Genomic DNA, 72,089 nt, shown 5'->3' with positions numbered 1-72,089 from the left:
TACTGACAACCATGATGAATATTCTCAACCGATTCCAATGTGGTTGAGATATATTGACGACATCATATTCATTTGGGAGGGCCCCAAAGCAAAACTTGATGAATTCCTGTCAATACTCAATAACAATGAATTAAATATAAAATTGACCTACCATACCAGCCAAAGAGAAGTTCCATTCCTTGATCTACTGATTTTTAAAAAAACCAAATGGACAAGTAGGAACTGATTTGTATAGAAAATCCACTGCAACAAATACGTTACTATACAGCACAAGTGCACATGCGCTAAAGCACTATCAAATCACTTCCCATTGGGGAATTCCTAAGAACAAAACAAAATTGTTCTGAAGATAATCTATTTAAGAATAGAGCCCAAGAATTGGAAACAAGATTGAAAAAACGAGGATACAGTACTACATCAATTAAACGAGCAAAGAAACGAGCATGGAAAACCACAAGAAAAGATCTCTTGAAACCTAAACATAAAAACTCTGATGGTAAAACAAGACTTATTCTGACTTATAAATCTAACAGTCACAAAGTAATCGATGTAATCAACAAACACTGGCAAATACTTCAATCTGATTCGACATTAAAACAACTACTGGGTGATAAAGTAGATGTATGCTACAGAAGGAGTAAAAATTTAAAAGATATGATAAGCCCTAGTCATTTCAATGACCAGCGAACAAAGAACAGAAAAAGAAGAATTCAGGACTCTTACCCTTGCGGCACTTGTTCAAGTTGTAAATATATACACAAAACTCAGAAAATACAAGACAGGTTCGGCAAAACACACAATATTAGAACATATATAAGCTGCAATTCAACAGGGGTGGTATATATGATCAAATGTGATTGCCCAAAAATTTACATTGGTATGACAAAACGAAGGTTGAATACACGCCTACAAGAACATATTCGAAATATTAAAAATGCCGCTAAAGATCTGCAAAACAAGAAAAGTATCACCTCTGTAGCATATCATTTTTTGAAAAAACATCAAAGCAATGTCAGTAAACTAACTTGTGCAGGAATTCAAAAGATCAGTCTTGGAATACGAGGTGGAGATTTAACGACTAGATTATTGGAACAAGAAAGTAGATGGATTTTTCTAATGAACTCAGTCCAACCTCAAGGTCTTAATGAACACAATAATTACTTTGTGTATCTGTAATATCACTACATAAGTATAAAAATGATTACCAAATGTCCACGTGAAAACTTAGTCTTAGTAATTCCTAATCTGTCGAGACTAAGATAAGGCCACATAGTGGCTATCCAAATTCATAGCCAAAAGGCAGCAGAATATTTATACGAACCAATTTTTTGTGACCAGTAGCGATGTTATTGATACTAACATAGAGTTATGAACCTTAGCACTCTTTGCACTTGTACTTTTTTTCTGTAGAATTTCACATCAACTCACACATCTTGGTAGCTTCTTTTATTAATTAATTTTTTAGTAATATTCTTTTTAAAAAATTTTTAGTAATATGTTTAATAAATTATTACATTATATTGCACAATTAATTTTTATCACTATCCAATTTTTTATGTTTCAATTAAATTGTATATTTACACATACAGACACCTTATATCATTAAGTACTTATCACAAATTAATTGAACACCACACATAGGATTCATGTATATATTAAATCCCTTATGATTGTAGCACAGAAATTATTCATAACAAAAAAAAATTTTTTTTCTTTTTTTTCATTTCACAAATAATCTATGTTATTAATGGTTAGTAGTTGAACTTTAACAAAATGGGGCATTCATCCTTATAAAGTATGCTCATAAGGTATAAATATATTGCCCAGATGTAATATTTAATATTTATTACATAAAGTAATTATCAGACATCATGAGGCTCTATTGTACTGCTCTCATCTATTACTTAGTTATAGCACCATCAATAAGATAATATGTATTATTTAATCTGTATTGGCCATTGGTAACATTGGTGTTATAACACCCTAGGGAGTTAAATTTATATGCTGTTATCTATTACATTTTAATCTCGCTATTATGAGATAACCTAGAACTAATTAAACAGCATATATTGAAAACCAATACATGAAATATTTTAGGATTACCTCCCCTTGGGGTATTATTTACACACAATAAATTTAAGGAATTAACTTGCGGCACAATATTACACTAAGACTCCTATAACACAATTATCTAGTGGACTATGGCAGAGCAAAAGTGTGTATTATAACATTAGGATATTCAATATTGAAGAGTACAAACGGCGATCGGCCATGACTTGCAAGTGTTAGCACAACATCATACTTGTTAGATTCTCAAAGTCAGCTGGAATGCTGCCAGCATAATATTCATACCTACCTGTTAGGATTGCAGGAGAACTCACTAAATAATGCAAAGTATATACGGCGATAGAGCATGACATGCCGTTGCCAGTAAAATACCACACTTGTCAGATTTATAAAGTCAGCCGGAATGTGATTAGCACATTATGCATACCCATTTGTTAAACTTGGAGGATAACTGATTTAATATCTTATAGTATACACGGCGATCTGGCTTGACAAGCCGTTGCTAAGTAAACATCACACTTGTCAGAGGCATAAAGTCAGCTGTAATGTTAGCAGCATAATATTTACACCCACCGATTAGGATTGGAGGAGACTTGCTGGTATGTCACCAGCAAAACATTCACACCCAGAACAGCCGATTGGTTAATCATCAGAATTAGGCGGAGTCACTGGGCACAAATACCCGCCAGACCGTAACCTCGGTAAACCCTTTGAGAAAGCCGAGTTTGTCGGCGAAACATGTCAGGGGAGGTTGGGAGTTGATGGGCTCCGTTTATATGTGGTTTTAATATAGCAGAAACTTAAATTCATAATTTGGATAACAGTGATTTAATTTGTCAAGCTGATTAACAGTTAATGTGGACATTTATAGCCACAGTTATTTTATAAGCTAAGATGAATTACTATACTTAATATATATAGGGACAGTGGAACAAAGTAATTTTTTGAACTGGAGAGAACTAAATAGACATCTAACTATTATCAAAGATATAGCTAAAAGATTATAGCAATATCAGTACCGTTTCAATTGAGTCTAACTATACACAGTGTTGCTATTTCGGTACATGGGTAATAAGATATACGGACCTTTATAACTTTACATAGTGGCAACCTTACTCATTATAATTGAGTCAATTTGGTTTAGAATTCCAAATTAGTGGTGATGAGACAAACTTTGTTGCTTTACTTAATCACCAAACTATTAGCAACTTGATATAGTATTCCAGTGCTTACAGCTTAAAGCACTGGTTTCAATATAACGCTTAAAGTGATTTATATATTAATAACAAACCCAAAGATTGGTTGATCAATATTAAAACCAGGAGCTTGGTTGATCAAACAACAGTGTCTTCAGAACTGGGTGTAATAACTACAGTAAAATATTTTGTAGAACTACTTTAATCTACCCTTGACAACCATTAGACTATACTCTAATAATGATATACCATCTTATAGGTTACAGTGAATATGACACACAGAGGTATACCCTAGTATTACAAGTGGTCGCATCAAAAATATTTTAATTATCGAGTGCAAATACACTTTACTCACTGTGGATATCATTTAACTAAACACCTAGTGGGTGCAGTTTTTTTGGGGTAACTCTAATCAGTATAAAGCTATTTACTTAGCGTAAATACCATCAGCAATATTTATAAGTTACACAACTAAAAGGGTAGCATCCTATATGTTTTATTTGATATAATACACAGAGGTATATACTAATATTAGAAGTGGTTGTATTATCAGCAAATTAAACATCTAGTCAAAATAAACTTTACTCACTGTAGATATCATTGTGACTAATATCTAGTGGCCATAGTTTTGGTGTAACTTCAATAAGTTAATCACTGAGTACAAATACCATCTGTTATATTTACAAGCTACAAAACAATAAGGGTAGCATATCGAGTTACGGAATTTTAATAAGTACATGGTATATCACAATATACCATAAGCACTCTCTAATAATGATATACCATCTTATAGGTTACAGTGAATATGACACACAGAGGTATACCCTAGTATTACAAGTGGTTGCATCAAAAATATTTTAATTATCGAGTGCAAATACACTTTACTCACTGTGGATATCATTTAACTAAATACTTACCTATAAAATAAACCCTAAGCTAGCTACATTATAACTAATAGTTACATTGCAGCTAGCTTAGGGTTTATTTTTATTTTACAGGCAAGTTTGTATTTATTTTAACTAGGTAGAATAGTTACTAAATAGTTATTAACTATTTAATAACTACCTAGCTAAAATAAAGACAAATTTACCTGTAAAATAAAACCTAACCTTAGTTACACTAACATCTAACCTTACAGTACAATTAAATAAATTACCTAAATAAATACAATTAGCAAAATTAAATACAAATACTTAAATTACAAAAACCCCCCACTAAATTACAAAAAATAAAAAAACTAATTACAAGATATTTAACAAATTACACCTAATCTAATAGCCCTATCAAAATAAAAAAGCCCCCCCAAAATAAAAAAATCCTAGCCTAAACTAAACTACCAATAGCCCTTAAAAGGGCATTTTACGAGGCATTGCCCCAAAGAAATCAGCTCTTTTACCTGTAAAAAAAAATACAAACCCCCCCAACAGTAAAACCCACCACCCACACAACCAACCCTCCAAATAAAACCCTAATCTAAAAAAACCTAAAAATAAAACCCACCCAATAAACCCTTAAAAAATTTTTACACTAACCCCTGAAGATCCACTTACAGTTTTGAAAAGCCGACTTCCATCCTCAACGAATCCGGGAGAAGTCCTCAATGAAGCAGCAAGAAGTCCTCAACGAAGCCGGGAGAAGTCTACATCAAAGCCGGGAGAAGTGGTCCTGCAGACGGGCAGAAGTCTTCATCCAGACGGCATCTTCTATCTTCATCCATCCGGAGTGGAGCGGGTCCATCTTCAAGACATCTGGCGCGGATCATCCTCTTCTGATGACGGATACCCGACGAATGAAAGTTCCATTAAGTGACGTCATCCAAGATGGCGTCCCTTAGATTCCGATTGGCTGATAGAATTCTATCAGCCAATCGGAATTAAGGTTAAAAAAATCCTATTGGCTGATGCAATCAGCCAATAGGATTGAACTTCAATCCTATTGGCTGATCCAATCAATCAATAGGATTGAGCTCGCATTCTATTGGCTGATTGGAAGAGCCAATAGAATGCCAGCTCAATCCAATTGTCTGATTGGATCAGCCAATAGGATTGAAGTTCAATCCTATTGGATGATTGCATCAGCCAATAGGATTCTTTTCAACCTTAATTCCGATTGGCTGATTCTTCTTCCGGATTCGTTGCCGTCTGGATGAAGACTTCTGTCCATCTGGAGGACCACTTCTCCCGGTTTGGATGAAGACTTCTCCCGGCTTCGTTGAGGACTTCTTGCCGCTTTGTTGAGGACTTCTTCCGGATTCGTTGAGGATGGATGTCGGCTCTTCAAAACTGTAAGTGGATCTTCAGGGGTTAGTGTTAGGTTTTTTTAAGGGTTTATTGGGTGGGTTTAATTCCGATTGGCTGATTCTTCTTCCGGATTCGTTGCCGTCTGGATGAAGACTTCTGTCCATCTGGAGGACAACTTCTCCCGGTTTGGATGAAGACTTCTCCCGGCTTCGTTGAGGACTTCTTGCCGCTTTGTTGAGGACTTCTTCCGGATTCGTTGAGGATGGATGTCGGCTCTTCAAAACTGTAAGTGGATCTTCAGGGGTTAGTGTTAGGTTTTTTTAAGGGTTTATTGGGTGGGTTTTATTTTTAGGTTTTTTTAGATTAGGGTTTTATTTGGGGGGCTGGTTGTGTGGGTGGTGGGTTTTACTGTTGGGGGGTTTGTATTTTTTTACAGGTAAAAGAGCTGATTTCTTTGGGGCAATGCCCCGTAAAAGGCCCTTTTAAGGGCTATTGGTAGTTTAGTTTAGGCTAGGGTTTTTTTATTTTAGGGGGGCTTTTTTTATTTTGATAGGGCTATTAGATTAGGTGTAATTAGTTTAAATATCTTGTAATTTGTTTTTTTATTTTTTGTAATTTAGTGTTTTTTTTTTTTTGTAATTTAAGTATTTGTATTTAATTTTGTTAATTGTATTTATTTAGGTAATTTATTTAATTGTACTGTAAGGTTAGGTGTTAGTGTAACTAAGGTTAGGTTTTATTTTACAGGTAAATTGGTCTTTATTTTAGCTAGGTAGTTATTAAATAGTTAATAACTATTTAGTAACTATTCTACCTAGTTAAAATAAATACAAACTTGCCTGTAAAATAAAAATAAACCCTAAGCTAGCTGCAATGTAACTATTAGTTATAGTGTAGCTAGCTTAGGGTTTATTTTATAGGTAAGTATTTAGTTTTAAATAGGAATTATTTAGTTAATGATAGGAATTTTTTGTTAGATTTATTTTAAATATATTTAAGTTAGAGGGTGTTAGGGTTAGGGTTAGACTTAGGTTTAGGGGTTAATACATTTAATATAGTGGCTGCAACGTTGGGGGCGGCAGATTTGGGGTTAATAAATGTAGGTAGGTGGCGGCGATGTTAGGGACGGAAGATTAGGGGTTAATAATATTTTAATAGTGTTTGGAATGCGGGAGTGCGGCGGTTTTGGGTTAATATGTTTATTATAGTGGCAGCGATGTCCGGAGCGGCAGATTAGGGTTTAATAAGTATAATGTAGGTGTCGGCGATGAAGAGCCGATTTCCATCCTCAATGAATCCGGAAGAAGTCCTCAACGAAGCAGCAAGAAGTCCTCAACAAAGCCGGGAGAAGTCTTCATCCAAACCGGGAGAAGTGGTCCTCCAGACGGGCAGAAGTCTTCATCCAGACGGCAACGAATCCGGAAGAAGAATCCGCCAATCGGAATTAAGGTTGAAAAAATCCTATTGGCTGATGCAATCATCCAATAGGATTGAACTTCAATCCTATTGGCTGATCCAATCAGACAATTGGATTGAGCTGGCATTCTATTGGCTTTTCCAATCAGCCAATAGAATGCGAGCTCAATCCTATTGGCTGATTGGATCAGCCAATAGGATTGAAGTTCAATCCTATTGGCTGATTGCATCAGCCAATAGGATTTTTTTAACCTTAATTCCGATTGGCTGATTTTCTATCAGCCAATCGGAATCTAAGGGACGCCATCTTGATTGACGTCACTTAAAGGAACTTTCATTCGTCGGGTAGTCGTCGTCAGAAGAGGATGCTCTGTGCCGGATGTCTTGAAAATGGACCCGCTCCACTCCGGATGGATGAAGATAGAAGATGCCGTCTGGATGAAGACTTCTGCCCGTCTGGAGGACCACTTCTCCCGGCTTTGATGAAGACTTCTCCCGGCTTCGTTGAGGACTTCTTGCTGCTTCGTTGAGGACTTCTCCCAGATTCGTTGAGGATGGAAGTCGGCTCTTCAAAACTGTAAGTGGATCTTCAGGGGTTAATTTTAGTTTTTTTTAAGGGTTTATTGGGTGGGTTTTATTTTTAGGTTAGGGCTTTGGGCTGCAATAGAGCTAAATGCCCTTCTAAGGGCAATGCCCATACAAATGCCCTTTTCAGGGCAATGGGGAGCTTAGGTTTTTTTAGATTAGGGTTTCATTTGGGGGGTTGGTTGTGTGGATGGTGGGTTTTATTGTTGGGGGGGTGTTTGCATTTTTTTTACAGGTAAAAGAGCTGATTTCTTTGGGGCAATGCCCTGCAAAAGGCCCTTTTAAGGGTTATTGGTAGTTTAGTTTAGGCTTTTTTATTTTGGGGGGGATTTTTTATTTTGATAGGGCTATTAGATTAGGTGTAATTAGTTTAAATATCTTGTAATTTGTTTTTTATTTTTGTAATTTAGTGTTTTTTTTGTAATTTAGATATTTGTATTTAATTTTGTTAATTGTATTTAATTTAGGTAATTTATTTAATTGTACTGTAAGGTTAGGTGTTAGTGTAACTAAGGTTAGGTTTTATTTTACAGGTAAATTTGTCTTTATTTTAGCTAGGTAGTTATTAAATAGTTAATAACTATTTAGTAACTATTCTACCTAGTTAAAATAAATATAAACTTGCCTGTAAAATAAAAATAAACCCTAAGCTAGCTACAATGTAACTTTTAGTTATATTGTAGCTAGCTTAGGGTTTATTTTATAGGTAAGTATTTAGTTTTAAATAGGAATTATTTAGATAATTTTTAGTTAGATTTATTTTAATTATATTTAAGTTAGGGGGTGTTAGGTTTAGGGTTAGACTTAGGTTTAGGGGTTAATAAATTTAATATATTGGCGGCGACATTGGGGCGGCAGATTAGGCGTTAATAAATGTAGGTAGGTGGCGGCGATGTTAGGGACGGCAGATTAGGGGTTAATAATATTTTAATAGTGTTTGCGATGCGGGAGTGCAACGGTTTAGGGGTTAATATGTTTATTATAGTGGCGGCGATGTCTGGAGTGGCAGATTAGGGGTTAATAATTTTATTTTAGTGTTTGCGATGCGGGAGGGCCTCGGTTTAGGGGTTAATAGGTAGTTTATGGGTGTTAGTGTACTTTTTAGCACTTTAGTTATGAGTTTTATGCTACAGCTTTGTAGTGTAAAACTCGTAACTTCTGACTTTAGAATGCGTTACGAATCTTGCGGGATAGGCTGTACCTAAAAAAAAAGCTTGTAATACCGGCACTATGGAAGTCCCATTGAAAAAAGACTTTCCGAAAATTGCGTAAGTTAATTTGCGGTACGGCCAAAAAAGTGTGCGGGACAGCTGTACCTACAAGACTCGTAATAACAGCGGTAGTGAAAAGCAGCATTATGAGCCTTAATGCTGCTTTTTTACTCATACCGCAAAACTCGTAATCTAGCCATTAGCTTTTTGAGTTAGTTGAGCCATATTATTTTTTCCAGTTCTATCTACCGCAGGAATTGGAGTTAGATTAAAATCACCTGAGAAAATTAAATTCTGGCCAATATATTTGGACAGAAGAATAGTAATTTTGTGCCAAAATTTTGGTTCTACTTTATTAGGTCCATATATGTTGCAAAAAAGAATTTTTTTACCCTGCATTTCTATTTCTAAGGTCAACCATATATCGTCCAGATCTAATTCAGTATTTATGACCTTATAAGTAAGATTTTTATTAAGCAAAATCACCTCTTTTCCTATGGGAACATGAGGAGGCGAATACCTCTCCAACCTATTTACTCTTTAATTTGATATATCCAGGTTATGTTTGCCCAACTGCTTTATTATCATCTTTCTTTTGATTGGCAATGTAATTCCCTCTACATTCCAAGAAAGATATTTAATAGAATTTTTCATTTAAAAATAATGTGTTTATAATTTCTATATCAATTCCCTGCCTTTCATATGGGTGAGGATGAGAGAGTCAGGAGGGAGCAGCCAGTGTAATAACAAAAATAAAATAGCTTAACACGAAACAAAACACACAAAAAACAAGAACAAACAAAGCAGGATAAAACAAAATACCTTAAAAAAAAGAAATAGTAAACAGAGTCAATAAAAACAATACGACCAGAAAACAGGTTAACTGGTGAAATCTGATCATGCTGAGGTCCATACTAAGGAGTCTGACAAATAGTATCCTAATCCTAACACATCAGAGTTAATATTATGTAAATGAGATATTTTTTTGCCTGAAATAATCTTTAGCTTCTTGAGGCTTAGATAAGATAATAATAGAATCTTCCTCTTCAATAGTAATTTTTGCAGGGTATATGAGCCTGGCTTTAACTCCATTGTTAATTAACTTTGTGCAGTATGGTGCCATTTCCTTCCTCTTTTGTGAGGTTTCGGAAGAGAAATCTTGAAAAAGTAGTATTTTATACTCTCCTATATATAAATTAACTTTGTTCCTATATAGCCTTAACAGATTCATTTTATCTTGATAATTCAAGTATTTGACCATAATTGGTCTATGTGATTTAGAACCTGAAGTAGATGCCCTTACGCTACCCATCCTGTGTGCCCTTTCCACAGCTAAGGGTAAGGTTTCTTGTTGGGCTCCAAGAGCTTGGGGTAAAGTTACAGTAGCAAAGTTAAATAGGTCTAAGAATTCTTTATTTTCTGGGAGGCCGATTATTTTTAAATTGTTACGTCTAGATCGGTCCTCTAGATCGTCTAATCTAGCTTGTAATGCTTTAATATTTTTTTCCTGAGAGCTTAAGATCTGGTCTTGGACATTTAGTTTGTCTTCTGTTTCAGAGACTCTATCTTCAATTTCATTTAATCTATAAGCAAATTGTCTAATTTCTGTAGTTAGACTAGAAATGTGTGTCCTTACTAGCTCAAATTGGGGTAAAAATATATCTGAGAGCTGACTGACTAAGGGTTGAAGTTCTTTTTTAGAGATTAACTGTTCATTCATTATATCAAGACATGTTTCAGATACACATTTTGTTTATCTCTAGGTTTGACAGGCATGATGGGAGAGTGCGGTTTACTGTGAGTGATAAATCTTTCCATGTGCAGAAAAACACAACAAAAAAGAAATAATTTATTCTCTGGAATTCTGGTTCTAATAATTTTATGTGATCTGTGCTTAAGTTTTTTATTTTTCTGAGGGTCACATATCTGATGTATCTGGAGAATAATTCCCTGGTAAACTTATTTTAGATATTACTCAGTAAATACTTGTAAAGGCTAAAATGATTTAATACTTCTGGTTCAAACAGGTATGACTTAACATGTATACTATAAAGATTAAGGTATATAAAAGGATATACTGTATACACTTAAATGAATTTAATACATTTAGGTCAGCAATCATCAAGCTGAGTCTAGTTTTTGGTTTAAAATTCTTGTGTTTTCCAGCTGATATCATATAGACCCATATCTGGTCTTATAATCACATGTTTTTTGTTTTCCCCCTCACTCCTTCTCCTTCACTTTTCACTTTTCACCCTGTCTCCCTTGCTCGCACTCAAAGCAAACCTCAGAACTTTCAGGATACGGTCACCCTGATGCAGCACTATAGAAAAAATTAACCTTTACTTTTAGAAGATGTATAAAAAAATGTATTCCAGGACTTCTCATATGAAACTATGCACTAAACTTATCAATCTAGGGATACAAGCCACAGTAGTTTATCTGGCTAAATTGAAAGTTACACTGGATGCCCAAGCTTTCTTTTTTGAGGCTGAGGAATTTCTGGTAGCAAAAAAAATATTATAGGACAAAAAATGATAGAATATGCCTTCTGTAATATCATCAACACGGTCCCTCTGGGAAAATGGGTTTAAGGGATATTATGTTTTATGATGTATTGGTTTTTTTTGTCCCTCCCCCCCTTATAAATAAAGATAAAGGAGCCTTGTATCGTATCATGTCCGAAGTCCTCATTCACACAGCAAGAAGTCCTCAACGAAGCCAGGAGAAGTCTTCATCCAAGCGGCAAGAAGTCCTCAACGAAGCCAGGATAAGTCTTTATCCAAGCGGCAAGAAGTCATCATCCAAGTGGGCAGAAGTCTTCATCCAGACGGCATCTTCTATCTTCATCCTTCCGGCGCGGATGATTGCATCCGCCAATAGGATTTTTACCCTTTAATTCCTATTGGCTGATAGAATTATATAAGCCAATCGGAATTCAAGGGATACCATCTTGGATGACGTCCCTTAAAGGGAACCTTCGGTGTACGGCTGGGACTGTATAAAGAGGATGCTCCGCACCGGATGTCTTGAAGATAGACCCGCTCCGTGTTGGAAGGATGAAGATAGAAGATGCCATCTGGATGAAGACTTCTGCCCACCTGGATGATGACTTCTTGCAGCTTGGATGAAGACTTCTCCCGGCTTCGTTGAGGACGTCTTGCCGCGTGGATGAAGACTTCGCCGGCTGGATGAGGATGGATGTCCGGTCTTCCAAAACTGTAAGTGGATATTTGGGGGTTAGTGTTAGGTTTTATTAAGGGTTTATTGAGTGGGTTTTATTTTTAGCTTAGGGTTTGGGCAATGTAAAAGTGCTGAATGCCCTTTTAAGGGCAATGCCCATCCAAATGTCCTTTTCAGGGCAATGGGTAGCTTAGGTTTTTTAGATAGAATTTTATTTGGGGGGGTTGGTTGTGTGGGTGGTGGGTTTTACTGTTGGGGGGGATATTTGTATTTTTATTTGCCAGGTAAAAGAGCTGATTTCTTTGGGGCAATGCCCCGCAAAAGGCCCTTTTAAGGGCTATTGGCAGTTTAGTTTAGGCTAGGGGTTTTATTATTATTATTTTTTTTATTTTGATAGGGCTATTAGATTAGGAGTAATTAGTTTAAATATTTGATAATTTCTTTTTTATTTTGTGTAATTTAGTGTTTATTCTTTTTGTAATTTAGTTAATTGTATTTGATTAATGTAATTTATTTAATTTTCGTGTAATGTTAGGTTTTACTGTAAGACAGGTTAGGTTTTATTTTACAGGTAAATTTGTATTTATTTTAACTAGGTAGTTAGTAAATAGTTAATAACTATTTAATAACTAATCTGCCTAGTTAAAATAAATACAAACTTACCTGTGAAATACAAATAAAACCTAAGCTAGCTACAATATAACTATTAGTTATATTGTAGCTAGCTTAGGTTTTATTTTACAGGTAAGTATTTATTTAGTTTTAAATAGGAATTATTTAGGTATTAATTGATATTTTGATTTTGAATAATTTTAATTATGTTAAAGTTAGTGGGTGTTAGGGTTACGTTAGGGTTAGTCTTAGGGTTAAGTTTAGGGGTTAATAACTTTAGTATAGTGGCGGCGACATTGGGGGCAGCAGATTAGGGGTTAATAAGTGTAGTAAGGTGGCAGCGATTTTGGGGGCAGCAGATTAGGGGTTAATAAATTTATGTAGGTGGCGGCGACATTGGGGGCAGCAGATTAGGGGTTAATAAGTGTAGTAACGGCGGCGATTTTGGGGGCAGCAGATTAGGGGTTAATAGATTTATGTAGGTGGCGGCGACATTGGGGGCAGCAGATTAGGGGTTAATACGTGTATGTAGGTGTCGGCGATGTAGGGGGCAGCAGATTAGGGGTGTTTAGACTCTGGGTTTATGTTAGGGTGTTAGGTTTAAACATTAACACAAAATTCCCCACAGACATCAATGGGGCAGCCTTTACGGAGCTTTACGTTCCGTGATTGCAGGTGTTAGGCTTTTTTTTAGCCGGCTCTTCCCATTGTTGTCTATTGGGGAAATCGTGCACGAGCATGTAACAGCAGCTCAAAGCAGCGCTGGTATTTGTGTGCGGTATGGAGCTCAACGCTGCCATATCGCCCGCAAACGCCGGCTTTTTTTAAACTCGTAATACCAGCTATAGGGAGTGAAATACCGATGAAAATGCTGCGGTCGTTAATTTCCATATACCGCTCAAAACTCGTAATCTGGCTGTCTGTGTCTAAACTCTCCATTAAGTATATTAAAGATCTCTTTATTCTCTCAGATTCAAAGCAATGAATGTTGAGAGTCTATCACCAGCTACATACAAAATAAGACAATTACTTAAAGGTGTACAAGCCTACAATTGCAGCTTTTATAAACTTTTTGGAACTATTTCTGTTGATTCCTACAGGAGACTAAAAGGAACCCTGACAGTTATAATGCAGAGAAAGCCCTGTGAGGCGGAACAATAACACATTTTTATCTATAATGTGCTTTTTTTTCTTTTCTTCCTTTTTTTTTTTTGTGTGAAAACCAATAAAAATAATAAATATATAAAAAAATAATATTAGAGAAAATGTAATAAGGTCACACCTTTCTATATGTCATATATTTATTAAAGACTGTACAGATATATGTAGGAGAAAGCTTTGAAAATAATTAAGGTCCAATTCTCAAACACTCACAGGCATGAAGAGAAATCATCAGCTATTTTTATTGAACCTAGTATTGTAATGCAAGTCTCTTCTTCACATAAAGAATATCCTTAGTTTATAAAAGTGCTTTACAAACCATGCTTTGGTTTGTAAAGCACTTTTATACAACTTTTATTGCTCTTGACAAAGACTGCTGGGTCCGTTGAAACGCGTTGGGCTAAAATAAAGATATATTTTTATCATAGTACCTGTGAAATCGTCTTTTTGAGCATTGGGAAGGAGCCGGTATTCTGCAATATATACTGTGAGTATATACGCACCTTAATTTGGTGTATTTGTTTGATATCTCAGCACGAATTCCTTGTACCTAGAAACTGAGGAAGGGAAAAGAGGGACACAAGTTACCTAACAAGTGAACCAGCGCCTCCGTTTAGCACACCCGATCAATTTACACAGATTCCTGGAGAGACTGTGGGATGGCTGCGGTTTGGAACATTTAAAGGGAAAGTATCAATCCATATTGTACATTTTGTTGTATGTTCATAAGTTTAAAAAACAACCTCTATCCTAAAAAAAGATTGCACAGAGTAGGGCATTTGGTTGGGCATTGCTCTTAGAAGGGCATTTGGTAGGGCAATGCCCTAAAGGGAACATAGCTATTTTGCATATAAAAAAGCCCTATTCTAAATAAAATCCTAAATTAAAAAAACAAAAACAAACCTAAGTTTAGTTAAAAAAAACCTATCCTGAAAAAAGATTGCCCTGAAAAGGACATTTGGTTGGTCATTACTGTTAGAAGGGCATTTGGTAGGACAGTGCCCAAAATTGAACATAGCCCTATTCTAAAATAAAAAAAGTTAAATTAAAAAAAAAAACGATCCTAAAAAAGATGCCCGGAGAGGGGCATTTTGTTGGCCATTGTCCTGATAAGGGCATTTGGTAGGGCCTTGCCCTAAAGTCTAATAGTTTTTTTGCCCAATAATAAAAAAAATCCTATTCTAAAAAAATCCTCATCTAAAACAAAAAAAAAAAACTATCCTAAAACAAACACTATCCTAAAAAAAAGATTGCCCTAAAAAGGACATTTTGTAGGGCATTGCCCTAAAAAAATTCAGCTCTTTTGGGCAAAAATAAAAAAAATAAAAATCCCTATTCTAAAAAAATCCTAAACTCTAAACCCCAAAGTTTCTACTCACCCAACTTGATTCCGGCTCCTACGTGATCAGCTCCGGGGGTTCTCCTTTCCTTTCTTTATGCCGGCGGTCCTCCATCTTCCATCCAATGCTTCTTTTCTTCTTATCTTCTGCCAGAGGTCCCCTTGATGCGGTCACCTCCTCACACTGAAGCTCACCTATATAAGGAGGAACCTTGCATTCAAGCTTCAGTGTGAGACGGTGGTTAGGTTTGAGTTTTTTTCTTTGATTAGGATTTTTTTAGAAAAGGGGTTTTAATTGGGAGAAAGGGCAATGCCCTACTAAATGCTCTTTTTAGGGCAATGCCCTTCTCAGCATATTTTTTTAGGATAGGTTTTTTTTTTATTATTTAGGATTTTATTTTTTTAGTTTAGGATTGTTTTAGAAAATAGTTTTTTTATGGGCTAAATAGCTATGTTCACTTTAGGGTACTGCCCTAACAAATACCCTTCTACGGGCAATAGCCAACCTTTTTTTTAGGATACTTCTTTTTTTTTTAATTTAGGATCTTTTTAAATTTAGGATTTTTTTTAGAACAGGACTTTTTTGTTATAGGCAAAAGAGCTATATTGAACCTTCAGGGCATTGCCCTGCCATATGCCCTTCTAATGGCAATGCCCAACCTTTTTTAGGGCATCTTTTTTAGGATAGTTTTTTTATATTTAGGATTTTTTTTTTAAATAGGGCTTTTTTTGTTATGGGCAAAAGAGCTATATTCACTTTTCAGGGCAATCTTTTTATAGCATAGGGTTTTTTTTAAACTTGGGTTGTTGTTTTTTAATTTAAAATTTTATTTAGAATATGACTTTTTTTTATAAGCAAAAGGGATATATTCACTTTAGGACAATGCCCAACCAAATGCCCTTTTCAGGGCAACCTTTTTTCAGAATAGAGTTTTTTTTTTAAAACAGTTTTTATAGGATAGTTTTTTTAAAGAATAGGGTTTTTTTTATTGGTCAAAGAGCTGTAATTTCGTTTTTTAAGATAGGCTTTTATTTGGGGGGTTACTTTAGTTTTAGATTAGGGATTTTTGTAAAAGAGCTTAATCACTTTAGGGCAGTGCCCTACAAAATGCTTTTTTCACAGCAATTCATAGATTTGGTTTTAGTGTTAGTATAGGGTTTATTTTGGGGTAGGCTTATTTTTAAGGGGACTTTAGTTTTAGGACAAGCATAACTGTTTTTTTTTTTATTTTTGGTAGTGCTTTTTTTTTGTAATGTGTTTTTTAATTTTTTGTAAATTTATTGTTTTTTTTGTTTGCTTTTTTTAAATATACATTTTAATTGAAGTATCACCAAGTAAACATAAGCACAAGTGTGAGACAGAAAGGTAAATCTATCCACTTTACATAGTATTCATAGTCCAGGAGAAATATGTCTCTTGCAAATAAACATATAGGGTTGTACTTCAGTTTTTCCTATAGTGCTGGTAAGTTCTGGTGGTATGGCGTTTAGACCAATCGCTCATCGAAGAGAACATTGTGCTTGTATCTGAATTTCTCGGATCCAGCATATACATTAGGATTACACACTGTCAGGGTTTTTTCCCTGCTTTGTTTGCCCTGTGCTGCTGGCAGCCATTTTACTCACCTCTCTTGCTAACTCTGGTGCATAGTGTGTGATGCTGCTCATTTCCTGCATGCCCTTTTATGGCCAGACTGGTGTACATCATCCATGTGAGACAGGTTGCAGTCTCAGAATTGTGATGTCATTAATTATTATTTAAAGGGCCTCTGTTCAGTATGCTTTGCCCTTGCGTTGTCTCAGATCTGTTTGTGAGAGTTCCTGTGTATTACCTGGCTGTCTGACGTCCCTCCTGGTTCCTGATCCCTGGCTTGTTCCTGACTCTGTTGTTCTCCTTGTTCCTGATTCTGGCTTGTCTGACTACTCGCTTTGGCTCCTGACTCGGCTCGTCTGAATATTCGCTTTGGCTCCTGACTTGGCTCGTCTGACTACCAGCTCTGGTTTTGACTCCTAGCTTGTTATTTGACTTGTGGACTTTTTATTATTGTTTGCTATTAATAAAGGTGTGATTATTTTTGCACTTCTTGTCTCAGTCTGATTCCTGGCACCCTGACATTACGCAAGGGCCATGAATCCTGATGGTGCTAATAATCTACCTTTACCTACCATCATTTCCAGGATGGATGAACAGGATCACCGCTTGGATCAATTTGCACTAGCCCTGCCATCTCTGCTTACTCTCACTGCATATTTGGACCAAAGTGTTCCGCAAGTTATGGCTGCTCCTGTTTCCGCTGCTGCACCTAGTCCTACCAGGAGCATGTCCGGTTCTGCACCTCTACCTCAGCAATATGGAGGTGATCCTATTCAGTGCAGAGGGTTTTTGAACCAGGTGGGCATTTACTTTGAGATGTTACCTCAGGCGTTTCCCTCTGACAGAGCTAAGGTGGGATTTCTCATCTCGTTACTCTCTGACACAGCTCTTGCCTGGACTAATCCCTTGTGGGAGACTAATAAACCTGTGATTTCAAATTACCCTGAATTTGTGGCCTCCTTTCGAAGGGTATTTGATGTTCAGGCTCGCTCCTCCTCTGCTGCTAGACGATTCATGTCCATTCAGCAAGGTACTAGATCTGTTGCTCAGTATGCCATTGAGTTCAGTACGCTTGCCGCAGAGGTTGGTTGGAACAATGAAGCCCTTTTTGCCGGTTTCTTTCATGGGCTCTCTGATGCGATTGAAAACGAAGTTGCTGCCAGAGATTTACCAGAGGATCTTGAGGCTTTGGTGTCTTTTTTTATCCTAATTGACATCAGACTCAGAGAGAGGCCCTCTTTCAAGGAGCGCTTGCGGAAGCCTCCTGTTCCGTTGTCTCTTACATGTTCGTTCCCACCCATGCCTCACTCTCCTCCCATGCCTCCTGGTCCCGAGTCACCAGGTACTGCTGAACTGATGCAGTTGCGATTCACAAGTCTCTCCGCAGCAGAGAGGGCCTTTAGGAGGAGGGAGGGGCTCTGCCTCTATTGTGGGTTACAGGGCCACCTTTTGAAGTCTTGTCCTACACGGCCAGAAAAACGCTCTTACCTAAGGTCCTGTCAGGGGCAGACCTTGGGTGGTTTATCCTCTTCCCTGGAACCGCTAAAGGAGAAAAATTTGGTCACGGTTGTCCTTTCCTGGGTGGACTCCTCCATAGTCACCCAGGCTCTTGTTGACTTCGGTGCTGCGGGCTATTTCATTGACAGTGCTTTTGTATCAAAGCACTCCATTCCTGTTTTGCCTCGGTCCGTCATTGATGGCAGGCCCCTTCAGCCTGTACTTGTTACTCACGAGACCGCTCCGTTATCCATGGCTGTTGGGGCTCTCCATTTTGAAACCCTCATTATGGAACTCTTTGACCGCCTCAAGGGAGCTACAGTCTTTTCTAAACTTGATTTGAGAGAGGCGTACGATCAAGGAGGGCCACGAATGGAAAACAGCATTTTACACCAGGAGCGGGCATTATGAGTATCTTGTAATGCCCTTTGGCCTATGTAATGCTCCTGCTGTTTTCCAGGAATTTATTAATGATGTCCTACGAGATATGTTGCAACAGTGTGTTGTGGTGTATTTAGACGACATCCTCATTCACTCACCCACGCTTGAGGCTCATCGTTCTGATGTTACACAGGTTCTTTAGAGACTGTGAGAACGGCCTGTTTTGTAAACTCAAGAAATGTGAGTTCCATCAGACTCAAGTAACCTTCCTAGGTTATGTTATCTCCATTTCAGGGTTCTCCATGGATCCTGACAAGTTGTCTGCAGTTCTGCAGTGGCCTCGCCCAGTTGGTCTTCAGTCTATTCAACGTTTTTTGGGGTTCGCCAATTACTATAGAAATTTTATTAAAAACTTTTCTTCCTTGGTCAAGCCTATCACATACATGACCCGTAAAGAGAATGATCCACTCCATTGGTCACCTACTGCCATTAAGGCCTTTGATAGTCTTAAGACTGCCTTTGCTGCCACTCCAGTTCTGGCTCATCCTAACCCTGCCCTGACTTTTGTTCTTGAGGTTGATGCGTCTGAGACTGAAGGTAGGTGCCCTTTTGTCTCAATGTCCTACGCCTGATGGTTCCTTGCATCCGTGCGGTTTCTTCTCTAAAAATTGTCTCCAGCAGAGTGCAATTATGAAATTGGTGACAGGGAATCACTGGCCATAATTTTGGCACTCAAGAAATGGAGGCATCTTCTCGAGGGTATTTAAAGGTCCTCTGTTCAGTATGCTTTGCCCTTGCGTTGTCTCAGATCTGTTTGTGAGAGTTCCTGCGTATTAACTGGCTGTCTGACGTCCCTCCTGGTTCCTGATCCCTGGCTTGTTCCTCACTCTGCTGTTCTCCTTGTTCCTGATTCTGGCTCGTCTGACTACTCGCTTTGGTTCCTGACTCGGCTCGTCTGACTACCAGCTCTGGTTTTGACTCCTGGCTTGTTATTTAACTTGTGGACTTTTTTTTGCTATTAATAAAGTTGTGATTATTTTTGCACTTCTCGTCTCTGTCTGATTCCTGGCACCCTGACACACACATAGGTATCATATAAATACATAGCATCTCTAAATTAGATGCTTTATACTAATGTCTAAAAAAACAAGGTTGAAGATATAAACTTCTGTGTTTCTTAAAGGGACAGTCAACACAAAATAGATAATGCCTTTACTAGCCATTTCCCAGCTTGGTTATATTAATATATGTTATAACCTTTAAATCTCTAAATTTCTGTCTGTTTCTAAGTCACTAAAGACAGCCCCATGATCACATGCTTTTTTTTTAGCTTTTCACAACATGAGAGTGCTAGTTCATGTGTGCCATAAAGATAACATTGTGCTCATGCCCGTGGGTTCTCACAACACAGCACTAATTTGCTTAAAGGAAGTCAGTAGATAAGAAATAAAAAGTTGTGTGATCAGGGGGCTTTCGGAAGATGCTTAGATACAAGGTAATCACAGAGCTAAAACATTTATTAATATAACCATGTTTTCTGTGCAAAACTGGAGAATGTGTAATAAAGAGATTATCTATCTTTTTAAACAATAACATTTTTTGAGTTGACTGTCCCTTTAAGCTTCCCAGGAGAGAAGGTAGTTAAGAATCTCTATGACCTTAGCTAATGTGGGAGCAGTCTGCTGCTTCCAGTGTCTTGTTATCGACAGTTTGGTCACCATCATAATGTATATGTAGAGGTGTTCATGTGATTTTGGTAGTTTAGGATGTTCTAGGTGGAGTAGGTGCATTTCTGGATTGTTTCCTTTTGGTAAATTTAGATGAGCACAGAGGTCTAACACATCATTCCATAAGTGCTCCAGAGCTGGGCAGTTTCACCAAATATGGAGATCATCTCCTATTCTCCCGCAGCCTCTCCAACAGGTAGTTGGGTTTAAGGTAGACATTTTGTGTAGTCTAGGTACCCAGCGCAATCTTGTTAAAAGTTTAAAGAAGAGCCCACAGAGGGTCACACAGTGTACGGCCTGTCTGGTGTCTTTGATGGCAATTGTCAAGTACTTGGCCTGTATTTTTCTTTGGAAATCTCTTTCCCAGGCTATGATGTTGTTGGTTTTGCGAATAGTCAGGCATTCTAACAAGAGTTGATAATGAGCTGTTAGTGGTTTGTGTCTCTGAAGTCCCGTTCTCCATCTAGTCTCCCAAGGGGTCAATGCTCTAGAGTCAGCATGTAAAAAAAACAAAACAGTTGTATAATAAAGAGGGAAATCTCATAATCTCAAAGTCCAGTTTGGTGGCAACATTGAAGGTAGAGCTTAGTTCAGTAGGTGACAACCATTTATGTCCATTGTACAAGTCTCCCAAAATGTGTAGGTTAAAGTGGTACCAGCTGTTGGGGTTGGACTCTGGTAATCCCTGTAAGAGGCCTCTAATACCCTGTATTGGGGATGGGTGGGGAGCAATCAATAGTGAGTGTCGAAGCCTGTACCATATGGGTATGCAGTCTCTCATAATTGGGTTAATGGTGGAGATTGGGGCTTTACAGTGCTGTGGGATCCATATTAGATCTGGGAGCAGAATGTTGTGTGGGAGGGACGCTTGTTCAGTTTTGTACCATCTAGGTCACTCACCTGTAATACCCCATGCAGAGATGTGGGAGAAAATTGCTGCCTCATAGTAGAGTTTGAAATTAGCTAAGCCTAGGCCACCTTTATCTATTGGGGCTTGCAAGATAAAGCGCAAAGTACGGGGACGGGAGTTTACCCATATATAAGTGTTCAGAAGGGACTGGTAGCTGTATGAGTGCCAACAGTAGTTTAGAGGTAAGCGGCGGAAAAGATAGGTGAGTTTAGGTAACAGCATCATTTTAAAAGCGAATATCCTGCCCATTCAAAAAATCTCTTTGTAACTGGGAAGTGATAAACTGTGTTTAAGAGTATGTAGGAGGCGATTATGGTTGATGGTAATTACCTTGGGGAGATTGTGTGAGAACTAGACTCCAATGTGTTTAATACCTTCTATATTCCACTTAAATTGGTATTTGGTATGTAGGGCTTTAATCTGATGTTCAGGGAGATTTAGGGGGTAAACCTCTGTTTTCTCAACATTCAACTTATAGTAGGATAGGGTACCAAAAAATTTAAAGAGACCCAGGAGGGCCGGTAAAGAGGTATTGCGTTCAGTAAGAAAAACTGTGAGGTCGGCCGCAAACAGACTTAGTTTCCATGGAGGAAGAGGTCTTTAATGCTTGGGTTTTAATTGATAGAGGCTGCCAATAGTTCTATGGCCAGGACAAACAATAGGGGGGAGAGGGGACAGCCTTGTCGGGTACCACTAGAAAGATTTAAGGGGTGAGAACAAAACCCCCAGACCCCAAACTCTTGCCATCGTATTAGAATATGAGCTCCTAACACCATAAAAAAGTCCTACAGTTTCAAGAACTGCCCACATGTATTCACAGCATTACCAGTCAAAGGGTAAGCAGGAGAAAGCCCATTTTACCTGTTTCTGAGTAGATGTTTAATAATCTCCTCGTACTATCTATACCTTGCCATTGACAACAAATCCTACCTGGTCATTATGGATAACCTTCGGAAGAAGTGGGCTCATTCTAGTGGGTAGGATCTTTGCCTTCCTTCGGGATCATTAAGATAGAGGCTTCTAAGTATTCATCCAGAAGTGATCCTGTCTCAAACGCTTTAGTGAAAAAATCTCTGTAGATAAGGCATAAGGATATTAGAGTATGTTTTATAGAATAGGGGTGTATCTGTCTGGGCCCAGAGTCTTGTGCAGCTTAACTGTTTTAATAGCTTGTTTTATCTCTAATTTGGTGATGGGTTCCGAAAGCTGAGTCGCTTCGTCCATATCTATCTTTGGAAGATTTAGGGTTTTTAAATATTTATAGATAGTGGGCTGGTCTGCTTTATGGTGTCAGGTTGAGAGCCAATATCGTAAAGATCACTATAATAATTCAGAAATGCTGCATCAATATCTTTAGGGGAGTAAACTGTTTTGTGAGCTATTTGTATCTTTTGTATTTGGGAGGACTTGGTACAGGCTCTCAATTTGTTAGCAAGTAGTCTTTCTGCCCTATTACCTTGATAATAGAAGAGTTTACTAAGGTTCAGGATATTTTTCTGCACTTTTTGTGTTTCCTTAAGAGTGATATCAGCCCTTAGCTCTCCTATGCAAGGGTTGCATTAGGTCTATTTTTGTTTTCTCTTTCTATGGTTCTTAGCTCACCGAATAATTGTGCCAGAGTGTCCCTCTTATATAGTCCTTCATAGAGGCCCATAAGATCTTGTCTAGGACCTGAGTTTTCTCGTCTAGTAGGAAGTATTCCTGCAGGTCTTTGGCTGTTTATATTGTCCAGGTTTTTTTAATTAGGAAGTCTGATAAGCGCCATGAGCCGGATCTCTCTCCAGAGGTGGTAAGATGTAGGGATATGACTACCATATCATGATCTGACCATGGGCTTATGATTATCTTTGCATTATTTGTTCTATCTATGGTCCAGGGGTCACAGATTATTGTGTCTATATGGGAGTAGGAGTTATGGACAGTAGAATGAAACATATAATCTTGGTCATTGGGATGTAGGCAGCACCATATATTAAACAGGTTATACTCAGTAATTAAGTTTTGGAATTTCTTAGAACTTGTTAACGGCTATAGGTCAGTCGTCTTTTTTGTAGAGGTCTTCTTATCAACCGTGGGGTCCCAAACTAAGTTAAATTATCCCCCTATTAGTAAGGATCCTCTTCTGATTTAATCAATTCTGGGTAGAAGTTATCTCAGGAAGGCCTCTTGGTGGTCGTTTGGGGCATAGGCATTTACCAGGGTGCAAAGTATGTTGTTTAGTTTACACATTACAATGATGTATCTACCCTCTGGGTCTCTATCTATGGTTATTGGTGCGTAAGCTATATCCCTTTGAACTAATATCACCACTCCCCTTTTAATTTTAGAATACAATGCCCTTTCACAATGTGGATACAGATTGGATTTAATTGTGTGAGGAGGTAGGTCTAACCAATGGGTCTCTTGCAAATAGGTCACTCCAATCAAGTTTTTTGAGAAATCTCAGTAGAAGGCTCTTTTTAGTGGGAGACTTTAGGCCCTTAATTTTAAGGTTAGAGATATTCATTGGGGGCATCTAAGCTTGTATTTATCGTGAGTGTATAATGCTGTGGATAGTGTATGAGACCATCTGGAGAAGGGGGTAGCTGGGTAGTGGGGAATAAAAAAAGGGGGGAATGGGAACAAAACTTGAATGAACCTGGAAGCTTTTAAACAATATCAAGAACATATATATCATGAAGAGCAATAAAATGGCTAGCGCAAAATTGCACTGCTTGTGTTTTTTCTGCTTCTATGATGATAGACATAGAAGCAGAAAAAGGTAGGGAAAGGATGGGATAAATGCGGGAGGTAAAAGAGCGATCAGGGCGAGTAAAAGGGGATATATCACTTTTCACAAGCGAGTAGCAACCAGAATATAATTTTCCTCTGCTTTGTACAACCTCGACCAACGAATAATTCAGAATTTAATTCCTTTTAAAGACCTGATGTAATCCATTATTATTGCTAGTATAGCACAGAGCTATATGAATAACTCCTAAACTGTTGTTGCACAAGTAGTGAACATTATTGATGTAGAGCTCTAGCGATATTCTTTCATGAATTTTACTGTGTGCCAGCATAAATGTCTATTATGTGAGGGATTTACCGTACCTGTGCTATGTGACATGCAGATGTTATCGCTCCCTAGTCTATCTCTTTAGCAATAAAAAAAAGAGAACCAAAATATAAATCACATGCACAAGAGAAGGGACTGTCAATCACAGAGACCAATATATATCTATATACAGTATCTATAAATATTGCAGCATGCTAGTATCTAGGCTTCTCTTTCAGTATACTGGCTATCACAGTGATTGTATACACAGTAACCTGAGCAGTGGATACTCGTCAATATGGGTGGGAGGGACTCTGCCCCACCAAAAGAACTGACCACAAAACTCAAATAAATAAAAAGAAAATATTATATATATATATATATATATATATATATATATATATTTATATTTAATATGAATTTATAATGGTCACTGATAACCAGCAAACCAAGCAGGCTTACTAGGTATGGCAGTACAAGTAAGGAGGGACCAGGAGTCAATGGAGATGTGACACAGGCTCAACCAGGCGGACTTTATAAGCGCCCGGATATACATTTATTAATTGAAAAATTGTGTGCACTGTTCATCATATGCAATTTTTTCAGTAGCAGATTCAAACTTCCTTCAGCAGGGCACCTTAACATACCTGCCCATTGGACTGACCCAGTTAATAAGGAATTGCTTGGATTGGATGATCTGACTGATTGACAGTGTTCGAGCAGACTTACCTATCACTGCTGCAGTGATTTCCTCTTTCAAAGGGAGCAAGATGGCTCAAGATAAGGCTAATATTTTTTTATTTTTTTTTAAGGTGCATTGGTTTTAGTTTGCTGTTTGCCAAAAAGGAGGAGGGTGGTGAGCGGTAAGTTGTCCTAAACTTTATGGATTATGTGCTGAAGCATATGTAACAATAAAGATTGGATACCAGTTGCAGGGTAAAACAATTGTTGGTTTATTAAAAACAGCAGAACTGTTGCTCTTAGAGCAGTTGCAGAAATCCAACTGCAAATTGAAACTAAATAATGCAAAGGTCATCACACAATATCAATACTGTTATGTGAGTGGTTGAAACATATATATGCAAATATTACATCTACCTTTTTAAAAAAAAAAAAATATATATATACAAAGTGAGAAAAGCATGAAAACTAAATATTGTCCTGTATGGGTAAAACAGGTCAAAGCAAAAACATATAACATATATACGTAAAACAATGCAGAATTAATCTATTTGACTGGGGTGCTTCAGCAGGTAACGGTAGCCGTTTGTGTATACCTTTGCATAGTTGTAGTTCCCGGATGTCTTTGGGCTTAATCTGCTGTCCATATTCTAGTTCTGTAGGGGGTAGGTGTGGATGAGGAGGAGTGATGAGTGATGAGGGTGGATGATTCATCACTGTTATCAGGTAGACGCATAATGTCCTCAGATGGTGTGTGGTGCAGTGTTGTGGTATCTGGGCTGATGTTCTCAGGCACCAAAACTGCATTCTTGTTGGTACTGTGCATCTCTCTTGTTTCCAGGAGGTGACGCCTGTTGCTATGGTATTCTAGCCCATCATTTGTGCGCACATAGTAGGATCTGTTGGTGTTAGCTGCTTTGGTGATGATTGCTGGGTGCCACTAACCATATTCCTGCACGTGAACTGTCTGCCCTTCAGCGAGTTGTGATAATAGTCTAGCTGACTTGTAGTAGCTTCTCTAAAGCTGTTGACTGTGTGGACAATTTTGGGAAGAAATTGTTAGCATGGATCACAGACTCATAAGCAGCTGTGCTGGCGACTTGAAATTATAGATAGGGCTGTTGTGATATTCCAAGATACTGAGGTATCAATATTTCTTGTCTGCTCTGGCCTTTTCCAGTAGTTATTTTGCTCTCTGTAAGGTTTCTCAGCTAATCCATTGCATTACGAATAGTATGGACTTGAAGTGATGTGGCAAATGCTTTAAATTCACTGGATACAAACTGGGGTCCGTTGTCTGAGATGACTGTCTCTGGAATCCCATGCCTTTCGAAGGCAGCCTTTAACTTGTATATTACAGCAGCGGGTGTTGTGCTGTGAAGTCTGTCCAGCTCAAAATATCTGCTATAGTAGTCAACAGTTATGAGGTAATCCATAGTGTGTCAAGTGAATAAATCAGTAACCACTGTTTGTCACTGTTTTTCTGGTACTATGTGGCTCATCATGGGTTATCTAGAGTTGGAAGGATGGTTTTTGAGGCATATAGAACACTTACTGACAATGTCTTCAATGTCCTTTCATATTCCAGCCCCCCAAAAAAAATCCACAGCCTCTTTGCTTGCATTTTCCAATGCCTATGTGGCTGTCACGTATGCGTGACAACATTTCTGGATGAAGGCTTGGGGGAATGACAATTTTCTTGCCTTTAAAGATCATGTCATGTAGGTATGAGAGCTCATCTCAGTGATTCCAAAATTCCAACACGTTTTAGGGGCATTTCTTTCTCTCATTAGGCAAGCAGTTTTGTATGATGTTTTTAGTATTTGGAACTGGGGGTCCCTTTTAGTCTAAGTTTTGATTTCTTCTAGCTTTCGGTCACTGACAGGAAGACTGCTATATACAGTGTGCACTTGTATATAACTTAACTGAGGTTTGAGTCATGTTTAGATAATGACGTTCTGGACAGCATGCCTGCATTTGGAATTTCTTGGCAGTGATTGATAGTATTTCTGGAGCTGTAGAATAATTTTTTGAAGCCTTGGAGGACTTGATGCAATTGGTTTGCGCATGATGGACTCTAAAGGATTATGGTCACTTTCTACAAGAATATGGCGGTCATAGATATATTGATGGAAACGCTTACAGCCAGACAGTATGGCAAAAAGTTATTTTTCGATTTACTCATAGTTAATTTTACTTTCAGTGAGTGATTTTGATGCGTACGTGATAGGTCTTCCATCTTGCAGCAATACCGCTCCGAGTCCATACTTGGTTTGGAAGCATCAACCTGTAGCTTTAGTTCTTTGTGAGGATAAAAATATGCTATTACTTGTCCTGGCAAATGTGAGCAGCTCTTTTAATTTGTTGAAAACTTTGTCTTGTTGTGTGTCCACACACATTTACTTGATTCCTTTAGAAGGTTGTTGCAACGGTGCAGTGATATCAGAAAGGTTGGGTGCAAAGAGGTAGTTGATCATGCCTAGCACTGTCTCAAGTTCACCTTTGTCTTTCGGTGGCATTATGTCTCTCACAGTACTGATTTTAGCAGGATGAGGCTTTACTCCCTCAGTTGTGAGTAGATGGTGGTGAGTAGTTTGGTGTATCGGCTTTTTGAAAAAGCTGATACACCAAACGGCGAAACATGTTAAGGGAGGGATGTTGATTTTTTCCAACGCCTAACTTTTTTTAACTCACCAACAAATAGATGTGACAGTCTTAACAAGTTAATATTCTAAATCATACAGTAAACATTTGGCAGGGTTGTTGTTGATAAAACGTCCTAAAATTAGAGAAAGGTCTGAAGCCTGATAGCTTTATGCAGAGGCAGTTTTAAAACAGCGGTTACCTAGCGGGAAAGTTTAAATCCTTCATACCGCCGAAAACTAGCAAGCAGAAATTCACTCAGCGATAAACTACTATAAGCTTAATAGTTTCTTATTTATAATATATCAATCTAGTTTACAAACCTTTGCAATGTTCTAATTGAAACAACATCAATAGTATAATAGCAACTGTTACCAAACATTACTTATCTACAAAGTATCACTTGAGCTGTCATTTAAACTGGTCTACAATACAAACATTCTGTTGCAAGAGTTAGAATCTCTATGCACGGTACATCTATTTAATACAGATCTGTGGGCCAGTCCAAACGTATGTAATCAACCGAAGTATAAACACAGTATATATCTAAGATATTAATATTATTAACATAATCGCTAGATAGCGATATTAGATCATCAGACTTTGTTAGATTTGATATATAGAAACCCACTAAAGTATATACAGAGTTTGTATTAAAGATACTAATACCACTAACATAATCGCCTTATAGCGACATCAGATCACATGACCTCATGAGACTTAATATATAGAATTCAGCTTAAGTATATACACAGCTTACATTAAAGATAGTAATATCACTAACATATTCGCTATACATCGATATTATATCACCTAACTTAGGTATATTTGATACACAGAATTCAATTGAAGTATATACCCAGTTTGCATCAAAGATTAATATCACTAACATAATCGCTATACAGCGATATCAGATCATCTAATTTAGCTAGACGTGACATACAGAAACCAACCTAAGTATACATACAGTTTGTATTAAAGATATTAACATCACCAATATAATCGCTATATAGCGATATCAGATCATCTGACTTTGCCAAATTAGGAACTATTAACCACTGATATTCACGCTGTATGTCAACTTGCCAAGCATTATAGCATATGCTTATTTAATCATTACATAATACTTTTCTGAATTCTATAAGAATGTATAAGGAATACATTTTCTCAATATAAACAGAGACTAGTCAAGTATTATTAATATCTATAAACAGGTCGTCTCCTTTGTTAATACTTTTATTAAGTATATACACAGCTTACATCAAAGATAGTAATATCACTAACATATTCGCTATACAGCGATATTATATCACCTAACTTAAGTATACTTGATACACAGAATTCAATTGAAGTATATACCCAGTTTGTATCAAAGATATTAATATCACTAATACTATCGCTATATAGCAGCATCAGATCATCTAATTTAGCTAGACGTGACATACAGAAACCAACCAAAGTATACATACAGCTTGTATTAAAGATATTAACATCACTAATATAATCACTATACAGTGATATCTGATCATCTGATATTGCCAGATCAGGAACTATTAACCACTGATATTCACGCTGTATGTCAACTTGCCAAGCATTATAGCATATGCTTATTCAATCATTACATAATACTTTTCTGAATTCTATAAGAATATATAAGAAATACATTTTCTCAATATAAACAGAGACCAGTCAAGTATTATTAATATCTATAAACAGGTCGTCTCCTTTGCTAATACTTTCATATATCTATCGGAATTTAAATCTCATTTGCACACAATTTTGCAAGAATTTAATTTCAGAATTACAACAACCTGAATTTATATTTAACTAAATGTGTTAACATTTTTAGATGTCCTCAATCTATTTCACCTAGATTTAGAGTTCTGCGTTAGCCGTCAAAAGCAGCGTTAAGGGGTCCTAACGCTGCTTTTGGCCGCCCGCTGGTATTTAGAGTCAGCCAGGAAAGGGTCTAATGCTCACTTCCTCACCGCGACTCCAGGCTACCGCAGATCCCCTTACGCCAATTGCGTATCCTATCTTTTCAATGGGATCTTCCTAACGCCGGTATTTGGAGTCTTGGAAGAAGTGAGCGGTAGACCCTCTACCGACAAGACTCCTACCGCCAAAAAAAGTCAGTAGTTAAGAGCTTTATGGGCTAACGCCGGAATATAAAGCTCTTAACTACTGTGCTACAAAGTACACTAACACCCATAAACTACCTATGTACCCCTAAACCGCGCCCCCCCCCCCCACATCGCCACCACTCTAATAAAAATTTTGAACCCCTAATCTGCCGACCGGACACCGCCACCACTATAATAAATGTATTAACCCCTAAACCGCTGCACGCCCGCCTCGCAAACACTAGAATAAATAGTATTAACCCTTAATCTGCCCTCCCTAACATCGCCGCCACCTACCTACAATTATTAACCCCTAATCTCCTGCCCGCACCATCGCCGCTACTATAATAAAGTTATTAACCCCTAAACCTAACTCTAACCCTAACCCTAACACCCCCTAACATAAATATAATTTAAATGAAACAAATTAATATTCCTAAAATTAACTAAATTAATCCTATTTAAAACAAAATACTTACCTATCAAATAAACCCTAATATAGCTACAATATAACTAATAATTACATTGTAGCTATTTTAGGATTTATATTTATTTTACAGGCAACTTTGTATTTATTTTAACTAGGTACAATAGCTATTAAATAGTTAATAACTATTTAATAGCTACCTAGTTAAACTAATTACAAAATTACCTGTAAAATAAATCCTAACCTAAGTTACAAATACACCTAACACTACACTATCATTAAATTAATTAAATAAATTACCTACAATTAGCTAAATTAAAATACAATAAAATAAACTATTCTATAATACAAAAACAAACAAACACTAAATTACAAAAAATAAAAAGAATTACAAGAAGTTTAAACTAACTACACCTAATCTAAGCCCCCTAATAAAATAAAAAATCCCCCCAAAATAAAAAAACTGCCCTACCCTATTCTAAACTACCAAAGTAATCAGCTCTATTACCAGCCCTTAAAAGGGCTTTTTGCGGGGCATTGCCCCAAATTAATCAGCTCTTTTACCTGAAAATAAAAATACAATACCCCCTCCCAACATTACAACCCACCATCCACATAACCCTACTCTAACCCACCCAAACCCCCCTTAAAAAAACCTATCGCTAACCCCCTGAAGATCTCCCTACCTTGAATCGTCTTCACCCAGCCGAGCCGAATTCTTCATCCAAGGTGCGCAGAGGAGGTCCTTGATCCGGCAGAAGTCTTCATCAAAGCGGGGCAAGAAGAGGTCCTCCATCCGGTAGAAGTGTTCATCCAGGCGGCGTCTTCAATCTTCATCCATCCGGAGCGGAGCCATCTTCAAAGGAGCCGACACAGAGCCATCCTCTTCAACCGACGACTTCCCGACGAATGAAGGTTCCTTTAAGGGACGTCATCCAAGATTGGATCAGCCAATCGGATTGAACTTTAATCTGATTGGCTGATTGCTTTAATCAGTTTAATCTGATTGGCTGATTCAATCCGATCAGCCAATCAGATTGAACTTTAATCTGATTGGCTGATTGAATTCTATCAGCCAATCGGAATTGAAGGGACGCCATCTTGGATGACGTCCCTTAAAGGAACATTCATTCGTTGGGAAGTTGTCGGTTGAAGAGGATGGCTCTGTGTCGGCTCCTTTGAAGATGGCTCCGCTCCGCTCTGGATGGATGAAGATTGAAGACACCGCCTGGATGAACACTTCTACCGGATGGAGGACCTCTTCTTGCCCCGCTTGGATGAAGACTTCTACCGGATCAAGGACCTCCTCTGCGCACCTTGGATGAAGAATTCGGCTCGGCTGGGTGAAGACGACTCAAGGTAGGGAGATCTTCAGGGCGTTAGCGATACGTTTTTTTAAGGGGGTTTGGGTGGGTTAGAGTAGGGGTATGTGGGTGGTGGGTTGTAATGTTGGGGGGGGTATTGTATTTTTATTTTCAGGTAAAAGAGCTGATTACTTTGGGGCAATGCCCCGCAAAAAGCCCTTTTTAAGGGCTGGTAATAGAGCTGATTACTTTGGTAGTTTAGAATAGGGTAGGGCATTTTTTTATTTTGGGGGGATTTTTTATTTTATTAGGGGGCTTAGATTAGGTGTAATTAGTTTAAACTTCTTCTAATTCTTTTTTATTTTTTGTAATTTAGTGGGGTTTTTTGTATTATAGAATAGTTTATTTTATTGTATTTTAATTTATCTAATTGTAGGTAATTTATTTAATTAATTTAATGATAGTGTAGTGTTAGGTGTATTTGTAACTTAGGTTAGGATTTATTTTACAGGTAATTTTGTAATTATTTTAACTAGGTAGCTATTAAATAGTTATTAACTATTTAATAGCTATTGTACCTAGTTAAAATAAATACAAAGTTGCCTGTAAAGTAAATATAAATCCTAAAATAGCTACAATGTAATTATTAGTTATATTGTAGCTATATTAGGGTTTATTTTCTAGGTAAGTATTTAGTTTTAAATAGGATTAATTTAGTTAATTTTAGGAATATTATGTCATTTCATTTAAATTATATTTATGTTAGGGGGTGTTAGGGTTAGGTTTAGAGTTAGGTTTAGGGGTTAATAACTTTATTATAGTAGCAGCGACGGTGCGGGCGGGAGATTAGGGGTTAATAATTGTAGAGTGTAATTGGAGAGTGTATGCCCAAGACATTGGAGTCTCGGATCATCTCATTGTTTTGATCATAATTGCAGTCCAGAGCAAGGAGCCACAAGTCTACTATGAACTGCTCAAAGGGTTCCTAAACCTGCTGCACTTTGTTGTGGAACTTATATTGTGCAAATATCACGTTTGTTTTGGGTTTGACATATGCTGTGAAATGGTCGTGATATGACTTTAATGAAATAGCATCAGTAGGTAAGGCCCATGTATTGAAAATGTCTTAGCCCTTTTCACCAACCCATAGTAGAAACTAAATACATTTTTCATCCTCACCCTTACTTTAGGCTAATGACTTCAACAAAAGCTAATTAGATTTGGAAATTGGCAAACCTTGTGTCCAATTAATGAAATGAAATTGGAGTTGTAGGTTAGAGCTTCTTTGACTTATAAAAAGCACTTTGAGTTTAGTATTCACAAAATGCATCTGTTAATGTAAACCATGCCTCGCAAAAAAGAGCTCTCAGAAGACCTGCGATCAAGAATTGTGGCATTGCATAAAGCTGGAAAGGGTTACAAAGTTATCTCAAAGAGCTTAGATATTCATCTGCCAACTGTTAGACAAGTTGTTTATAAATTGAGATGATTTAGTACTGTGACTTCTCTAGCTAGAAGTGGCTATCCAGTCATGATGACTCAAAGGGCAAACCGCACAATGCTCAATTAGATATAAAAGAACCCTTGAGTGACAGCTAAAACTTGAAGAAATTATTGGAACTGGTTAACATCTATGTTCATGAGTCTACTATACAAAAAACATTGAACAGGCATGGTGTCCATGGCAGGACACCACAAAGAAAATCCACCTTTTAGAGAGGCCCAGTCAGAGCCCAAACCTTAACCCATAGAGAGCTGTTCACACCAGACATCTTAAGAATATGGCTGAGATGAAGCAGTTCTTTAAGGAAGATTGGTCCAAAATTCCTCCTGAATGTCATTGTGCAGGTTCACAGCACTGTGAATGTTTAATGGGATGCATTCAATAAAGACATGAAATATTATAATTGTTTGTGTGTTGTTAGCTTAAGCATGAATTACCATGAATTAGAGTTCTCACAGAAAATGCATCACTTGGCTTTTCATTTTTTGGGGCCTAGTTATCAAGCCGTCAACCTCAAATACGCTGGAATTCCGCAGCGTATTTGTGGCGAGGCTGATATGCCTTAGTTATCAAAGGCTCGAGACCGGCAAAAGTAGAATTTTGTGACGTAAGCTTCGATCCGCCGGACTCAGTCCGACACAGATCGATTCTTACATAACTCCAGATGTTCCGCACACAAGTGCGGCACATTCTCACTACTTTTGCTAGTTATCAAAAAACTAGCAGGTACGCTCGGCACTTTTACGGCCCAGCGTACCTGGTTTTCAATCCGCCACCCCTGGAGGCGGCGGATCCCATAGGAATCAACGGGAGTCTGACCATAGCGAAAGTACAAGTTCGCTGCTGACAGACATCCCATTGATTCCTATGGGAGATGTCTGCACCTAACACCCTAACATGTACCCCGAGTCTAAACACCACTAATCTGTCCCCCCTACACCGCCGCAACTAAATAAAGTTATTACCCCCTAAACCGCCGCTCCCGGAGCCCACCGCAATCTACTCTATACATATTAACCCCTAAACCGCCGCTCCCGGAGCCCACCGCAACCTATATTAAATTTATTAACCCCTAAACCGCCGCTCCCTGAACCCACCGCAACCTATATTAAATGTATTAACCCCTATCCTGCCCCCCCTACACCGTCGCCACCTATAATAAATTTAATAACCCCTAATCTGCCCCCCCTACACCGTTGCCGCCTATAATAAATTTAATAACCCCTAATCTGCCTCCCCTACACCGTCGCCCCCTATAATAAATTTATTAACCCCTATCCTGCCCCCCACTACACCGCCGCCACTGTAATAAAATTATTAACCCCTAAACCTAAGTCTAACCCTAACCCTAATGCCCCCCTAACTTAAATATTAATTAAATAAATCTAAATAAATTAACTCTTATTAACTAAATGAATCCTATTTAAAACTAAATACTTACCTTTAAAATAAACCCTAATATAGCTACAATATAAATAATAATTATATTCTAGCTATTTTAGGATTTATTTTTATTTTACAGGTACCTTTCAATTTATTTTAACCAGGTACAATAGCTATTAAATAGTTATTAACTATTTAATAGCTTACCTAGCTAAAATAAAGAGAAATGTACCTGTAAAATAAATCCTAACCTAAGTTACAATTATACCTAACACTACACTATACTTTAATAAATTATTCCTATTTAAAAATAAATACTTACCTGTAAAATAAACCCTAAGATAGCTACAATATAATTAATAATTATATTATAGCTATCTTAGGATTTATATTTATTTTACAGGTAACTTTGTATTTATTTTAGCTAGTTAGAATAGTTATTAAATAGTTATTAACTATTTAATAACTACCTAGCTAAAAGAAATACAAAATTACCTGTAAAATAAATACTAACCTAAGTTACAATTAAACCTAACACTACACTATCATTAAATTAATTAAATAAACTATCTACAAATAACTACAATTAAATACAATTACATAAACTAACTAAAGTACAAAAAATAAAAAAAGCTAAGTTACAAAAAATAAAAAAATAAGTTACAAACATGTTAAAAATATTACAACAATTTTAAGCTACTTACACCTAATCTAAGCCCCCTAATAAAATAACAAACCCCCCCAAAATAAAAAAATGCCCTACCCTATTCTAAATTAAATAAAGTTCAAAGCTCTTTTACCTTACCAGCCCTTAAAAGGGCCATTTGTGGGGGCATGCCCCAAAGAAAATAGCTCTTTTGCCTGTAAAAGAAAAATACAACCCCCCCCAACATTAAAACCCACCACCCACATACCCCTAATCTAACCCAAACCCCCCTTAAAAAAACCTAACACTAATCCCCTGAAGATCATCCTACCTTGTCTTCACTCAGCCGAGCATCGATGGAACCAAAGTGGACATCCGGAGCGGAAGAAGTTAATCCTCCAAGCGGCGTTGAAGAAATCTTCCATCCGATGAAGTCATCATCCAGGCGGCGCTGAAGAAAAGTCTTCGATCCGGCCGATGTCATCTTCAAAGAGGCGCTGAAGAGGTCTTCTATCCGGGCGAAGTCATCTTCCAAGCCGGGTCTTGAATCTTCCTTCCGCCGACGCGGAACCTCCTTCTTCACCGACGGACTACGACGAATGACGGCTCCTTTAAGGGACGTCATCCAAGATGGCGTCCCCTGAATTCCGATTGGCTGATAGTATTCTATCAGCCAATCGGAATTAAGGTAGGAAAATTCTGATTGGCTGATGGAATCAGCCAATCAGATTCAAGTTCAATCCGATTGGCTGATCCAATCAGCCAATCAGATTGAGCTCGCATTCTATTGGCTGATCGGAACAGATTTTTCCTACCTTAATTCCGATTGGCTGATAGAATCCTATCAGCCAATCGGAATTGAGGGGACGCCATCTTGGATGACGTCCCTTAAAGGAGCCTTCATTCGTCGTAGTCCGTCGGTGAAGAAGGAGGTTCCGCGTCGGCGGAAGGAAGATTCAAGACCCGGCTTGGAAGATGACATCGCCCGGATAGAAGACCTCTTCAGCGCCTCTTTGAAGATGACATCGGCCGGATCGAAGACTTTTCTTCAGCTCCACCTGGATGATGACTTCATCGGATGGAAGATTTCTTCAGCGCCGCTTGGAGGATTAACTTCTTCCGCTCCGGATGTCCACTTCGGTTCCATCGCTGCTCGGCTGAGTGAAGACAAGGTAGGATGATCTTCAGGGGATTAGTGTTAGCTTTTTGTAAGGGGGGTTTGGGTTAGATTAGGGGTATGTGGGTGGTGGGTTTTAATGTTGGGGGGGGGTTGTATTTTTCTTTTACAGGCAAAAGAGCTGTTTTCTTTGGGGCATGCCCCCACAAATGGCCCTTTTAAGGGCTGGTAAGGTAAAAGAGCTTTGAACTTTATTTAATTTAGAATAGGGTAGGGCATTTTTTTATTTTGGGGGGGTTTGTTATTTTATTAGGGGGCTTAGATTAGGTGTAAGTAGCTTAAAATTGTTGTAATATTTTTAACATGTTTGTAACTTATTTTTTTATTTTTTGTAACTTAGCTTTTTTTATTTTTTGTACTTTAGTTAGTTTATGTAATTGTATTTAATTGTAGTTATTTGTAGGTAGTTTATTTAATTAATTTAATGATAGTGTAGTGTTAGGTTTAATTGTAACTTAGGTTAGGATTTATTTTACAGGTAATTTTGTATTTCTTTTATCTAGGTAGTTATTAAATAGTTAATAACTATTTAATAACTATTCTAACTAGCTAAAATAAATACAAAGTTACCTGTAAAATAAATATAAATCCTAAGATAGCTACAATATAATTATTATTTATATTGTAGCTATATTAGGGTTTATTTTACAGGTAAGTATTTAGTTTTAAATAGGAATAATTTATTAAAGTATAGTGTAGTGTTAGGTGTAATTGTAACTTAGGTTAGGATTTATTTTACAGGTAAATTTCAGTTTATTTTAGCTAGGTAAGCTATTAAATAGTTAATAACTATTTAATAGCTATTGTACCTATTTAAAATAAATTGAAAGGTACCTGTAAAATAAAAATAAATCCTAAGATAGCTACAATATAATTATTATTTATATTGTAGCTATATTAGGGTTTATTTTATAGGTAAGTATTTAGTTTTAAATAGGATTCATTTAGTTAATAATAAAAATATGATTTAAATTTATTTAATTAATATTTAAGTAAGGGGAGTGTTAGGGTTAGTGTTAGACTTAGGTTTAGGGGTTAATAATTTTATTACAGTGGCGGCGGCGTAGTGGGGGGCAGGATAGGGGTTAATAAATTTATTATAGGGGGCGACGGTGTAGGGGAGGCAGATTAGGGGTTAATAAATTTATTATAGGGGCGACGGTGTAGGGGAGGCAGATTAGGGGTTAATAAATTTATTATAGGTGACGACGGTGTAGGGGGGGCAGGATAGGGGTTAATAGGTTTAATATAGGTTGCGGCGGGTTCAGGGAGCGGCAGTTTAGGGGTTAAACTATTTATTTAGTTGCGGAGAGGTGCGGGATCAGCAGGATAGGGGTTAATAACTTTATTATAGAGGGCGACGGTGTAGGGGGGGGCAGGATAGGGGTTACTAGGTATACTGTAGGTGGCAGCGGTGTCCGGGAGCTGCGGTTTAGGGGTTAATACATTTATAAGAGTTGCGCCGGGGTCTAGGAGCGGCGGTTTAGGGGTTAATACATTTATCAGAGTTGCGGCGGGGTCTAGGAGCGGCGGTTTAGGGGTTAATACATTTATAAGAGTTGCGGCAGGGTCTAGGAGCGGCGGTTTAGGGGTTAGTAACTTTATTTAGTTGCAGGAGGCTCCGGGGGTGCCGGTATAGGGATAGAACAGTGTAGTTTAGTGTGGGTGCTTAGTGACAGGCTAGCAATAAAGCTGGGAAAAAGCCGAAGAGCAGCGAGATCGGATGAGTGATAACTGTCACAGTCCGCTGCTCATCGCCCCGCGGCTTTTTGACAGCTTTTTTTGATAACTTAGGCATATTTTTTCAGGTCCGCGGCGGCGATGTGAGGCGAGCTTAGGCGGGCGTATTGGGCCGGCGAATTCAGAAAAGTAGACGGCTTGATAACTACCCCCCTATGTATGCAAAATCATTCCAAATTGCTCAAAAACACGATAATTATCCATTTTATCTGACTTTTTTAAAGGTATTCAGTATACAAAGAAATCCCCTATACCTTACAAGGGGACAATTTAACACCAGTATTCCTATCAATAAGACACATTCAGGTAGATTACAAGTTATAGGCGCTTGTGCGTGCGATATGGTTGCATTGAGCTCCATACTACACAAAATACAAGTGCTGTTTTGACGTGCTCGTGCACGCTTTCCCCATAGACATCAATGGGGAGAGCGGGTTAGAAAAAAACCTAAAACCTGCAATCGCAGAATTAAAAGCTCTGTAACGCAGCCCCATTGATGTCTATGGTGAAAAAAAGTTACTTTAAACCTAACACCCTAACATAAACCCCACGTCTAAACACCCCTTATCTGCCGACCCCAACATCACCGACACCTACATAAAGTTATTAACCCCTAATCTGCCTCTCCCGATATCGCCGCGACGGAAATAAATCTATTAACCCCTAATCTTCCGCTCCCGATATCGCCACCACTATACTAAAGTTATTAACCCCATTTCCCTGCACCCCAGCATCGCCAACACTATAATAAATCTATAAATCCCTATTCCGCCGCTCCCCGACATCGCCTACACTAAATAAAGTTATTAACCCCTAAAGCTCTGGCCTCCCACATCACTACTACTAAATAAACCTAATAACCCCTAAACCACAAGCCCCCTACATCGCAACAACCTAAATTAAACTATTAACCCCTAAACCTAACTGTGGGATACATACTTACCTGTGAAATAAAACCTAAGCTAGCTACAATATAACTAATAGTTATATTGTAGCTAGTTTAGGTTTTATTTTTATTTCACAGGTAAGTTTGTATTTATTTTAACTAGGTAGACTAGTTATTAAATAGTTATTAACTATTTACTAACTACCTAGTTAAAATAAATACAAACTTACCTGTGAAATTAAACCTAAGCTGCCTTACACTAAAACCTACCATTACAAAAATAAAAAACACTTAAATTAAAAAAACTAAAAAAACTACCGTTACAAAAAATAACAAACGAAATTATCCAAAACAATAAAAATTATTCCTATTCTAATACCCTTTAAAAAAAAAAAAAAAAACACCCCAAAATAAAACCCTAATCTATAATAAACTACCAAACTACTTAAAAGGGCCTTTTGTAGGGCATTGACCTAAAGAAATCAGCTCTTTTTCTACATAATAAAAACAAATAACACCCTAACAGTATACAAACCCCCACCCCCCAAACCCACAAAATACAAATAAAGTAAAACCTAATCTACCCATTGCCCTGAAAAGGGCATTTGTATGGACATTGCCCTTAAAATGGCATTCAGCTCTTTTACTGCCCATTAAAAATAAAAAATGGCTATTCTAAAAAGAAAAACCCACCCCAAAATGAAAAAAAAAAACATTACACGAAATAACAAACTTATTATCCAAAATAATAACAATTATTCCTAGTCTAATACCCAGTTTAAAAAAAACACCCCAAAATAAAAGAAACCTAATCTATAATAAACTACCAATAGCCCTTAAAAGTGCCTTTTGGCATTGCCCTAAAGAAATCAGCTCTTTTTCGAAACAAAAATACAAAGACCCACTAACATTACAAACCCCCACCCCCCAAATCCATAAAATAAAAAACTTTATAAAAAAGACTAATCTACCAATTGCCCTGAAAAGGGCATTTGTATGGGCATTGCCCTTAAAGGGGCATTAATCTCTTTTTCTTGCCCTTAAAAGGGCATTTAGCTCTTTTAAGAAATGCCCAACCCTAATCTAAAAAAACCCACCCAAAAAAAATTAAAAAAACCTAACACTAACCCCTCTTTAGGTACTCACAGTTGCTAAAGTCCCTCTTGAATGATCTACATCCCGGAGGCTCCATCTTCATCCAGGCGGCTCCATCTTTATCCAGGCAGAAGTTTAAAAAATCCTAACACTAACCCCCCGAAGATCCACTTACAGAGCAGTAGTTATGAGTTTTGCACAAAAAAACTGTTACACAAAACTCATAACTAAAGTGTTACAAAGTACACCCTAAACCGAGGCCCTCCCACATCCCAAACACTAAATTAAACTTATTAACCCCTAATCTGCCGCTCCCGACATCGCCACCACTAATAAAATGTATTACCCCTATTCCGCTGCTCCCCGATATTGCCACCAGGGCCGCCACTAGTAATTTTGGGGCCCCTGACTTAACCATTGATCAGGGCCCCCCCCCCTCCTTTGACGTGCAATTTTTGACCAAGTGACTAAAATGTATATGCACTTTATTCTTAAGTGTCTGTTTAAACTTGGAAATGTTGTAAAGGAGTAACATACACACACACAGACACACTTATACACTGAAACACACACACACACTCACACACAAGGATTCACATATAGACACTATCAGACACGCAAAGAAACACACTCAGACACAGACACCCAAACAAACACTCAGCACTTGTTTACATTGACCTTACAAGTAATGAGGTAAACTACAGTTTTGTAAAAAAAAGGAGATTTAAAAAAAACAAAATATGGAGTTCTGATTATATTTTTGTAAAGGAAGATGCCAACTAAATGATGACAACAGCATGCAGTGGGTGGATTGGTGACTTCCGGAAAGGTCTCGTTAGTCTCAAAGTCTGTAGAAAGATGTGAATAATCAGTAGTAAGGTCAAAATGTCCTAAAAAGGAACAGACAATGGACACACACACACAAACTAAAACTTGCACATACACCCAAAGAAACATAGACAGAGACAGCCTCAGAAAACACACAAAGACACACACACACCCACAAAAAAAACATACAGACATACACACACAGAGAGACAACCACATAAAACACAGAAAGATATACATACACACCCCCTCCCTGAGACATCCACAGAAAACACACAAAGACATACACACACCCTCACAGAGACACCCACAGAAAACACACACCCTCACAGAGACATCCACAGAAAACACAGACATACATACATACGTACACACACACACACACTCACAGAGACATCCACAGAAAACACAGGCATACACACCCACCCTCACAGAGGCATCCAGAGAATATACACAAAGACAAACATACACACACCCTCACAGAGACACCCATAGAAAAAGCTCAAAGACATATGCACACACCCTCACAGACATCCACAGAAAATGCACAAAGACATACACACCCACCCTCACAGAGAGACCCATAGAAAAAAAAATACATACACACTTATAGAGACACAAACCAAAGCACAAAGACATAAGAACAGACACCCACCACATAAACACTCATAGGAGGAAACAATTATGCACCTTGCATCCCCTAAATCAACAGTGTGTGACATGCATGATAAAAAAAATTTGCAGAAATTAAGAGATTACTTTTTAAAGAATCATATTTGTAAATATGCAAACAAAAATAATTCTGTGAATTCAAAATTGTACATTAATGATCTGGGTAGATGGCTAGATGAAGAAAAGTATTTTTACAAGGTTGACATATGTTTGTTTGTTTTTTCCCCATTTTCCCCAACCAAGAGCACCACTTCAAATAAAGTGTACAAATGTTCCCATCTGTCAGCTGTACTTATGGATTTTAAAAATGCTGTAGTCTATATGGTCTTGGTGGAACCATAAACTGTGGTACTCATACAATTAGATCTGGTTAAATGCAGGATTTAGGCTTGTTGGTATGTATTTCAAAATTAAGTCAGATGTAGTGTAAACTGAACAGTTTTAAGTTAACCTGTATCATTTCAAACACTGAGCAATCTTAGTCTGAGAGTATAACATTTTATGTAGATGTAAAAATCTTAGATAAAATGCCTCCTTGCATCTGGAAAGTCCTTGCATAAAGGGGCAGTAAACTGGAATGTAATTTATATATAAAAATGCATATCTGCCAATAGGGAACCTACCATTTGTGTATTGAGGAGGAAACATTTCTGCATGGTTTTAAATATAGAATTTATACAGCATTGTCAAATAATCATAAATACACTGCTGCTAAAAAAAATTGTTTTTATGGACCCCTCGCCCCACCATACAACTACTACCACACTGAAGTTACAATCCGAAATTGCACAAAGAAATAAAAAACATTTACTAAGTAAGTCCTATCTCCTCTGCAAATGAAAGTGATCTGCCGTCTGACGCAGGCACACACTATACAAACAAAGTGCCAAGTCTGTCCCACACTGTGCATAGTGGTTTAGTGCACACTCAGAAATCCTCTCAAATGCTAATACTTTACTCCTTGTTATAACATTTCCCATGCTCAATTAGCACTCAGCTCAGCTGTAGTACCCACTTGTGGCTGCCAAATTTTTTTTTTTAGTTCTTGCCTCATGGCCCCCCCCTGGCCCATTGGGCCCCTGACAGGAGTCACCCCTGTCACCCCCTGATGGCGGCCCTGATTGCCACTACTATAATACAGTTATTAACCCCTATTCCCCTGCACCCCAACATCACCCAAACTATAATAAAGATATTAACCCCTATTCCACTGCTCCCAATATCGCCGCCACTAAATAAAGTTATTAACCCCTAAACCTCTGGCCTCCCACATCACTGCCACTAAATAAACCTATTAACCCCTAAACCGCCAGCCCCCAAAATCGCAAAAAACTAAATTAAACTATTAACCCCTAAACCTAACAACCCCCTAACTTTATATTAAAATTACAATATCCCTATCTTAAAATAAATAAAAACTTACCTGTGAAATAAAAAAAATAAAAAAAACAAGTTTAAACTATATATTAAACTAATATTACTATTATACTAAAATTAAAATAAATAAAAATTAAAAACAAAATTACACATTAAAAAATGTAATCTACAATTACAAAAAATAAAAAAATACTAAATTACAAAAAATAACGAACACTAAATTACGAAAAATAACAAACGAAATTATCCAAAATAAAAACAATTACACCTAATCTAATAGCTCTATAAAAATACAAAAGCCCCCCCCCCACAATAAAAAACCCTAGCGTGCATTGCCCTAAAGAAATCAGCTCTTTTCCCTGAAAAAAAAATACAAATACCCCCCAACAGTAAAACCCACCACCGAACCAACCCCCTAAAATAAAAAAACCTAACTCTAACAAAAACATAAGCTACCCATTGCCCTGAAAAGGGCATTTGTATGGGCATTGCTCTTAAAAGGGCATTCAGCTATTTTCTATTGCCCTGAAAAGGGCATTTAGCTCTTTTAGGAACGTCCAAACCCTAATTTAAAAAAAAAAACCCACCCAAAAAAAGTTTAAAAAACCTAGCACTAACCCCTGACGATCCACTTACAGTTTCTGAAGTCCATCCAGGCAGCAAAGTCTTTATCCAGGCAGTGAAGTCTTCATCCAGGAGGCAAAGTCTTCATCTATCCAGGTGGTGTCTTCTATTGACTATTCAAATCAGCCAATAGAATTTCAGTAGCTCTCATCCTATTGGCTGATTTGAATTTAAAAAATCAAATCAGCCAATAGGAATGCAAGGGATTTTGAAAAGACTCCCTTGCATTGAAGATTCAGTGTACGGCGGTGACCGTATGAAGAGGATGCTCCGCGCTGGATGTCTTGAAGGATGGACCCGCTCCATGCCACCGTGTTGAAGATAGAAGATGCCGTCTGGATGAATATAAAAGACGGTGCCTGGATGGATGAAGACCTCGTCGCCTGGATGAAGACTTCACAGCCTGGATGAAGACTTTCCTGCCTGGATGTCCAGACTTCAGAAACTGTAAGTGGATCGTCGGAGTTAGTGTTAGGTTTCTTTAAATTTTTTGGGGTGTTTTTTTTTTTAGATTAGGGTTTGGGCGTTATTAAAAGAGCTAAATGCCCTTTTCAGGGCAATGGAAAAGAGCTGAATGCCATTTTAAGGGTAATGCCCATACAAATGCACATTATGGGCAATGAGTAGCTTAGGTTTTTGTTAAAGTTAGGTTTTTTATTTTGGGGGTTTGGTTGGGTGTTGGGTTTTACTGTTGGGGGGGTCTTTGTATTTTTTCAGGGAAACAGCTGATTTCTTTAGGGCAATTAGTTTATTGAAGGCTAGGTTTTTTTTTATTTTGGGGGGCTTTTTTATTTTTACAGGGCTATTAGATTAGGTGTAATTGTTTTTTGTTGGATAATTTCGTTTGTTATTTTTCGTAATTTAGTGTTTTTTTATTTTTGTAATTTAGTATTTTTTATTTTTTGCAATTTAGCATTTGTTATTTCTTGTAATTGTAGATTTAATGTTTTTTAGTAGTGTTAGTTTTTTCAATGTGTAATTTAGTTTATTTAATTTGTAGTTATTTTAATTTTAGTATAATAGTAATGTTAGTTTAATACAGTATATAGTTTAAACTTAGGTTTCTTTAATTTCACAGGTAATTTAGGGGGTTGTTAGGTTTAGGGGTTAATAACTAGCGGCGATGTCAGGGAGTGGCGGAATAGGGGTTAATAACTTTATTGTAGTGTGGGCGATGTTGGGGTGCGGGGGAATAGGGTTAATAACTTTATTATAGTGGTGGCGATGTCGGGGAGTGGCGGAATAGGATATAATAACTTTATTTAGGTGTTGTTGATGTCGGAAAGGCAGATTAGGGGTTAATAACTTTATTTTGGTGTCGGCGATGTCGGGGGCAACAGATTAGGGGTGTTTAGACTTGGGGTTTATGTTAGTTTTAAACGTAACTTTTTTCCCTATAGACATCAATGGGGTTGCGTTATGGAGCTTTTCATTCCGCACTTCAGGTATAAGGTTTTTTTCTCCCCATTGATGTCTGGGAAAGCGTGCAAGAGCACGTCAAAGCAGTGCTTGGATTTTGTGCGGTATGGTGCTCATCACCACCATATCGCCACCATGTCTTTTTAAAAACTTGAAATGGCAGCGCTATGGGGGGTGAAATAACCCGACTTTTGTTGAGAGAGATTTATGAAGAAGGTAATTAGACCCTTTTCTCCTTAGAAGAATATTTATATTCTTTTATATATATATATATACACACAAATATATATATATATATATATATATATATATATATATATATACATATACACATATATACAGTATCTCACAAAAGTGAGTACACCCCTCACATTTTTGTAAATATTTTATTATATCTTTTCATGTAACAACACTGAAGAAATGACACTTTGCTACAATGTAAAGTAGCGAGTGTATAACCTGTATAACAGTGTAAATTTGCTGTCCCCTTAAAAGAACTCAACACACAGCCATTAATGTCTAAACCATTGGCATCAAAAGTGAGTACACCCCTAAGTGGAAATGTCCAAATTGGGCCCAAAGTGTCAATATTTTGTGTGGCCACCATTATTTTCCAGCACTGCCTTAACCCTCTTGGGGATGGAGTTCACCAGAGCTTCACAGTTTGCCACTGGAGTCCTTTTCCACTCCCCATGACAACATCACAGAGCTGGTGGATGTTAGAGACCTTCCGTTTGAGGATGCCCCACAGATGCTCAATAGGGTTTAGGTCTGGAGACATGGTTGGCCAGTCCATCATCTTTACCCTCAGCTTCTTTAGCAAGGCAGTGGTCGTTTTAGAGATGTGTTTAGGGTCATTATCATGTTGGAATACTGCCCTGCGGCCAAGTCTCTGAAGGGAGGGGATCCTGCTCTGCTTCAGTATGTTACAGTACATGTTGGCATTCATGGTTCCCTCAATGAACTGTAGCTCCCTAGTACCGGCAGCACTCATGCAGGCCCAGACCATGACACTCCCACCACCATGCTTGACTGTAGGCAAGACACACTTGTCTTTGTACTCCTCACCTGGTTGCCGCCACACACGCTTGACACCATCTGAACAAAATAAGTTTATGTTGGTCTCATCGGACCACAGGACATGGTTCCAGTAATCCATCTCCTTAGTCTGCCTGTCTTCAGCAAACTGTTTCTGGGCTTTCTTGTGCATCATCTTTAGAAGAGGCTTCCTTCTAGGACAAAAGCCATGCAGACCAATTTGATGCAGTGTGCAGTGTATGGTCTGAGCACTGACAGGCTGACCACCACCACTTCAACCTCTGCAGCAATGCTGGCAGCCCTCATACATCTATTTCCCAAAGACAACTTCTGGATATGACGCTGAACACATGCACTCAACTTCTTTGGTCGACCATGGCGAGAGTGGAACCTCGGAGTGTCTGAGTGGAACCTGTCCTGTGAAAGCGCTGTATGGTGTTGCCCACCATGCTGCAGCTCAGTTTCAGGATCTTGGCAATCTTCTTATAGCCTAGGCCATCTTTATGTAGAGCAACGATTCTTTTTTACAGATCATCAGAGAGTTCTTTGTCATGAGGTGCCATGTTGAACTTCCAGTGACCAGTATGAGAGAGTGTGAGAGTGATAACACCAAATTTAACACACATGCTCCCCATTCACACTTGAGACCTTCTAACACTAACGAGTCACATGACAACGGGGAGGGAAAATAGCTCATTGGGCCCAATTTGGACATTTCCACTTTTGTGTAGTATGTACTCACTTTTGTTGCCAACGGTTTAGACATTAATGGCTGTGTGTTGAGTAATTTTGAGGGGACAGCAACTTTACACTGTTATACAGACTGTACACTAACTACTTTACATTGTAGCAAAGTGTCATTTCTTTAGTGTTGTCACATGAAAAGATATAATAAAATATTTACAAAAATGTAAGGGGTGTACGCACTTTTGTGAGATACTGTATAAACACACATATATATATATATATATATATATATATATATATATATATGCAGAGAAATTCAGTACGTGACTGAAAAAGAGTGTACATATATAGCACTCAACAAACCTATATTTCAGTAATTTCACAAATTTGGACAGAAAGGAGAAATATGTGTAAATATCCAGTTCGAGAAGTGTAAAACTTAACTTTTATTGGTACTACAAAAATTAAAAAAGGAACAACATAACCTAAATATTAAAAACACAGGAACGGTGGATCTAAATGGCTTTAAAGATCAGGTCAAATATAGAGCAATACCATATTCAGGTAACGTCTAACTGTATCTCTAAATTAATTCAGCTAACGGACAGTATCAGGGCAATTATATAAATGACCCCCCTAACAGACCGGTACTGATAAGATCATATGATGGACCTGGATGGGTCTCTCAGTATGTGGGTGTGTAATAATAATAGTGTAAAAGCATCCAGTGAATATGTTTTATTGTTGTAAATACTCCACATTTATTGATTATAAGTGCCTTGGGGATATTATCTGCTGTAGTATATATCAACATTGGCATACACTGAGTCAAGAGGTTGACTTATATATGTAAGAAAATTGTCAGTGTGATTCACATGTGTTATGAACATCGGACTTCAGAGCTGTACACTAATTCTAGAAAGAATAGCGATATATACTAAATATGGCAGTCCCAAAAGGCTGAGAAATGACAAATATCTCCATGGAGCATCAGTTGCAAATTATTAGATTCCCATTAGGTTAGAATATTAAATATTTAACAATAAATATACTACAAATTAGCTAATATCCTGCTATTAAAATAATACACTATAAAAAATGATGGCAGAACCTAAATGTTCGTAAAAATACTTTAAGTAAGCTGCTGGACTGCTACAATAGACTGGTGGTGAGATAGGTGCGTGGAGGCTTCCACCCAAATAGAGACTACAAATAATTAGGTAGAGCTATCTACGGCTATACCAATAGTCAGCTGTCAACATAGTTAATATTATAAATTCAACTGCCATAGCGTAAGTATTTAAGTAACCCTAGATACCATTACTGCTAGTTAAAAAACAAATAACCAGAGAGAGACGGTTAGGTCCCTACTCCCCCTAACATGTTTCGCAAAGAGCTTTACTTATATTTCTCCTTTCTGCCCAAATTTGTAAAATTACTGAAATATAGGTTTGATGAAGTAATATATGGGTGAATATCAATAGCTGTATCAGGATATACCTTATGAAATAATTCAATTACTGTGGTGGTAAAACATCAATACCAACTATATGCAAGATATTTAGATGGTAATAGAGGTTGTGCCTTGTTTAATTTAAAAATATTTCCATATATGTAACCATAACACGTAATCTAGACGGAAGGTAGTTTAGTCCTTTTCAAGTATGTGTTTCTGTTTTTTAGTGTAATTTCTTTTATTTTTAAGTTAGGTTGTGTCTGCTTTATGACGATCTGTAAAGTGTTAAATCTGTGTACAATTGGACTGGAATTGGTTGCAATTGACAGTACGAATCAAACGTAACATGATAAGTTACACAATATGTCCGATGTGCAAATTACTATATTTTTTAGATTTGATTCTAGTGGGGACGCTTGTAAATTAAAAACTGTTGGTATGTTATAAATGTGGAACTCACACATCCAAAATTTGATTTAAGCTCAATTAATATGAGTTATTCAAGTGTATCACTAGAAGTTAAGCAATTTTGATTTGACACATAGAGGCCTATTTATTAAAGGTCTGTCGGACCTGATCCAACAGTGCGGATCAGGTCCGACAGACCTCGATGAATGCGGAGAGCAATACGCTCTCCATATTCAGCATTGCACCAGCAGCTCTTGTGATCTGCTGGTGCAACGCCGCCCCCCTGCAGACTTGCGGGGCTGTCAATCAACCTGATTTTACTCGATTGGGTTGAATGGTGGCGATCGATGGAATATATACCTAGCGCCTGTGTAATCCTACATGCTCCGGCTGTCTTGACCTTTAGCTGTCAATAAGGAACTCTAAGAATATATGGATGTAGCCTCAGCACCTCAACTAGAAGTGGGCTAGGATGTGAACAGGTAGTACACGTGTATTTATTAATGACAATAAATGTTGACAGTTAAAACAATTAAAACAATAATTATGCAATAGTGTATATATAGCTTTTATTCACATATTATTATCAAGATTGTCTACTGTCATATCTTACCAGTCTTTTTGTATGTCGATAAACATGGATCCATGTTAATGTACTATTTGAATATTTCACATAGGTACCTTTACATATTGCATATTATTTATTGTTTTAAACTTTTGTTTGAATTGTGGCGATCTCTGTCCGTCTGCTCAGAGCGCTTTAGACCGCTGCTTCATAACTGCTGTTTCTGGCGAGCCTGCAGAAACACGGGCCCTTAAGCTCCATTCGGAGCTTGATAAATGGGCCTCATAGTATCAATATGCAGTAAGATGACATGTATAATAGGTAACCATGGTGACAGCACAAACAAGCAGGTTACATATATTATACACCGCATCAAAGGGTTGGATCACTCTTATTTGACAACACAGTCATTGACTAGAAGGTCACACACATTTGTAAGTATACACAGTTTGTCAAACCGAAAACGTTCCAATAAAGTAACTTTGATATTTTGAGAAAGTCCTGTGAGTGCAATTATTTGATTGGATATAGCTCTGTATTTTTGCACCCAGTCAGTTGGCTACTGGTGAGTCTGTCTGAAGATTGGTAAAGTATATATATATATAGTGAAAAAGTCAGGCACTCTCACATTCCGGTCAGCAACCAGGGTGTCCAGCTTGTATGTAAAATATCCAACAAATATCCAACAATAATCATAAATGGGAAGTGGCACTCACTGGATTTTTGAAGCAAACAGGTAGATTAAGAGTTTTGCTTTACGGCTTTTAACATTGAAAAAATAGCAATTTCAGCATAATGGCAGTATAGCAGCTATTGTGAGTCATGTCAGTATAGCTAAACACAAGCATTTTAGCCTGTAACGCAACTTCCATTCCACACTAAAAAAACATGACATTTTTGCATGGGATTTTCATAGTGCCGGTATTACAGGTTGTACGGGGAGGCTAAAAAGCTTGCGTTACAGCCTATACCGACACAATCCATATCGCCATCTGAAACCAGTAGTTATGAGTTTTGCGCCACAAAAATGTTTCACAAAACTCATAAGTGTTACAAAGTAAACACCCATAAACTACCTATTAACCTCTAAACTGCTACCCTCCCGCATCTCAAACACTATTTAAAACTTATTAACCCCTAATCTGCCGCCCACGCACATCGCAACTGTTAAATACATTTATTAACCCCTAATCTGCAGCTCCCATCATCGCCGACACTAATAAAAATTATTAACCCCTATTCCGCCGCTGCCCGACATCACCGCCACTATAATAAAGTTATTAACCCCTAAACCTTCCGGCCTCTCACATCTCCGCCTCTAAATAAACCTATTAACCCCTAAACTGCCGGCCCCCCCACATCGCAAAACACTAAATTAAACTATTAACCCCTAAACCTAACATCCCCTAACTTTAAATTAAAATTACAATATAACTATATTTAAATAAATAAAAACTTACCTGTGAAATAAAAATAAACCTAACATTAAACTATAAATTAACCTAATCTTACTATTCTAATAAAATAAAAAATACTACCAATTAAAATATCTAAACTACAAATTTAAAAATCTTAACACCAAGAAAAAAATAATAATCTAAAATTGGAAAAAAATAATAACACTAAATTACGAACTTACTTGTGAAATAAAATAAACATTTAACTATAAATTAGCCTAATCTTGCCATTCTAATAAAATAAAAAAATACTACCAATTAAAATATCTAAATTGCAAATTTAGAAAAACAAAACACAACTAAATTTACGAAAAATAAAAAAAACTAAGCTTGGAAAATAAATAAATAAACAAAATAATCAAAAATAAAAACAATTACACCAAATCTAATAGCCCTATAAAAATACCCCCCCCCAAAAATAAACCCCCCCCCTAGCCTACAATAAACTACCAATAGCCCTTAAAATGTTTTTTGTAGGGCATTGCCCCAAGTTAAACAGCTCTTTTACCTTTAAAAAAATACAAAGTCCCCTATCAGTAAAACCCACCACCCAACCAACCCCCGAAAATAAAAAACCTAACTCTAAAAAAAACCTAAGCTACCCATTGCCCCTAAAGGGGCATTTGTAAGGGCATTGCCCTTAAAAGGGCATTCAGCTCTTGTTCATTGTGCTTAAAAGGGAATTTAGCTCATTTTCAAAAGCCCAAACCCTAATTTGAAAAAAAAAACCAACCAAAAAATAAAAAATAAATACCTAACCCCAGAATATCTACTCAGGGTTGCTGAAGTCCAGACATCCAGAAGTCTTTATCAAGGCAGCGACATTTTAATCCATCCCGAGGGTGTCTTCTATCTTCAACCCGGCGGAGCAGCGAAGACATCCAGCGAGAAGCATCCTCTTCATACGGTCCCCGCCGTACACTGAAGGTTCAATGCAAGGTAGCCGTTTCAAAATGGTGTACCTTGCATTCCTATTCGCTGATCTGATTTATCAAATTCAAATCAGCCAATAGGATGAGAGCTTCTAAAATCCTATTGGCTGTTCAAATGCAAATGTTTTGAACAGCCAATAGGATTTTAGAAGCTCTTATCCTATTGGCTGTTTTGAACAGCTAATAGGATTTTAGAAGCTCTCATCCTATTGACTGATTTGAATTTGAAGAATCAAATCAGCCAATAGGAATGCAAGGTACGCCATTTTGAAACGGCATTCCTTTGCATTGAAGCTTCAGTGTATGGTGGGGACCATATGAAGAGGATGCTCCGCGCTGGATGTCTTCGCCACTCCGCTCTGCCAGGATGAAGATAGAAGACGCCCCCGTGATGGATGAAGATGTCGCTGCCTGGATGAAGACTTCTCGCCACCTGGATGTCCGGACTTCAGCAACCGTGAGTAGATATTCTAGGGTTAGTGTTAGGTATTTTTCTATTTTTTGGGGTGTTTTTTTTCAGATTAGGGTATGGGCTTTTGAAAAAGAGCTAAATGCTCTTTTAAGGGCAATGAAAAAGAGCTGAATGCTCTTTTATGGGCAATGCCAATAAAAATGCCCTTAGTTTTTTTTATTTTGGGGGGTTGTTTGGATGGTGGGTTTTACTGTTGGGGGGACTTTGTATTTTTTTTTACAGGTAAAAGAGCTGTTTAACTTAGGGCAATGCCCTACAAAAGGCCCTTTTAAGGGCTATTGGTAGTTTATTGTAGGCTAGGGGGTGTTTTTATTTTGAGGGGGCTTTTTTTATTTTTATAGGGCTATTAGATTAGGTGTTATTGTTTTTTATTATTGATGATTTTGTTTATTGTTTTTTGTAAGCTTAGTGTTTTTTATTTTTCAAAATTTAGTGTTATTATTTTTTGCAGTTTTAGATTTTTTTTTTTTCATAGTGTTAAGTTTTTTAAATTTGTAATTTACATATTTTAATTTTAATTGGTAGTTGTTTTTTTATTAGAATAGTAAGGTTAGGTTAATTTATAGTTTAATGTTAGGTTTATTTTTATTTCACAGGTAAGTTTTTATTTATTTAAATATAATTATATTGTAATTTTAATTTAAAGTTAGGGGTGAGTTAGGTTTAGGGGTTATAGGTTTATTCACTGGCGGAGATGTGGGAGGCCGGAGGTTTACGGGTTAATTGGTTTATTTAGTTGCGGAGATGTGGGAGGCCGGAGGTTTACGGGTAAATAACTTTATTATAGTGGCGGTGATGTCTGGGAGTGGCGGAATAGGGGTTAATAATTTTTATTAGTGTCGGCGATGTCGGGAGTGACAGATTAGGGGTTAATCAATTTATTTAATAGTCGCAATGTGGGTGGGCAGCAGATTAGGGGTTAATAAGTTTTAAATAGTGTTTAGCGATGTGGGGGGCCGACAGTTTAGTTTAATTATAGTGGTGGTTATGTCGGGGAGCAGCGGAATAGGGGTTAATAACTTTTATTAGTGTTGGCGATATCGGGAGAGGCAGATTAGGGTTTAATAACTTTATTTAGGTGTCAGCGATGTCGGGAAGCGGCAGATTAGGGGTGTTTAGACTTGGGGTTTATGTTAGGGTGTTGGGTTTAAACGTAACTGTTTTTTCAACATGGGGAAAAACGGGGTTGAATTACGAAGATTTTTCATTTCGTGATCGCAGGTGTTAGTTTTTTTTTTCTAACACTCTCTCCCCATTGATATCTATGGGTGAAAGCGTGTACGAGCACGTCAAAGCCGCCCTTGGATTTTATGCGGTATGGAGCTTATTGCCACCATATCGCACACACAAGGAGGATTTTCAGTAACTCGTAATGGCAGTGCTATGGAGGGTGAAATTACGCAACTTTTTTGGCGTTAGTTTCACACCCTGTTTAGCACAAAACTCGTAATCTAGGTGAAAGACTTTTATTTTTAAGACACTCCTGTGACGTTTCAGGGTCGTCTGTCTGAGGAAGTGATTAACGACCCCGAAACGTCACAGGAATGTTTTAAAAATAAAAGTCTTTGCTTCAAAATCCAGTGAGTGCCGCTTCCCATTTATGATTATTGTGGGATATTTGTTGGACATATATATATATATATATATATAAACCATAGAAATAGGAGCGCACTCGCCGGGTCTTAATGAAATATTATTTATTCAAAGTGACGTTTCGGGGTTATTAGCCCCGTCCTCAGACCATTACTAATGTAATGGTCTGAGGACGGGGCTAATAACCCCGAAACGTCACTTTGAATAAGCTCATTATTATTATTTATTATACTTTATTTATGAAGCGCCAACATATTCCGCAGCGCTGTCCATGGGTACAATTCATTTAAATAAAACATTGATATAAAACTTGTAAGAGACAGGACAAAATTTTACAAACACATACAAGAGGAATTGACAGCCCTATTCCCGTGGAAAGTTACAATCTAGTTCCCACGGGAATACGTTCACTGCGCACACCTGCTTTTCTATTGGCAGGCAAACAGTCTCCCAAGGGCAATAAGGTTAACAATTTATTAAAACATTTAAAACATGATTTGTCATCCCATGCACAAAGTATAGTGTGTACAATCAGAGTCCAATATAGGAACAGTTAATCGCAACTGTGAGTGGTTATCCTATAGTGTGGATGGATGCGGATTCGGGGCAGCGTTCTTACCACTCCAGATAACTACACCATTTTCCAGCACCATCTTTGTTAAGGGCATTATCATCGTAGTCCACAAAGTAACGATAGAGAATCTCTGAATGCCATCTTTGTTATGGGCATTAGCATTAGTAAGATGATTATAGTTAAACATATATCATGTCTACAACAATTACACCGTTTACACGATGAAAAATAATAATAATATGATCACAAACAACGTGCCAATCTCTGGGAAATCTCAGAACCGATGTTAATTAAAAACATGATGTACAATGTACAATATCAAATCAATAGTTAAAAAATATATACATATAACTGATAACTAAAATATGCAAATAAAATAGTTAAAGGGACATGAAACAACTTTCTAATTTACTTATATTATCTAATCTGTTTTATTCTCTTGGTATCATTTGTTGAAGGAGCAGCAATGCACTAATAATTTCTAACTGAACAAATGGGTGAGCCAATCACAATTGGTATATATATATGCAACCACCAATCAACAGCTAGAACCTAGTTTCTCTGCTGATCCTGAAATTGCCTAGATAACAAGAGAAGGAAGCAAATTAAATAATAGAAGTAAATTAGAAAGTTGTCTGAAATGGTATTCTATATCTGAATCATGAAAGAAAAAATTTGAGTTTCATGTGAATCTCAAAATCTTTGTTTAATCCATTGAGGATGATGGAATTCATGGTGTAAATCCACTTCATTTCCATACATCCAATCGCCTAGATTTAGAGTTCTGCGGTAGCTGTCAAAAGCAGCGTTAAGGGGTCCTAACGCTGGTTTTGGCCGGCCGCTGGTATTTAGAGTCGTGTAGGTAAGGGTCTAACGCTCACTTTCCAGCCGCGACTTTTCCATACCGCAGATCCCCTTACGTCAATTGCGTATCCTATCTTTTCAATGGGATCTTCCTAACGCCGGTATTTAGAGTCTTGGCTGAAGTGAGGCAGTAGACCCTCTACCGACAAGACTCCAGCCGCAGAAAAAAGTCAGTAGTTAAGAGCTTTCTGGGCTAACGCCGGTTTATAAAGCTTAACTACTGTGCTCTAAAGTACACTAACACCCATAAACTTCCTATGTACCCCTAAACCGAGGTCCCCCCACATCGCCGCCACTATAATAAATATTTTTAACCCCTAATCTGCCGACCGCACACCGCCGCCACCTACATTATCCCTATGAACCCCTAATCTGCTGCCCCTAACATCGCCGACACCTACATAATATTTATTAACCCCTAATCTGCCCACCCCCAACGTCGTCGCTACCTAACTACACTTATTAACCCCTAATCTGCCGACCGGACCTTGCCGCTACTATAATAAATGTATTAACCCCTAAAGCTAAGTCTAACCCTAACCCTAACACCCCCCTAAATTAAATATAATTTTAATCTAACAAAATAAATTAAATCTTATTAACTAAAGTATTCCTATTTAAAGCTAAATACTTACCTGTAAAATAAACCCTAATATAGCTACAATATAACAAATAATTATATTGTAGCTATTTTAGGATTTATATTTATTTTACAGGCAACTTTGTATTTATTTTAACTAGGTACAATAGCTATTAAATAGTTATTAACTATTTAATAGCTACCTAGTTAAAATAATTACCAAATTACCTGTAAAATAAATCCTAACCTAAGTTACAATTAAACCTAACACTACACTATCAATAAATAAATTAAATAAATTAACTACAATTACCTACAATTAAATACAATTAATTAACTAAACTAAATTACAAAAGAAAACAAACACTAAATTGCAAAAAATAAAAAAAGTTTACAAGAATATTAGGATAATTACACCTACTCTAAGCCCCCTAATAAAATAACCCCCCCCCAAATAATAAAGGTCCCTACCCTATTCTAAATTAAAAAGTAACCAGCTCTTTTACCAGCCCTTAAAAGGGCTTTTTGCGGGGCATGCCCCTAAGTAATCAGCTCTTTTGCCTGTAAAAAAACCCACAATACCACCCCCCAACATTACAACCCACCACCCACATACCCCTACTCTAACCCAAACCCCCCTTAAATAAACCTAACACTACCCCCTTGAAGATCTCCCTACCTTGAGTCGTGTTCACCCAGCCGGGCACCGATGGACCAAAAGAGGACATCCGGAGCGGCAGAAGTCTTCATCCTATCCGGGCACAAGAGGACATCTGGACCGGCAGACATCTTCATCCAAGCGGCATCTTCTATCTTCATCCATCCGGAGCGGAGCCATCTTCTTCCAGCCGACGCGGATCCATCCTTCTTCCCCGATGCCTACTCGCTGAATGAAGGTTCCTTTAAATGACGTCATCCAAGATGGCGTCCCTCGAATTCCGATTGGCTGATAGGATTCTATTAGCCAATCGGAATTAAGGTAAGAAAAATCTGATTGGCTGATTGAATCAGCCAATCAGATTCAAGTTCAATCGGAACAGCCAATAGAATACAAGCTCAATCTGATTGGCTGATTGGATCAGCCAATCTGATTGAACTTGAATCAGATTTTTCCTACCTTAATTCTGATTGGCTTATAGAATCCTATCAGCCAATCAAAATTCGAGGGACGCCATCTTGGATTACGTCATTTAAAGGAACCTTCATTCGGCGAGTAGGCGTCAGGGAAGAAGGATGGATCCGCGTTGGCTGGAAGAAGATGGCTCCGCTCCGCTCCGGATGAAGATAGAAGATGCCGCTTGGATGAAGATATCTGCCGGTCCAGATGTCCTCTTCTGCCCGGATAGGATGAAGACTTCTGCCGCTCCGGATGTCCTCTTTTGGTCCATCGGTGCCCGGCTGAGTGAACACGACTCAAGGTAGGGAGATCTTCAGGGGGGTAGTGTTAGGTTTATTTAAGGGGGGTTTGGGTTAGAGTAGGGGTATGTGGGTGGTAGGTTGTAATGTTGGTGGGTGGTATTGTGTTTTTTTTTACAGGCAAAAGAGCTGATTACTTAGGGGCATGCCCCGCAAAAAGCCCTTTTAAGGGCTGGTAAAATAACTGGTTACTTTTTAATTTAGAATAGGGTAGGGACATTTATTATTTTGGGGGGCTTTTTTATTTTATTAGGGGGCTTAGAGTAGGTGTAATTATCCTAATATTCTTGTAATTTTTTTTATTTTTTGTAATTTAGTGGGGTTTTTTTGTAATTTAGTTTAGTTTATTTAATTGTATTTAATTGTAGTTAATTTATTTAATTTATTTATTGATAGTGTAGTGTTAGGTTTAATTGTAACTTAGGTTAGGATTTATTTTACAGGAAATTTGGTAATTATTTTAACTAAGTAGCTATTAAATAGTTAATAACTATTTAATAACTATTGTACCTAGTTAAAATAAATACAAAGTTGCCTGTAAAATAAATATAAATCCTAAAATAGCTACAATATAATTATTCGTTATATTGTAGCTATATTAGGGTTTATTTTACAGGTAAGTATTTAGCTTTAAATAGGAATACTTTAGTTAATAAGATTTAATTTATTTTGTTAGATTAAAATTATATTTAACTTAGGGGGGTGTTAGGGTTAGGGTTAGACTTAGCTTTAGGGGTTACTACATTTATTAGAGTAGCGGCGAGGTCCGGTCGGCAGATTAGGGGTTAATAAGTGTAGGTAAGGTAGCGGCGTCATTGGGGGGGCAGATTAGGGGTTAATAAATATAATATAGGGGTCAGCAATGTTAGGGGCAGCAGATTAGGGGTTCATAGGTATAATGTAGGTTGCGGCGGTGTCTGGAGCGGAAGATTAGGGGTTAATTGTGTAATGCAGGTGTCAGCGATAGCAGGGGTGGCAGATTAGGGGTTAATAAGTGTAAGGTTAGGGGTGTTTATACTTGGAGTATATGTTAGGGTGTTAGGTGCAGACTTAGAGAGTGTTTTCCCATAGGAAACAATGGGGCTTCGTTAGGAGCTGAACGCTGCTTTTTTGCAGGTGTTAGGTTTTTTTTCAGCCCAAACTGCCCCATTGTTTCCTATGGGGGAATCGTGCACGAGCACGTTTTTCCAGCTAGCCGCTACCGTAAGCAACGCTGGTATTGAGAGTTGAAGTGGCGGAAAATATGCCTGTACGCTCCCTTTTTGGAGCCTAACGCAGCCCTTCAGAGAACTCTAAATACCAGCGTTGTTTAGAAGCAGCACTAGAAAAAAAAGACGCGTAGCTAACACACCCCTTTTGCCGCAAAACTCTAAATCTAGGAGTAAGTGTTTTGGGTATCCCCTCCTCTCCAATGGGCATTAACCTTTCTAATACCTAAGAATTCTAATTCTGATACATCCCTATTGTGTTTTTTTGTGTAAAATAAGCAGATAAAGAGTGCTTTAAAAAAACTCTTTCAATATTATATATGTGTTCATTTAGTCTAGTCTTCAGAAGTCTGAAAGTGCGACCTATATATATTAGATCACATCAGCGGCACAGTAGATACACTGCATTTTTGCTGTTACATATGATAAATTGGTTAATATTGTACTTTTTTGCCATCACTGGAAAAAAATGTAAAGACTAATTTGTTACTTTTTTTCATTTGTCTGCACGCATTGCAGTCCTGACATCTCCTTAATACCATTTTAGAAGGAAGAAGCCAGTTTTTTATTATTGTTAGTATTATTTATGATTCTATTAGATAGTTAAGCTTTCAAATTGGGTAGTTAAAAAATAAATTCGGACATTCTCCTAGAATTTCTGCCAACAACGGATATCGCATTAATATGCCCCAATGCTTATTAATAATATCGCTAAGATGTTTACTTTGGGTGCTTACTTAGATTTTGGAGACCAATTATTTTTGGTTTAATGGGAATTATTTTTTACAAACCAGTGGAACGGCGATGGACACCAGATTTCTGCCCAGTTATGCCAATTCGTATATGGCTAACTGGGAAGGTAAGTATATCTACCAATCTAACTGGGCGCAGTATCTGGTAACCTATTGTCGCTACTTTGATGACCTATTCATGATATGGTCTGGAAGTGAACAACTGCTAGTATTTATAGTCTATCTCAAAGACAATGAGTATAAACTCGATTGGTTTATTGGCTGAACTGTATTTTCTCTCAAAGTGCCCAATTCTTTAAAGTGCTGTGGTGGGATTATCTCATCAGTACCATGCGGTCCATTAAATAATCATAGAAAGGCAAATTTTATCTTAAGAACTGTTTATCAAACTGTGCAGGATGGTGGATGTGAAAGAGAGACACATACATTACATTTAGGGTTGCCAGCTGGCCCCCCAAAAATACAGGACAATCCCTAGGTGACTGGGCACAATGGTAGCTTGAGTCACGCAATGCTCCATCCCAAATGCCGTAATAAAACAGCAGCACATGCAAAAAATCCACAGTTTATTGACAAAAAGACACATCCACATCCTGAATATTACAAAAATACTGACCATTACAAATCGTGATTGAGGCCCTTAGGTTAAAGGGTCTCGAATTTAAAAATGTAAAAGGATTCACACCTCTTCAAGAGAGATTCTCTGTTTCCTTTCCTCCTAGGCGTTTTAACTTTTTTAATCCCCTAGAACCTCTATTGGGATATTTGGTGGCCTTCCTGGATGAAGTGGTTTAGATACTGGGGTGTCCAAATTATTCCTCCTTGTATTGGACTTATGCTCATTAATTTACAAGCCCTTCTAGTAGACTCGCCAACATAGACAAGCTGTCACGATTCCTTTCATATCCAATTTCACTTATGTCATTGGCCAATCAACTCCTCAGGCTGTTCCTTTAAATGCCAGCATTACCTTCTATTCTATGCTTGGTATTGTTTCCCTGAATCGGATCAAGCTCCACCTGACATCCTGTCTCTAAGGAGTTCACTCTCTTCGCTAAACGTCAGCATCCAGTCTGCACCGCTGTGCAGGGATCTGCATCTCTAGACCGGAACCTCGGCCTCTGTGACGTCACACGCCCGCCGCGGCTCTCTCTCACTACTGCCGCCATCACGGAGCTAGCTACTCCTCTCTTCACAAGCCTGTGTTACCACTGATTCAGGACTCTTACCTACCAATTCTGCTACAGGTACTAATAGGAAGGGGTTCTGTTCTGATTTCACCTATTGTGCCTTTAACTTATTTAACATGCTGTTATGAGAATACTATATAGCCTTACTAGTTTCACTCTGCTCCTCATATATTTAAAAACAGGTTCTTTAGTTCTGAACCTATTACTAGTCATTCACACATTATTACTCTCATTGCTCATTTGTGAAAGTGTGTAATAAATTGAACTCAAGACATAGAAATTTCACTGCTGAACGTTATGTTTTCATTATCACATCAGCTATAGTGTTATCTGCTGTTCTCTTCTATTTTTCATATATCAAACTGCTCATGTGTGTGTACTAGGGTTTTACATATTACTAATGGGTGATATTTATGTATTCTCCTGCCACACATTCAGCAACACACAATTATAGTACTATATCAGTAGCTGTGGTCCAATATACACCTTTCTCTTTTCAGACATTACAGAATACCAAGCCTTAAAATAAGATGGACCCAACTGATTTGCCAACACATATACAAACATTAACCACTAAAGTTGAAATGTTAACTGAAGGTCTTACTGCACTTAAGGTAGAAAATGATAACTTAAAATCTTACATAAAAGAGGTAGTGGATAGGAAGCCTCCCCCGCAGGAACCACAAATTTCTACCCCTGAGCCTTTTTTTGGTGATAGAAAGATTTTCAGAGAATTTAAGAATTCCTGCTATCTATTATTCACCCTTAAACCTTACACCTACTCTAATGACAGGGTAAAAGTCATGACAACTATTTCATATTTAAGAGCTGAGCCCAGAGCATGGGCAAACACTTTCCTTGAGCATAATGATGAGATTCTCAATTCCCTCGACTCCTTTTTCTCTGCCTTAGCACAAATCTATGAGGACCCTTTTAAACAACAAACTGCTGAAAATGCTATGAGGTCCCTAAGGCAGAGGAAAAGAGAAGTCGAGGAGTATATAGCCGAATTCAAAAGGTGGGCCCCTGATACCCAATGGAACAACCTTTCCCTACGAAATCAGTTCCGTCTGGGGTTGTCAGAAGCCATTAAGGATGAGCTTTCACGTACACAAATACCCCCTACACTGGAGCAAATTATAGACCTGAGTATCTGTATAGATAGGAGGCTTAGGGAAAGGCATCATGAAAGAACTACTCATGACACTGCTTATAGGCAAAAATCCTCATCCAATATACCCAGTACACACTCAAAACCCCCACCAGAACCTATGGATATCGCCTTCCTACGTGGTCCACTAAGTTCTCAGGAAAAGATAAGACGCCGTACGCATAATTTGTGCATGTATTGTGCTTCCGATGAACATGGGGTCAAAGACTGTCCTAATCTAGCCCGCCAAAGAAAGGGTAAGCCGCTTACTCCCCCCTCCTCAATAAAAACTGTACTCAAATGCCCTCATTACTGCAACATTCCTCTTGTCTTGCAGTGGGACCAATCCCGGGTGACAGTCCAAGGGATCATTGACTCTGGAGCTTCTCTTTCCTATATTGATTTAACCTTCTGTGAAAATAATAAAATTCCCCTGCATAAGAAATTGTCTCCTGTTCATTTGAGGGGAATAGACGGTAAAGTACTGACCACAGGTCCTGTGTTGTTTGAAACCACTCCCATTCTGGTGTCACCATAGGGAGTACATTAAATTTGATGTAATCACTTCACCCGATTTCCCTTTAATTTTAGGTTTACAGTGGCTTAGGCAACATGATCCTCTGATTTCTTGGGCTTCTCTCTCTCTTCAGTTTAATTCTCAGTATTGTAAAACAACTTGTTTTCCCCATTTACTACTTCAGCCTCCATCAGAAGGCTTACAGTCTAATGTGCCTATGGATTACGCGGACTTCACTGATGTGTTCAGTAAAACCCAATCTGAGACACTCCCGCCTCACAGGCCATACGACTGCCCCATAGACCTTTTACCTGGAGCAGTCATACCCTGTGGGCATATCTTTCCACTGTCCAAACCGGAATTACTGCACCTCAGATCATACATAGATGAGAATATCAAAAAAGGCTTTATTAGGCCATCCACTTCACCTGCAGCTGCAGGTATTTTCTTTGTAAAAAATAAGGATGGATCTCTAAGACCTATAGTGGATTATAGGCAACTTAACAAAATAACCGTAAAAAACCGCTACCCCCTACCACTTATCCCAGAGTTAATCGAACGGTTAGTGGGCTCTAAGATCTTCACCAAACTTGATCTTAGGGGAGCATACAATCTGATCAGGATGCGGGCAGGAGACGAAAGGCTGACGGCATTTCGTACCCGTTACGGGTTATACGAGTATGTAGTCATGCCATTCGGCCTCTGCAATGCCCCTGCCACCTTCCAGCACCTGATCAATGATATTTTCAAGGATATTCTTGACCTATATGTCGTTATATACTTGGATGACATCCTCATATTTTCAAAAAACCTCTCAGAACACAAATTCCATGTTCGCCAAGTTCTCACCCGCCTCAGAAGCAACTCTTTGTATGTGAAAGCCGAAAAATGTACTTTTCACGCTACCAGCATTCCTTTTCTGGGATACATCATATCCAACGAAGGGATCCGCATGGATGACAACAAGATCAAAACGGTATTAGATTGGCCTACCCCCTCTACTAGAAAACAAGTACAAAGTTTTCTAGGGTTCGCCAACTTCTATCGGAAGTTTATTAAAAATTACTCTTCTTTGGCAAAACCCCTCATTAATCTTACAAAACAAAACATAAAATATATCTGGACCACTGAAGCTCATATTGCTTTTAATAAATTGAAAACTAGCTTTACAACCGCTCCTATCTTAAGATACCCCAATACTGAACTCCCTTTCATTCTCGAAGTCGATGCATCTGATTCTGCACTCGGAGCCATTCTCTCCCAAAGGGAGACTCTCAAACAACCTCTACACCCAGTTGCATTTTATTCTCGGACCTTGACTACTGCAGAGAGACATTATCCCGTAGGAGAAAAAGAACTTCTCGCCATAAAGGCTGCTTTCGAACAATGGAGACATTTACTCGAAGGTGCTACAACACCTACTATAGTGTATACAGATCATAGAAATCTCCAGTTTTTAAAGTCCACCAGAACACTCTCTGCACGCCAAGTCCGATGGAATCTCTTCTTTTCGCGTTTCAATTTCCTCATCACTTACCGGCCCGCAAGCAAGAATGGGAAAGCAGATGCTCTCTCTCGACTACCTTCCACTCCAAAAGCACAACCTTCACATCAACAAGTAATTCCAGATGAGAATTTTCTCCTCTTCTTCATAGATTCGCTCCCTATACTACGTACTGAACAAACCAAAGATTGTACTAAACCCTTACATCTCTTATCAAAGGATAATGATGGAGTATACCACTATGGAAGAAAATACTACGTTCCCCCATCTCTTCGAGTTCAACTACTCACTTCAGCACATGACTCACCTCTTGGAGGACATTGTGGTGCGACAAAAACCAAGGAGCTGTTACAGAGATCTTACTGGTGGCCTACCATGTTATCTGATGCTACTCAGTTCATTAACACTTGTTCCTCCTGCACAATATCTAAACGAACTAAGAGACCACCTTTTGGACTACTACTGTCCACACCTACCCCCGATAAACCGTGGCAAGAGATCGCTTTAGATTACATCTTTGATTTGCCAAAATCCGATAAGAACACTACTATTCTTGTGGTGGTTGACCTTTTCAGTAAAATGCTACATCTGATACCTTACCATAAGCTTCCATCAGCTGCTGAGACCATACAACTTTTACTGTCCAATGTGATTAAACTCCACGGTTTACCCAGGAAGATTTTAACTGATCGTGGCTCTCAGTTTACCAGTGCTTTGTGGTCTGCATTCTGTAAACAGTTCTCCATAGACAAATCCTTATCCTCCTCTTACCATCCGCAGACAAATGGACAAACAGAGCGGTGCAATCAATGGGTCGAGCAGTTCCTACGTACGTACTGCCATACCTCTCAACATTCATGGTCCCAACAGCTGCATTATGCAGAATTCGTCTTCAATAACACTGTGCACTCCACCACTAAACAAACTCCCTTTTTCGTTAATTATGGATTCCACCCGACATTCCAGTACCTACCTGATCTGGTTCCAGACCATCCTCACATTTCTGATTTAACTTCCAGCATTAACTCAAACTTCACTATTGTTAAACAGGCAATAGAAGAAGCAAAGGATATACAGAAAAGGTATTACGATCGAAGGCGCACTCCTCCACCTTCATACTCTGAAGGAGATCTTGTGTGGCTTTCAACAAAAAATCTGCGCTTGTCCACACCTTCTAGGAAGCTTACCCCTCACTTCATCGGACCCTTTCCTATACAGAGAATCATCAATTGCAATGCTGTTCGCCTCACACTACCTACCACCCTAAAAATACACCCTACTTTTCACGTGTCATTATTGAAGCCTTACCGCTTTGTACGTGATAAAGGTATGGACACTACTCTACCGCCTATCTCTATAGACCCAAACATGGAGTATGAGGTTGAGGACATCTTGGACAGTAGACTTGTGAGGGGTGTTCCTCAATATCTGATCAAATGGAAGGACTACTCTGCTGAACATAACTCTTGGGAGCCTGCCACTAATATTTCTGCACCCAGGTTGATTTCTCGCTTTCATCAGAGGTACCCAGATCGTCCTCGGACTTGAGCATTGGTGCTGCTCTTTGGAGGGGGGTATCCTGTCACGATTCCTTTCATATCCAATTTCACTTATGTCATTGGCCAATCAACTCCTCAGGCTGTTCCTTTAAATGCCAGCATTGCCTTCTATTCTATGCTTGGTATTGTTTCCCTGAATCGGATCAAGCTCCACCTGACATCCTGTCTCTAAGGAGTTCACTCTCTTCGCTAAACGTCAGCATCCAGTCTGCACCGCTGTGCAGGGATCTGCATCTCTAGACCGGAACCTCGGCCTCTGTGACGTCACACGCCCGCCGCGGCTCTCTCTCACTACTGCCGCCATCACGGAGCTAGCTACTCCTCTCTTCACAAGCCTGTGTTACCACTGATTCAGGACTCTTACCTACCAATTCTGCTACAGGTACTAATAGGAAGGGGTTCTGTTCTGATTTCACCTATTGTGCCTTTAACTTATTTAACACGCTGTTATGAGAATACTATATAGCCTTACTAGTTTCACTCTGCTCCTCATATATTTAAAAACAGGTTCTTTAGTTCTGAACCTATTACTAGTCATTCACACATTATTACTCTCATTGCTCATTTGTGAAAGTGTGTAATAAATTGAACTCAAGACATAGAAATTTCACTGCTGAACGTTATGTTTTCATTATCACATCAGCTATAGTGTTATCTGCTGTTCTCTTCTATTTTTCATATATCAAACTGCTCATGTGTGTGTACTAGGGTTTTACGTATTACTAATGGTTGATATTTATGTATTCTCCTGCCACACATTCAGCAACACACAATTATAGTACTATATCAGTAGCTGTGGTCCAATATACACCTTTCTATTTTCAGACATTACACAAGCCCACATGGGCATTTAATAAAATAGATAATAAAATCTGTATTACACATATAGAGGCCTATTTAACAACAGTCTTGCTGACCTGATCCAACAGTGCAGATCAGGTCCGCAAGACCTTGCTGAATGCGGAGAGCAATACGCTCTCCGTATTCAGCATTGGACCAGCAGCTCACAAGAGCTGCTGGTGCAACGCCGCCCCCTGCAGACTCGCGGCCAATGGCCAACAGGGAGGTGTCAATCAACCAGATCGTACTCGATCGGGTTGAATTGTAGCGATTCCTATCCGCCTGCTCAGAGCAGGCAGACAGGGTTATGGAGCAGCGGTCTTTAGATCGCTGCTTCATAACTGCTGTTTCTGGCGAGTCTGAAGACTCGCCAGAAACACTGGCCCACAAGCTCTGTATGGAGCTTGATAAATGGGCCTCATAGGGTGAGATTATAAGTGAAACGCAAAATATCGCTTTAGTAAAAGCGATATTTGCGCTCCACTTTGTAATATCAGTGCACCCAAATGTGCACTGGTATTACAGGTGAGGTGCAATGTGAAAGCGATCTGAGAACTAGCACAGCGAAGGAGGGTTAGTCGTGCAGCAATAGGCAGCAAATATAAATATGTATGTATATGCTTATATATATATTTATGTGTTAATATGTGTATTAGACCACAATGTAAAGGCACTTTTCAGAGCCGTTTTTTCGAGCACGCCACAGCCACCAACTTTAGTCCCCAAAAACTGCATAGTGCAGTAATTTAAAAAAAAAAAGCAACAATTTTTTTTTTTAAAAAAGGTTCCTTACATACATTGTGTGGCTGTTTTAGGTCAGAGCTCTGGTTAATTTTTTTAAAGTACCCTAACTGGCTTATGTAATCACCCTAGACATATACAAAACATGGAAGAGGACTGCACTCTCAGACTGGACTGGGTACATATCCTATGACCCTGCAACATGCTCAGTCCTGGGTGCTCACTGGCACTCACAGGAAGCTGTGCTGTCCCCAGAATCACAGGCAGTTAACCCCAGACAGGCCTGGGTGCAAGGTCCATAGGGAAAATAACAAAACAAATTAATACAACACACAGAGTAAGGCCAGCAGTCACTTACAAGCTCTCAGCTAAGATTAAAAGTAAAACTTGAAGAGTTAGTTACCACATCTGGCCAAATGGGACAAGCCCAGGTACCACGTCAAGGTCCCTTCTAAAACCTGGGTGTTTTAGGGTCATAGGATGTGTACCCAGTCCAGTCTGAGACTGCAGTCCCCTTCTGTGTTTTCTATGGCCTAGATTTAGAGTTTGGCGGTAGCCGTGAAAACCAGGGTTAGAGGCTCCTAACGCTGGTTTTAGGCTACCGCCGGTATTTGGAGTCATTCAAAAAATGGTCTAACGCTCACTTTTCAGCCGCGACTTTTCCATACCGCAGATCCCCTTATGTAAATTGCGTATCCTATCTTTTCAATGGGATCTTTCTAACTCCGGTATTTAGAGTCGTGGCTGAAGTGAGCGTTAGAAATCTAACGACAAAACTCCAGCCGCAGAAAAAAAACAGGAGTTAAGAGCTTTTTGGGCTAACGTCGGTTCATAAAGCTCTTAACTACTGTGCTCTAAAGTACACTAACACCCATAAACTACCTATGTACCCCTAAACTGAGGTCCCCCCACATCGCCGCCACTCGATTAAATTTTTTTAACCCCTAATCTGCCGACCGCCGCCTACGTTATATTTATGTACCCCTAATCTGCTGCCCCTAACACCGCCGACCCCTGTATTATATTTATTAACCCCTAATCTGCCCCCTCAACGTCGCCGCCAACTACCTACAATAATTAACCCCTAATCTGCCGACCGCAAAGCGCCGCTACTTAAGTTATCCTTATGTACCCCTAATCTGCTGCCCCTAACACCGCCGACCCCTATATTATATTTATTAACCCCTAATCTGCCCCCCTCAACGTCGCCTCCACCTGCCTACACTTATTAACCCCTAATCTGCCGAGCGGACCGCACCGCTACTATAATAAAGTTATTAACCCCTAATCCGCCTCACTAACCCTATAATAAATAGTATTAACGCCTAATCTGCCCTCCCTAACATCGCCGACACCTAACTTCAATTATTAACCCCTAATCTGCCGACTGGAGCTCACCCCTATTCTAATAAATGTATTAACCCCTAAAGCTAAGTCTAACCCTAACACTAACACCCCCCTAAGTTAAATATAATTTTATTCTAACGAAATAAATTAACTCTTATTAAATAACTTATTCCTATTTAAAGCTAAATACTTACCTGTAAAATAAACCCTAATATAGCTACAATATAAATTATAATTACATTGTAGCTATTTTAGGATTAATATTTATTTTACAGGCAACTTTGTAATTATTTTAACCAGGTACAATAGCTATTAAATAGTTAAGAACTATTTATTAGTTACCTAGTTAAAATAATAACAAAATTACCTGTAAAATAAATCCTAACCTAAGTTACAATTAAACCTAACACTACACTATCATTAAATTAATTAAATAAAATATCTACAATTACCTACAATTAAACCTAACATTACACTATCAATACATTAATTAAATACAATATCTACAAATAACTACAATGAAATAAACTAACTAAAGTACAAAAAATAAAAAAGAACTAAGTTACAAAAAATAAAAAAATATTTACAAACATAAGAAAAATCTTACAACAATTTTAAACTAATTACACCTACTCTAAGCCCCCTAATAAAATAACAAAGCCCCCCAAAATAAAAAAATGCCCTACCCTATTCTAAATTACTAAAGTTCAAAGCTCTTTTACCTTACCAGCCCTGAACAGGGCCCTTTGCGGGGCATGCCCCAAGAAGTTCAGCTCTTTTGCCTGTAAAAAAAACACATACAATACCCCCCCAACATTACAACCCACCACCCACATACCCCTAATCTAACCCAAACCCCCCTTTAAATAAACCTAACACTAAGCCCCTGAAGATCTTTCTACCTTATCTTCACCATACCAGGTTCACCGATCGGTCCAGAAGAGCTCCTCCGATGTCCTGATCCAAGCCCAAGCGGGGGGCTGAAGATGTCCATGATCCGGTAGAAGTCTTCATCCAAGCGGGGCAGAAGAGGTCTTCCATCTGATTGAAGTCTTCATCCAAGCGGCATCTTCTATCGTCATCCATCCGGAGCGGAGCGGCAGCATCCTGAAGACTTCCGACGCGGAACATCCATCCTGGCCGACGACTGAACGACGAATGATGGTTCCTTTAAATGACGTCATCCAAGATGGCGTCCCTCGAATTCCGACTGGCTGATAGGATTCTATCAGCCAATCGGAATTAAGGTAGGAATATTCTGATTGGCTGATGGAATCAACCAATCAGAATCAAGTTCAATCCGATTGGCTGATCCAATCAGCCAATCAGATTGAGCTCGCATTCTATTGGCTGTTCCGATCAGCCAATAGAATGCGAGCTCAATCTGATTGGCTGATTGGATCAGCCAATCGGATTGAACTTGATTCTGATTGGCTGATTCCATCAGCCAATCAGAATATTCCTACCTTAATTCCGATTGGCTGATAGAATCCTATCAGCCAATCGGAATTCGAGGGACGCCATCTTGGATGACGTCATTTAAAGGAACCGTCATTCGTCGTTCAGTCGTCGGCCAGGATGGATGTTCCGCGTCTGAGGTCTTCAGGATGCTGCCGCTCCGCTCCGGATGGATGACGATAGAAGATGCCGCTTGGATGAAGACTTCAATCGGATGGAAGACCTCTTCTGCCCCGCTTGGATGAAGACTTCTACCGGATCATGGACATCTTCAGCCCCCCGCTTGGGCTTGGATCAGGACATCGGAGGAGCTCTTCTGGACCGATCGGTGAACCTGGTATGGTGAAGATAAGGTAGGAAGATCTTCAGGGGCTTAGTGTTAGGTTTATTTAAGGGGGGTTTGGGTTAGATTAGGGGTATGTGGGTGGTGGGTTGTAATGTTGGGGGGGGTATTGTATGTTTTTTTTTGCAGGCAAAAGAGCTGAACTTCTTGGGGTATGCCCCGCAAAGGGCCCTGTTCAGGGCTGGTAAGGTAAAAGAGCTTTGAACTTTAGTAATTTAGAATACGGTAGGGCATTTTTTTATTTTGGGGGGCTTTGTTATTTTATTAGGGGGCTTAGAGTAGGTGTAATTAGTTTAAAATTGTTGTAAGATTTTTCTTATGTTTGTAAATATTTTTTTATTTTTTGTAACTTAGTTCTTTTTTATTTTTTGTACTTTAGTTAGTTTATTTCATTGTAGTTATTTGTAGATATTGTATTTAATTAATGTATTGATAGTGTAGTGTTAGGTTTAATTGTAGGTAATTGTAGATATTTTATTTAATTAATTTAATGATAGTGTAGTGTTAGGTTTAATTGTAACTTAGGTTAGGATTTATTTTACAGGTAATTTTGTTATTATTTTAACTAGGTAACTATTAAATAGTTCTTAACTATTTAATAGCTATTGTACCTGGTTAAAATAATTACAAAGTTGCCTGTAAAATAAATATTAATCCTAAAATAGCTACAATGTAATTATAATTTATATTGCAGCTATATTAGGGTTTATTTAACAGGTAAGTATTTAGCTTTAAATAGGAATAAGTTATTTAATAAGAGTTAATTTATTTCGTTAGAATAAAATTATATTTAACTTAGGGGGGTGTTAGGGTTAGGGTTAGAATTAGCTTTAGGGGTTAATAAGTGTAGGCAGGTGGGGGCGCTCGGCAGATTAGGGGTTAATAAGTGTAGGCAGGTGGGGGCGACGTTGTGGGCGGCAGATTAGGGGTTAATAAATATAATATAGGGGTCGGCGGTGTTAGGGACAGCAGATAATGGGGTACATAGGGATAATGTAAGTAGCGGCGGTTTACGGAGCGGCAGATTAGGGGTTAATAATAATATGCAGGGGTCAGCGATAGCGGGGGCGGCAGATTAGAGGTTAATAAGTGTAAGGTTAGGGGTGTTTAGACTCGGGGTACATGTTAGGGTGTTAGGTGCAGACGTAGGAAGTGTTTCCCCATAGGAAACAATGGGGCTGCGTTAGGAGCTGAACGCAGCTTTTTTGCATGTGTTAGGTTTTTTTTCAGCTCAAACAGCCCCATTGTTTTCTATGGGGGAATCGTGCACGAGCACGTTTTTGAGGCTGGCCGCGTCCGTAAGCAACTCTGGTATCGAGAGTTGCAGTAGCGTTAAAAATGCCTGTACGCTCCCTTTTTGGAGCCTAACGCAGCCATTCTGTGGACTATCAATACCAGAGTTATTTTAGAGGTGCGGCCAGAAAAAAGCCAGCGTTAGCTACGCTGGTCGTTACCGACAAAACTCTAAATCTAGCCGTATATGTCTAGGATGATTTCATAAGCCTGTGCACCCTTCACTTGTTCCCAGTTTGTTGGATTGAGTGGCTGTTTTAGGGACTCAGCTTTTGGAAGGGACCTTGACGTGGTACCTTCCAAAATAGTTTTCCAAAAAGTTGGAAAACTATTAAAACATTACCTCATTGAGATTTATGGCTCTAAAAGTCTAGTTGGTGGAGTTCTGATTAGCTGCGTTGCATTTTTGGCATGTACTTGATAAACACATACCTAGCATGTTCTATAATCACTTTGCAGTTTTTATATTAAACCATGCAGGTAACTAAGATTGTGTCTTTAACAGGTTCTTTTGTACAGAGTCATTTTTTGGTGTGTTTACTACCTCCAATCCTAATCATTATTAGTACACTAAGGTTTTCTATCATTTGATTGGCGGCAGCATTATTATTTTTCTTAATTCAATATTGCAAGTTCCTCATATCTGTGTGCACTAAACTAGCCACATGCTGCTTTCTTCCTTCTGTTATACGAGTCAACATAATATATCCTCTCTTATCGCAAATGGTCACTTGAATGTTCCTTCATCTACTTCCCTGTTATCTGAAAGGAATTGAATTACTTGCTGCCAATTTTGTCCTGTTTTGTTTTATTTTTAAGCAAAATTAGCAACAGTCAAGGTCAATCTTCATCTTGTCTATTTCTATCTATTTATGTTATTTATTCAGAGTTACTTATATGGTGATCTCACCAAAAAAAATCTACTCCATGGACTAGAGATTTATATAAAATCCTAAAGAACATACTTAATAAGCTAGACAACTGTAGTTTAAATTATAATGTGATCAAACCTTTACATACCTTGGTAGTACAAGGCAAATTTTCTTAATCTCTTTGAAGTGAATTATGCCCTCTGGGAAGCAGATGTCATTCACAGTCATCATGCTAAGGGAATTATACAGTTATACAAGGAGCTTGCATTCTTTAAAGTAATTCAGCAATGAAGCTATGCAAAAAGGTTACATACTTTAAAGTAATTCAGCAACCACATCAATTATATCAAATATTAGAACTACAGAGATAGATGCTTCAGTACATTAACTCAGAGTATGAGAAATAAGACACCAGTTAATCTTTTAGAAAGTTCTATTCTGATAACATGACATGAAAGGAAGAGCATTACATTACATTTTTAAATAAAGATGTAAAAATGTGGGGGGAATCTGAGATTTTGGTACATCTATTTTTCTAGGATATGTATCTTAAAAAAAAAAAAAAAAAAAAAGACTGTGCTAAGTCGA

This window comes from Bombina bombina, chromosome 5, assembly GCF_027579735.1.
Source record: "Bombina bombina isolate aBomBom1 chromosome 5, aBomBom1.pri, whole genome shotgun sequence".
Classification (NCBI taxonomy): domain Eukaryota; kingdom Metazoa; phylum Chordata; class Amphibia; order Anura; family Bombinatoridae; genus Bombina; species Bombina bombina.
This window is presented reverse-complemented; position numbering follows the sequence as displayed.